We start from the raw sequence: 72,089 nt of genomic DNA, 5'->3' as shown, positions 1-72,089 counted from the left end.
GAGGAACTCCGACGCTCCAGCGAAGAGGTTGTCTGGCTTCAGCGGGAGCGCCATGACGCTTTTCTTTGCGTCCACCACCTCGTGACGGAAGATGGCCAGACCGAGCCAACGAGCCCTCTCAATCGCCGCGCTGTCCGCCATGGACTTCCCCACCCAGGCTGTGGCGTGACGAGTGACCTTAATGGTCAGTTGCTGAAGGGCCTCCAGCTCCTCAGCGTCGTCGCCCCACGCCTCTTTTAGCTCGGCTAGCCGCTTAGCTGTCGAGCCCTGGAGAATGGCGACCATGTTCAGCGCGCGCGCCGCCAGCGCTGCTGACTTGTACGCCTTCTTCACCGCCACGGATATCGCCTTTTCCTGGGGATCGGTGAAGTGCGGGTCGGGAGTAAGGGCCACTGGATGACGCTGGTCCATGATGCCCTGGGCCAGGACGGGGTCCATGGGGGGACAGGCGATGAGCCCCAACTTCGGCGCGTCCACCACCTCGAGGGGGAAACCCAGCCGATGCGGCTCGGAATGGACCTCCCAGGTGGACATGAGGGCGTTGGCGAAGCCCAGCGCGGCCGGGACTTTCTTGGACCTCTGCGCGCGCTGATCCTGGGGAGCCAAGCCCTGGTACTCGTCATCTTGCCCGGTGGAGGATGCACGCTCCTCCATCGGGCGAACGAGCCCACATCTGAGCAAGGCTCTATCGATGATAGCCGAGACCGGCTCGTCGCGCCTTGCGGGATCGGATTCCAGCTCCTGGGCGTCCGGCCAGCTGGGCCCCAGCTGACCGCCAGAAGCCCCGAGGTCGTCGTCCTGACGAGGGCTGGAGGCGGCTGCCCCGGTAGCCCCCTGGAACGACAGTATCTCACCCTCCTCCGCCCCCTCGTCCATGCTGTGGGCGCTGCCGTCGTCGGAGACGTCGCTGAACGAAGGCGAAGCCCCGCTGTCACGGTACTCCTGCTGCGGCCTCGGAGAGAGCGGCTGGGAAGAGGGGGATGAAGCGCCGCTAGCTAGCTGCACCCGGGTGGTTCCCCCGGTCACAGCTGCGGCGGCCGGTGGAGTGCTGCGCGGCACGGAGGGTGTAGCAGACTGGAGCTGCTGCGACGGCGCACTCTGGTGTTGCTGCGAGCGGTTGCTGCTGGGACCGCCCGCAGCTGGAGGGCCCATTGTGGGATGAGGGCGCACGTGGTGGGCGCTACCACCCACGTTACCTGGGCCGGTGTCCATGCGGGCTGGATCCGCTACGGCGCTGCCGCCTGGGGCCAGTTCGTCGGCCCTGTCTAGACGGCGCTCGAGGCGACGCCTGGAGAACCGGGCGCAGTCGTCGCAACCTCCCGGTGCACCACGGAAGTGCTTCGCCTCGAAGGCATGCCGTCGCCCGAGGCAGGAGATGCAAAACCCGTGAGGGTCGTCCGCGGCGATCAGCAAGCGGCACCGTGGCGTCAGCCCGCACGAACGTGGAGCCTCCATGGAGCTAACCTATTAGCCTTTAGCCGGCCGGCTAAACACGAGGAAAGCAAAAGGAGGAAAACTTGATTTCAGATAGAAAGAAAAGATAAGAGAGCCGCGGGAGCGGAAAGAATAATAAACTTCTTTTTTTTTTGCAGTAGAGGAAAACCCGTGGGTCAGTACAAGTACCACCCGAGTGGGCTAAAGCTGGTTTCGGTCTAATTCACAAAGTTTGTAAAGTTTGGTCTTTGAGGTATGTCTTGTAGCTGTAGCATCTGCCATGCAGAGAAGCGAAAGAGGATGAGCCACGTCACGCAAGAGGTTTTATACCTCTTCCGGTTTACCGGACACGTGACATACCCTTCTCAGCCAATGAATGGCCCGGGAGTTTATGGTATGTAGCTCTGCATCACGCCAGGGGGCGCTGATATCCCATAGTGAGTATGTTACGGAGAATTAGACAAGAAACTTGAAAAGGTAAGAAAAAAATCGCTGGCAGTGAGTGATTTGTTTATTTATTCCGGCAGTGAAAGAGTTAAGGAAACGGTCTAGAATGAACAAAAAAGGTCAAAGTTTGATTACAATTATTCTAAGAGAACAAATCAAGCTTCAAGATAGGGACAGGAAAAGACACATGGTAAGGTAACTAATGATCTTAATATAGCAATGTAGCTATAAAAATATAGTTGAGCAATTGCAGGATTCAAGACTGCTAATTTTGGGGTTAGTTTGATACGGAGAGAGAGAGAGAGAGAGAGAGAGAGAGAGAGAGAGAGAGAGACAGAGAGAGAGAGAGAGAGAGAGAGAGAGAGAGAGAGAGGGGAAGTGTGTGTGAGAGAGAGACAGGTTTATGTTTCTTATCTCCCAGGAAGACAATTGACAGTTTAAGGAAGTTCAAATACTTTCTAAACGGTAGACACATTTATAATCACAAACACATTCTAGGAACAGTGATTTAAAATGAATATCAGACATGTTCTGCCCTGCTGCCTCATCTTTGGTAAGTGTATTATTATCTGTCCATACAGTATGTGTAAACTTCTTTATGCCTCTAACTGAATCATTTGTCTGTCTCTGTCTACAGTATATTATGTCCATCTGTCTTTCTCTCTACAGTATATTTGAGTCTTTTATTTATCTGTCTGTCTTTCTGGCTCTGTAGGAGGCTAGCCATCTATAAGAGGGTCGGTCTGTGTGTGTGTGTGTGTGTGTGTGTGTGTGTGTGTGTGTGTGTGTGTGTGTGTGTGTGTGTGTGTGTGTGTGTGTGTGTGTGTGTGTGTGTGTGTGTGTGTGTTTTCTATCACTTGATCATGATCATCAACTGTTCATGTTTGTTCCACAGCTCTGTGTGGAGTCACTCTACAACGACAAGTCTTTAGAGAAACTGAAGGAGAAGACCTTACAATTACATGCAGGTTCTCAACAGCTGGTGATCTGTTCAAGTCCTTCTGTACAGGAACATGCACTACAGATCTCATTAGAACAGCTGACTCCTATGCTGTGAATGGTAGATACAGTATTGCAAATGAACAAGGTGGATTCTTTGATCGTGGAGTGTTTCATGTAACCATCAGACAGCTGAGAAAGTCTGACACAGGGACATACTGGTGTGGTGTGGACAGAACATTCACTGTAAATTCAAATGAGGAGATTCAGATCACAGTCCTAGATGGTGAGTATAAACGTAGAATATAATTCTCAGAGAAAGGTTGCCAGGTACACACCCACCATGTTGGGGGAGAGAACGCAAAAGGAGAGATTATGAGCTCATTCTTAAAAAAAGTTACTAAATATCAGCATAACTTAATACATAACATATAACATATGATTTAATTCAGCTTATTGTATGTTTTCTACATGTGAATCAACGATGCAAAATTATTTAGTTAACTATTTAATTTGATGTCCATACATGTATGTATTTACTGTGTAGTGTAGAGTACACTGTAAAACAGACGTGATAGACTTAGGCCTGACCTCGATTATTCGAATAGTCGACTAATCAGTCAAGGGGTGTCTGAGTCGACTGACAATCTCTTAGTCTAATTATTATTATAAAAAAATTAATTCGACTGAAAGATTGGTTATATTAATTAACCAATAGTTTGCCAAAATAGGATATACATCATGATTTATTGGGAGAAAACAAGCAAGTATATGTTAAATCAGACATTAAGCACCCCTACAGCCCAAATGGAATGTTCCTCTATTGCATAACATCTTTTTGGCATGATTCGACTGAGAGATTGGCAGTGGAATGAGACCGATTCGACTGCCAATGCCAAAAAAATACAAAAATATATATATATTTTTTGTGTTGCATTGGTCGACTATTAGTCGACTATAGGCAACTATTGGCCAATCAGATTCGACTATAGAAATCCTTAGTCGGGGACAGGCCTAGATAGCAGGGACAAAGTGGTGCTGTGGTGCTATGTCTATAACCACTGGCAACCACTCTCTCTCTCCACACATTTCATGGCAATCAACAGTAATTATCAGTGCATTGTAGTAATTTAAGTGCTTATTAAAATGTAAACAAGGCATTATCAAACCTTCCCTCCGGCCCCACTGAGCCCACTTTGGCCCTGATCAGTGTATATGGAAACGACAGCACAAGTAGGCGGTGTTGTGTGGTGTGCCAGTGGAAACCCAGCACTAGTGAGCTGTGTATCTGTTAAACTATAGTACCTGTTTGTGTAACTTTCTTTGGCTGTCTAAAAGTCTGTCTCAATCAGATTTGTGCTAAAATCTGTTGTGATTCACAGCTCCAACCATCACTGCTCGTCCTCCATTGGTTCCGTCTCCAGATGGAACAGTCTCTACAGTCACTGCAGGACCAGATGATTCTGTAACGGTCTCACCAGCTGTCTCTGAACCCTCTACAATTTCTGGTAAAATATGTCTGTCTGCTAGGCTTTTTGTTCATCTGTTTTTGTTTCTGATTGGCTGCTAGTCTGCCTGCCTGTTTTGCTGCCTACATAGTGAGCCATCTAGATCAGGGGTCTTCAACGTTTTCAGGCCAAGGACCCCCTAGCTGAGAGAGAGATGAAGCAGGGACCCCCTCTATATTGTATACAATTGTGCTGCAGATTAAACCATTTCCCCCCCAACTTGGCCTGCTCTTTTTTCCCTCTACACCCGTCTACCTCTTTGCCAAAAATAGCCGATCTACAAGTTCAGTTGTGAGCTTGTAGAGCTGCTATTTTTGGCTAAAGTTCTCCTCAGAAATGGGATGCTAGTAGTTAATGTAAAAAATATCATATCACACAAAGATTTGGCGGCCCCCCTGTAGTAACTCTGAGGACCCCCTAGGGGTCCCGGACCCCCTGTTGAAGACCCCTGATCTAGATATTAACTAGCCTGTCTTTCTACCTGCCTAGTTGGGTGATAGTCTGTCTGTCTAGTGGGTTTTTTATCTGTTAATCTACATGTCTGTAACCTGCCTAGCTGTCTAATACTCTGCTTGTGTCTCTCTCAGTAGATTAAAGTGTTGTAACTTCCTGTAAACTTTCTTGACTGTTGTAATGTGATTATGTAATCGCAGCCCAAGGAACCATCCTCTATGCCACAGTGGGACTGGTTGTCATCATCACCCTGATAACATTGGCTACTGTGATCTTCGTCAGGAAGCGAACCACAACATTACCAGGTAACATACGTGTACACACGTACACACACACACACACACACACACACACACACACACACACACACACACACACACACACACACACACACACACACACACACACACACACACACACACACACACACACACACACACACACACACACACACACACACACACACACATGGAAGTCCATAGGTCCAAAAATTAAATAATAAATACCACAATGAAATAAATAATAAACACAATGATATAAATACAAAATACAATTAAATAAATAAGAAATACAATGAAATAAATACATTTATTTATTTATTGTGTATTTTTTTATATATCATTGGGTTTTCTATTTATTTCTTTGTGGTTCTTATTTATTTCATTGTAACTTTTAATGTCAACCTATATATATTACATGATGCCACTTTTAGCTATTTAATCAAGTCCATTGGTCCAAAAATTAAAAAATAAATATCGCAATGAAATTAATAAAATCCACAATGAATTAAATAAAAAACACTGATATAAATAAAAATACAATTAAATAAATAAAAAATACAATTAAATAAATACATTTATTTATTTATTCTGTAAAGTTTTTTATTTTATTGCGTTTTATATTTATTTCATTGTGACTTTTTATATATATTACATGATGCCACTTTTAGCTATTTCATTAGGTACATTGGTCCAAATATGTTATACCAAATACCACAATGAAATATATAAAACACGCAATGAAATAAATAAAAAACACAATGATATAAATAAATAAATACAATTAAATAAAAATAAAAAAATATTTTATTGCATTGTTTTTTCATTTAATTGCATTTTTTTAATTCATTTCATCGTGACTTTTATTTATTTCATCTTGGTATTTAATTTAATGGGTTTTTGTATTTCATGCTGTCTTTTCATAATAATGGCTTCTTTAACAGGATAATGGTTTGACATCGCAGTCTGTCAATCAACAGGAACGGGGCGGGACCATGGGCGGGGTCAGCTTTTTACACTCATTCAGACCAAAGCAACAGATCGCTGAGAAGCCGATTACATTAGTCCTTGGGTCAAGACCCCAAATTTCGCATACTGGTACCATCTGGGTGGGCAAACCATATACATCCCTAGATTAAGTTTTGATATGACGCTGAATGGTAGCTTTATAGTGTTTATCACCTCTTAAAGTAGGCCCTAATAGACAATACCTTATTCAATTCAAAAAATATATAGCTTTAAATTGAAGGATCACAGGAACACATTTCTGTATACAGTATTTGACAATGTTGTTGAATTCTGAAGTTAATTGTATGCCTATATTGGACCTGCATTTCAGAATCCAGAGATTCTGATGTGTGAATGTTGAGACTTACTATTATTTATCAGAGATTTATCAGGATTGTTTGTTTTTAAATGTTTTAAATGAAAAATAAAATGAATTGAAAAATATTTTAAAATATATATTTAATTTATAATAAATGAACAAATTGGAATCGGACAACTCTGGGTCTTGCTGTAAAATTCCACTATAAGCACCAGCCCAGCTCAGTGGTTAGAGTGTCCGCCGTGAGACTGGGAGGTCGGGGTTCGATCCTCGGCCGGGTCATACCAAAGACTATTAATGGGACCCAGTGCCTCCCTGATTGGCACTCAGCATCGATGGTTGGATTGGGGTAAGTCCCTGCGACATACTATAGCGTCATGTCCAGGGGATGTGCTTGTATTGTACATCAAGCTGCCTTACGCTAAGGAAACAGGCTCCTGCCCTATGGGCCTCAGGGCTCGGCAAGGCTTACTTATAAGCATGGTATCTCAGATCTGGTTCAGAACCTGTATGGAACTGTCACTGAAATCCTACAATTTGGGACTATACACAGTTGGATAATGTTGATCTTGCGGTCTTCACAGCCAATGGTCACCACACGAATCATGCCATAGCCAGTCAGTTTGTGCAGAATCTAGCAGATATCCTCTTCACTGGAGGAGCCACTCCTGGTAATGGGGTCATATCACTAAAACTACATTTTTACAGGCCCCAATAAGATGTCTCTATATACCAGCTCTAAAACAAGTACCAAGAACTGATGCTATCCAAGATGCCATCAACCACAGTGTTTCAAGAGCACAGAAGGAGGACACTGCTTGGCTCTGTCAGCTCCACTCTTCCCCTGGGCTGGTTGGCCTATAATGTTGTGCAAGATCACAATGGTGATGAAGCTGAAAACAATAAGTGTCTTTGTCCGCTGCTTGACTTGCCCCCTGCCCATCCTGATACAGTGCTCAGTACCACTGCCTACTTAAGATACATCACTCAGCATGAGCTACAGTCATATAACGTTTGACATGCAGCTGTATGGTCGCTTGCCTGATCTAGTGGAGTGATCCACAGCGATGGTCATCAGTGGTGCTCAGACCTGGGATGATGCACACTCTAATGTCTTTTGTCGGCTTAACCCGATAACAGATTGATTCAACAGCTGTGGAGGTGGAGGAGCTAGTAGGTGTGTCATTTGGAGTCCATCTTTAATGGAAAGGCCTGGCCCAAGGCTGTGCCTTCTGCATGGTAGTGTCTGTTCTTCTTCAAGACTTCTTAGAGGAGGGAGAAAAGACTCATGAGTAGATAGTGGTATTCCTGGAGAAAGCGAGAGAGCACCCCACAGGCTATAGCTATGGGTGGATTGCTTCATCAGGGGAGCAAGAAAAGAATGGAGCTCTCTGCCCTCTTTGACTACGAACTCGGCCCGGTCCCTTCAGAATCAGCTTTATTGTTACATCACAGGTTTACAGAAGTAAAAAAGTGGGTGAAATGTGTTTTTGTGCATAGTTCCCATCATATTATTTCCATAGAAAAAAAGAAAGGGAAGAAAAAGAAGGGGGTGGGGGTGCAAGGGGGAAAGGAGATCAATCAAGTAAACAAATTATCTACATATTTACACATACCTATATCACGTACCTGAGATAAGATATAATGTCATGTAAGCAGAGACAAACAGTTCACACAAATTCCCACTGCAAATGAAAGAGGTGCCTCTTTTTCCAGTGTACAGATTGTCTATCAGTGATATATATTAATGTATTCGGCTGTTTGCTTGCTTACAACAATAATATCTATCTCTTCCTATGACATAGCTGTCCTGTGGTTGCAAAACAAATCACACTAGACCCCAGGGTTCTCACAGACATTACTAATTTACCCTCAGAAAAGAAAACAATTATGTATAACAAAACATTTTAAAACATAAAATAAAGACAAAAACAAACCATATATATCTGGATACCCTCTGAACCTGCTTATTTTCTTTGGTTACCAACTTTTCATTTTATTTTTTAAAAAGCTTTTCAGAGGGGAGAGACATTACATCACATCACTATGTATGGGCAAACAGTTCACACAACATCACACACTATCATAAAAAAGCATATATTTTCAGTACAATGTACATAGATCAGTCAGTGATCATTAATGTATTCATGTACTCTATAGTTTGCCTGCTAGAAATAGGGACATTCTCTTCCTCTGATCTGGTGGTCATGTGATTGTAAAACAACCCAGGCCGCTTCTTAACCCCTTCACCAGACCCCCGGGTTCGCATAGGCATTAAAGGAAAGGAAAACCCACGATGTATATATATAACACAATATTTTTTAAATAATACAATTAAATGAAATGAAAACCAAAACAAATCATAATTATGTTGTTGGATACCCTCTAATTCTGCTTATGGAAAAAAAACTGGGGAAAAAAGAAAAGAAAGTAAAAACAAACATGCTTGAACCTCCTTATTGAACATTCAATTTAAAATGTTCATTCTCTGATACCGATATACAGGTGTTCAACCTGGAGTACAGATTTAACCTTCAGGGCCGCTGTAAGTAATGTTTAACACTGGCATTCTCTTTCTCAAGGGTCCCCATCCTTATAGGACCAAAGGACCCCCTCCACAATTTTGTAAACTTCCGCGGACCCAGCGCCCCATCAAATATTCATTTGTATTATTCCTTATTAACCACCCCCAATGTATATATAGTTTTACGGTCTTTATACTTGCATATAATCAAGTTGAAGTAACTGATTACATATTTTTTCATTATTAACCCACATTGAATGCTATTTGAGTTTACTGTCTTTATTCTTGCATGATGGGAATATCTGATATTGTTGTCCTGTAATCGGTTTTTTTCTTTCTTTTTTCAATTTAGCTTATTAATCAAGCCAAGCATATAATTTGTCTGTAAGCACTGTCACGTTTTTAAACCTGAGCATACTGATACTGTCATTTTTATTGCTGAACATCCCTCCCAAAAAGTATAGTAGCAACTATTCGCACCTTTCAGGTGGATGAAGTGTATCTGTAACTGGTCATTGTAGCCTTATTTAAATTGTAAGAGCCATTTACACTGCTGACCACCTCGTTGACACCTTATTCTCTCTCTCTCTCTCTCTCTCTCTCTCTCTCTCTCTCTCTCTCTCTCTCTCTCTCTCTCCCCCCCCCCCCCCCCCCAAATGTGTGAAGAAAAAAAACCTTAACAAGTAAGTAGGCTATCATTTTAGTGAGGGAGGAAATCGCGGGGGGGTCCGCGGGGGGTCCGCGAAAAAAACAACAACTATCTAATCTAAAGTAAACATCACATCCCTCAAGTCATTCTCATTCACATATGCCATAACTTTTACTACAAATCGATTATAATAGGCCTACTTTATCTACAGATAAAAACACTAGTGATATTCAGTGGGATTTAAAAATGGCGGAGCTGGCTTCAGTTTTACAGACAGACCAAAGTAATCCAGAGCCAGGGATTACCCAATCAGCAAATAGGTCCCGCCCTATGGTCCCGCCCCGTTCCTGTTGATTGACAGACGGCGATGTCAAACCATGATTGGGTAAATGGAAGCCATTCTTTTGAAAAGACAGCATGAAATAAAAAACCCATTTAATAAATACCAAAATAAATAAATAAAAAGCACAATTAAATGAAAAACACTAAAAAATAAATAAATGTATTTATTTATTTATTTGCATTTTTATTTATATCATTATGTTTTTTATATATTTCATTGTGGTATTTGTTATAAAATTTTTGGACCAATGTACCTTATGAAATAGCTAAAAGTGGCAACATGTAATATATATAGGTTGACATTAAAAGTCACAATGAAATAAATATAAAACGCAATAAAATAAAAAAAACATTACAGAATAAATAAATAAATGTATTTATTTAATTGTATTTTTTATTTATTTAATTGTATTTTTATTTATATCATTGTGTTTTTTATCTAATTCATTGTGGATTTTATTAATTTCATTGCGATATTTATTTTTAAATTTTTGGACCAATGGACTTGATTAAATAGCTAAAAGTGGCATCATGTAATATATATAGGTTGACATTAAAAGTTACAATGAAATAAATAAGAACCACAAAGAAATAAATAGAAAACCCAATGATATATAAAAAAATACACAATAAATAAATACATTTATTTATTTCATTGTATTTCTTATTTATTTAATTGTATTTTGTATTTATATCATTGTGTTTATTATTTATTTCATTGTGGTATTTATTATTTAATTTTTGGACCTATGGACTTCCATACACACACACACACACAATTTTATTTCAGAAAACTTTAAAATACTCCAATGATCCCTCATTCTAAACAGTTCATAAATGAGCAACGCCAATGTTGGTGATAGTGTTACATCAGGCTAGGGCTGATGGCCCCAAAATGATCTCAACATGCCTCAATGGATCAGCTGCAGTGGCGAGAGTAAAGCACTGACAGCCTTGATGCATTTGATATGGAGGGAGAGACATGGCAAGACAAACGAGCCTTGTGACTGCAAGAATACAGCATTGACTTGCATGACTTCGGGCGTTCGGGTGGCGCAGTAGGAAAGTGCCCACCAATATGGAGGTTGTGGGTTCGAATCCACCATGGTGCATCCGGCTTTGTCGGGCGTCCTTGCGAACACAATTTGCCCGGGGGAGGGAAGCCGTACAGGGAGTTGGATATTGGTCATTGCACGTACTCCTATGGGCTGGTGGCGGCACCTGTCAGCAGGGAGTGTTGGGCGGGAGGAGTAGGAAAAAGGCTCTACGTCCTCCCGGAGGGGGCTCCTCACTGGCAGGGGAGTCAGTAGGATATGACAGCAGTGACAACACAGAAATGTGTGTGTTTTTTTTTAAACTTGCATGACTTCGTTCCACTAAGTTTGATTCAATGTGTCTGTGTTCCACAGGTTCCTGCACCAGAGGAGAACCATACACCACAATGTCTAACGAGGTCAAACACTACCTCTTTATTCCTGTTTTTGCTCTCCCTCTATACTACAACAACCAAGTTTACTACTGTAGTACTAACCAAAGTGAAAAAGGGAAAATGTTATTCAAGTTAAATATTTCAAAAAGTATAAAAAAACTAGTTTAGTGCTGGTCAGTTCAGTGGTTTGCGAGATTAGCTCCAGAGTCCAGACAGACAGACAGACAGACAGACAGACAGACAGACAGAGACCCTCTCATATTGTGACTAGCCACTTCCAACACCGTAAAAATAACAGTAAATAACAGCAAAATAAGAGCATCGCAGAACCAGTGCAAAGACTTTAGGGCAGTTCTTCTGGCTATGCTATGCCTACTGTAGTAGGCTACTCATGTACTGTACAAACATACACAATTAATTATTTCTAACACAGTTACTATGGCAGTACTAATGTAGATAGATACAGGATGGATACATCTTCCACAGTGACTCCTGCAGTATTAATGTAGATACTGTAGGTAGATACAAGATTTTCCTTTTACCGTAGTTTCTGTGTTGAAGTCTGAACCTTGCATTATAGCTGAGGCAGAACAGAGACATTATTTTCTTTCACTGTTGAAGTGTGATAGAATGAATATTAGAACCTTTTCTGCATCTCAATACTGAATAGTTATTGTCCATTTCATTAAATCTATCAACCAACACAAGGTAGATGAAGGCTACATATATCGGTCTATTTATCCATCTATCTCTTGTTTTCTCCTCAGGTGGCCATCTATGAGAACTGTCCTCCGGTCTCCAGGTCAGACTTAGACTCTACCTACCAGACTCTCAATGCAGCCACCATGGAGCACAACACAACCTACTGTACAATCACACCAGCACACACAGACTCCTCTACCTACCAGACTCTCAATGCAGCCACCATGGAGCCCAACACAACCTACTGTACAATCACACCAACACACACAGACTCCTCTACCTACCAGACTCTCAATGCAGCCACCATGGAGCACAACACAACCTACTGTACAATCACACCAACACACACAGACTCTTCTACCTACCAGACTCTCAATGCAGCCTCTGCTGTATATTTCATAACATAATATACAAATCTAAGTCATATGTTTGTACTCACAAGTAGGCTACAGGAGGAGAGATGATTCAGACAGAGAGGTGCCGGTTGGTCTGAGCTGGGTGTGAGGGTACAATTAACATTCTCTTTGTTGTTTACCTGGGAGACAGAAGGTCTTGGCATCCCCCTTCCCGGCCTATATAGTTGCAAACGTCTGGGCCAGGGGGTGGGGTCTCACCTTCCAAAGCTCACACACCCACACATGCATCTTCTTTAGATCTCTCTGCTATAAAGACCATACTGAAATGTGCCTTAGTGTGTGTGCCACTCCAAGCCGTGAGGCTGCAGGAGCTGGCTGTGGGACCTTGGGGTCCAAAGAACTCTGTTTGTTTGTACTTTGAAATAAATCGGATGCAAGTAACCTCACTGACTGGAGTGAAGACTCAATTCATTCTCTCTGGTTCCAAAAGTGGCTAATCAGTCTCCTGGAAAAAGGTTCAAGAAGAGAATATCCGGTCCAAGGGTTTTCAGTCAGGCATCTTTTTATTTCCGCCCAACAGGCAAACTGCCATGTTAAGGTCTGATTAGCAGCGCACAGCTTTCACATAGAACCATAATATTTATACTGTATACCTTCTGTCCACAAAAGGAGGAGCTAGGTGGTTTAAGCCCAGCCCCCAATCCCTGTAGGCCTATCACACATCAAATACATGAATACTGGGAAGTCGTGGCCCGAGTCCCCGCCCACAGCCTGGTTTGACATTAACATGTTCTTACAATGTACCCACTTGTATTATGTCCAATTATCAAACTTTACTTTTGCACAAACTCATATTATGAAATCATTGGTTAAAGGATCTACACCATGAATTAAAAAAAAATATTTGATATTTAATATCATATGGTGTATGTCCCTCAAACCTTTTTCAAAAGGTTTGAGCCTAAATCATCACTCAGATATACTCATCCCAATTAGTCAATTGTCTCTGGCTTATACAGCACTTTCAGCTGCAATACCAAAACGTCCTCTTGGGCAGGGGGGGGCTACTGAGCAATTCTGTCTGTTAATAAAAAAAATATTAAAAAAAAAAAAAAAAAGGAAAAATTCTGCATAAAAAGAAGCATCTAAGAAAAATACAAAATCGAAAAAAACAAACACTTTGAACATTTTTGAACAATTCCACCAAGTGTTTGAGGTGCCTGTTTCACCCACTTCCGGGGGGTGGAGCCAAAATCCGAGCCCAAAGTATTTGTTCGTAGACCCCCACTTAGGGGGGGGTAGAAAAAGTTTCGGAGCGATTCGGGCACTTTTCATTTAACATTGGGTTTGCCATCATTAAAGTAATACTAGGTAACGTTTTCAACAAAACTAAAGTTAAATTGTATATCTTTTGTGAGTGGCAAAAGTTTCACAACACCCACTCCATGAATTTCACCCCCGGAAGCCTTTTATTTATATATTTTCTATTGAACGTGGACGGGGGGGACTTTCCCGGGAAAATGACGTTCCTGGCCAACGTCATGACGTCATAACGTCGGCCAGGAACTACCGCAACGGTTTCCTGTTTGGCCAGGAACTACCGCGCTAATAACAAAAAGGAACCTCACGCTGATTTTAAGAGAATGTAGGATTGGAAGATCGAAGATTGGGTAATCGAGGACTACGGAAATTGTATGCAGTGACGGTAGTGACCAGCAGAGGTTGCTAAAAATCGTTATTTGTGATTCTGCATTGTACAACTTTAATGTTTGTGATGTCAGAAACATTGCCATTCTGAGATCGCCTGTTCAGACACGCCCATTCTGGAAATCCATGAAATGAGAAGGAATGACTGAATGTGTGTGTGTGTGTGTGTGTGCGTGCGTTACCTGGTAATTTTGTGGTTCGCTTCCTGACGAAGATCACAGCAGCCAATGTTATCAGGGTGATGATGACAACCAGTCCCACTGTGGCATAGAGGATGGTTCCTTGGGCTGCGATTACATAATCACATTACAACAGTCAAGAAAGTTTACAGGAAGTTACAACACTTTAATCTACTGAGAGAGACACAAAAAAAATTTCATGGTGTAGACCCTTTAACATCTTATTATCTTCAACATAAGCCCACACATATATGTTTTCAACCTTAAATGAATGATTTACACAAAAAGAGATGTTTGTATGGTAACATGACATTTTCCTTAGATTCAAGAAGAAAAGTTACATGGAACTAGCTGGTCTCTTCCCAACCACATTTGTTCATACTTGTGTTACTTACTACGAAATAAGCTTTTACTGTGAAATCAGAATACTACAAGAATTCCATTTGAGTCTGCCTGACTTCACCAGAGGTTTTTTTGGAGAGATTATAGAACAGATGCCTTCACCTTAGCCATCACCTTGCATAGGGACAATAGTATTATAATCAGCCGCTTGGTAACAAAAGGACTTGGCCCAGAGACTTGTTTTGGTTCACACTTGAAGCTGAGAGCTTCTGCTCCAGGACAAAGACCAGGATCTTCAGGGTGTGACTGATCAACACATCAATAGCAGATTCAAATTAAGGGGGTTTGCCTGGGTATTTTCCACTCCTAACCCTGTTAACTGCAAGCTCAGATTCACCTAATATTGTATCTCAATATGAAATGAAATTACTTATATGGAACTTATGTTTGAAGATACTTCACCACCATGGAGCACAACACAACCTACTGTACAATCACACCAACACACACAGACTCCTCTACCTACCAGACTCTCAATGCAGCCACCATGGAGCACAACACAACCTACAGTAAAATCACACCAACACACACAGACTCCTCTACCTACCAGACTCTCAATGCAGCCACCATGGAGCACAACACAACCTACTGCACAATCACACCAACACACACATAGATCTCCATCAGTCTCCAACAAGATACCGTCTATCTAGTCTTCCATTTCCACATTACTTGTATTTTGTTTGAATCGTTCACACTCATGAGGACCGTTATCCTTGCTTCAGCTGTGTACTGCTGTGACTCCCTCTATTTGTGTCTCAGAGAGACTAGCCTAGCTAACATGCCTCTGTAAAGAGATTTGGCGCAAATACATTAACACATATCTTGTTACAACTTACAAATACTTATTCATCAAATGTATGTTGTTGTTGTTGTCGCCATGACATTTATGTACAAAAACCTAAGGTGTACTGTATATATGGTGTATCCTGTGCCAGCATTATATTAGTAAATGCCAATGACCTTAATAAATATATATATATATATATGTTCATTCAATATATATATTTCATTCAAGTATGAAAATAAAATAAGAAATACTGCCGGGAGAAAATTGAACACATGTACTGTAATTTGTATGAAAACCAAAATCCAGGTGCAGGGCAGAGCAGGGCCCTCCGGATTTAAAAATAAACATAACTTAAGTTTGTGCTGTTTGTCTTTACAGGGCAGAATTATCTACATAATTGAAAGCCTTTTCAATCAACGACATAATAATCGTGGGTTTCTTTTGGTAGTAGTCTCAAGAAAACTACAGTGATACCAACAAACACAGCAAAGACCCCGTTTAGAAAAGATAAGTACCGATCAGTTTTTTTTAAAAAGAAAACTGCAATAAACAATAAGATGACTGATTTCCATTAGGTGCTGTAATTCCAAGTAGGGCCACTGGGTGTTGCCACAAAACCAATGCATTACATCTAGCTGTGAAGCCAGGTGACACACCAGCCAATTAAAACAGTCTCCACCAGTGACATCACCACAATTTCTGAAATAAAAAAAGAACTAAATTCAGTATAAGGCTCAAGATTTCTACTTGTGTTTTTGTGTATTCATTATTGAGTCATCAATTTCATTTGATCCATTCTTTCTGACAAGGAAATCATTAACTTGTGCCAGTGAGCCGGACACTGCTACTGTATAATGGCTGCTGTTGTACCAGGCATTGGTGGTGTGGCAAGACTTTGCTCTCAGGGAGGTAGAGCGCCATCTCCAGGGCGAGCAAGTTGGTGAACTCAAATGGTATTGTGAGCCCTATTTAGTCAAGAGATCCTAAACCCACAATTTGGGGATTTAGCATCGTGCAAGGGGCGTTCCCATGCAAAAGTTGCTATTTTCGGACACCAGCCTTATCCCTGAAACACCTGCGCTAGCCGTTACATTATGCATAGGTGTGGTTTGGGCGTTACAATGATAACTGTGGAAGAGTACTGCAACTCCAGAGCTCATGTCTGATGAGGAAGACGGCTTCAAATGGACTACCTGTATGGATCTTCAGCCCTCCAGCAGGAAGAAGTTCAGCGTTTTCCACGTTGTGCCAGGAGCTCCAGGAAAGGAGATCTCCAGGACCTCGTTCCAAACGCTCTGTTCTCCAGGACCCAATGCTTGAGGACACAGAGCTTGAGGACCATAACAGGTCTTTTACACTGCTGGAGCTGTAAGGCCCCTTGTCCACCAAGATATATTTTGGAAACCCCAGCAGCGTGGCGCCAGACATTTAATTGGACTTTTTTGGCAGTCACACTCCCAGTGTGTAAATTAACCCATCAGCACATAGACGCGGCACGATGTGTGCAAGTTTTTGAATATACATTTTTAGAGCGAACATTTTAAACTCAAATCTTTGCTTCTGGGGGTCCCTGGAACAAAGTATTCTGAGATGGGGGTCGGCAGCCAAATACTGCTGCGAAGCGTTGTGAGGTTATAGATCGGCTATTTTCGGCAAAGAGGTTTGGTGTAGAGGGGAAAAAAGAGCAGACCAAGTACAGAGCCAAAGGACAGGTTTACTAAGTATTGACAGTTTAAGTGGTTAGATATCTGAAAATACGCATTAACATGAATCCAACAAACACTGATGACAGTGCTGTCAAACAAGTGTATGAGGCTATATGAAATCTATGAGAAACAATGTTATACAATATGTAGTGGGGGTCCCTGCTTCATCTCTCTCTCAGCTAAGGGGTCCTTGGCCTGAAATACGCTGAAGACCCCTGCAATAGACAGTTGGACATTGATCTGTCAGTGTATGAATTCAGAGTTCATAATATGAATTTTCAATATTGCGTATATGCACTGGCTACAGTAATGTTGCAGCTGTGGAGGACATTATGTGTCCAAAGTTATTGTGAAGCAGGAATGTTGCCCTGAGTTGAGTTAATGCATGAATTAAATGAGAATTATTGACCTTTACACATAAATTAATGAGTGAAAAGTGTATTGTACAAAGACACTTGAAAGATAATAAAATGTTAATGTTAAAGATTAAATGGAAATGATCAGAATTATCAGGGAATAAATCAGTTAACACTGTTTACACTGTTACAACACTGTAACACTGTTAAAGCACAGCTTAAAGCCAAGCCATCTACAACAGGGCTTGAAGCCTACTGTATGTACTGTACACTGTATGTATCTAGTCTGTAGACCAATGACAGCCCACACAAAGCAGAGCCACTTCTGGCAATAAAGGAATACAGCATGAACTAAAGTAAAGGGCCATCACATGCAATATGATGAAAGTGGTTACATATTTGGTTATACATTATTAACCTATGATAAAAGAGGCTGATGTTGTCATAATGATCCTTATGTTTTTCAGTATTGATTTAAGGAAACGGTCTAGAAATGAACAAAAAATGTCAAAGTTTGATTACAATTATTCTAAGAGAACAAATCAAGCTTCAAGGTAGGGACTTTATTGAAAATCATGAAAAGACACGGTAAGGTAAATAATGATCTTAATATAGGTTGAGCAATTGCAGGATTCAAGACTGATAATTTCGGGTTAGTTTGATACGGGGGGAGAGAGAGAGAGAGAGAGAGAGAGAGAGAGAGAGAGAGAGAGAGAGAGAGAGAAAAAGAGAGAGAGAGAGAGAGAGAGAGAGAGAGAGAGAGAGAGAGAGAGGGGTAGTTACGTTTCTTATCTCCTAGGAAGACAATTGACAGTTTAAGGAAGTTCAAACACTTTCTTAACGGTAGACACATTTACATCACAAACAGATTTTAAGAACAGTAATTTAAAATGAATATCAGACATGTTCTGCACTGCTGCCTTATCCTTGGTAAGTGTATTATTATCTGTCCATACAGTATGTGTAAACTCTTTATGCCTCTAACTGAATCATTTGTCATTCTCTGTCTACAGTATATTATGTCCATCTGTCTGTCTTTCTCTCTATATTTGAGTCTTTTATTTATCTGTCTGTCTTTCTGTCTGTCTGTTTTTCTGGCGCGACTCTGTAAGAGGCTAGCCATCTATAAGAGGGTTTGTGTGTGTGTGTGTGTGTGTGTGTGTGTGTGTGTGTGTGTGTGTGTGTGTGTGTGTGTGTGTGTGTGTGTGTGTGTGTGTGTGTGTGTAGAGCTAATCAGAGAAAACGGCTGAATTTCATACTGTATGTTTTATAATTTGAAATAAATATTTAACAAAACAAAAACAAATGACCTACTTTCTACCACTTGATCATGATCATCAACTGTTCATGTTTGTTCCACAGCTCTGTGTGGAGTCACTCTACAACGACGAGTCTTTATAGAAACTGAAGGAGAAGACCTGAAAATTACTTGCTGGTTCCCAAGAGCTGGTGATCTGTTCAAGTACTTCTGTACAGGAACATGCACTACACCCCTCATTGGAACAGTTTACTCCTTTGCTTTAAATGGTAGATACAGTATTAGAAATGGATTCTTTGATGGAGTGTTCCATGTAACCATCAGAGAGCTGAGAAAGTCTGACACAGGGACATACTGGTGTGGTGTGGACAGAAGACCCTCTTCATTCCTCAATTCAAATGAGGAGATTCGGATCACAGTCCTAGATGGTGAGTATAAACGTAGAATATTATAGAATACTCAGAGAAAGGTCAACAGGTACATGCCCACAATGTTGGAGGGCGTAGAGACGGCAGAAGGTGAGATTGTGATGTCATTCCTCAGAAACAAACAAAACTAAGGGAAAAAAAACTGAAATGACTGTATTAAACAAATATTTAATTAATCTCATTTGATGTCAATTTCATACATTTATTTCTTATTTCTTGTGTAAGAGAAAACTATAAAATGGACAAATTAGCTGCTGTTAGAATCTCACTAGCTGCTGTTAGAATCTCACCTTCCATTCATCATCATCATCATCGTCTGCATTGTTGTATTATTATTGCATTCACTTATTATAATATTCACAGCTCCAACCATCACTGCTCGTCCTCCATTGGTTCCGTCTCCAGATGGAACAGTCTCTACCGTAACAACAGGACCAGATGGTTCTGTAACGGTTTCACCGGCTGTCTCTGAACCCTCTACACCTTCTGTACGAGAGGAAAACTCCTCTCCAGTTACAGGTAAGAACAGCATGTCTGTCTGTCTGTCTGTCTGTCTGTCTGTCTGCTGCGCTTTTTGTTCGTCCGTCTTTGTGTCTGATTGTCTGGTAGACTGCCTGCCTGTTTGTCTGCCTACTGTACATAGTGAGCTGTCTAGATATTAACTATGCTGTCTTTCTACCTGCCTAGTTGGCTGATAGCTTGTCTGTGTACCTCGTGGGTTGTTTATCTGTTAATCTACCCGTCTGTCTACCTAGAGTAGTGGGTTGTTTATCTGTTAATCTACCTGTCTGTCTACCTAGAGTAGTGGGTTGTTTATCTGTTAATCTACCTGTCTGTCTACCTAGAGTAGTGGGTTGTTCATCTGGTAATGTACCTGTCTGTCTACTAATGGGTTGTTTATCTGTTAATGTACCTGTCTGTCTACTAATGGGTTCTTTATCTGTTAATGTACTTGTCTAATAGTCTGTCTGTGTCTCATTCAGTAGATACGTGTTAAATTATGTTGTGACAACTTCCTCTAAACTTTCATAACTGTTCTAATGTGATGATGTAATCCCAAGGAACCATCGTCTATGTTACTGTGGGACTGGTTGTCCTGATCACCATGCTGACGTTGGCTATTGTAATCTACTTCAGGACACGAACCACAAAACTACCTGGTAACGCACACGTACTTGTGCATGCACGCGTGGACGCGCGCACACACACACACACACACACACACACACACACACACACACACACACACACGTCAAAAACAACTGTGTTGGTTCATACTGACACTGTCATAATGTAGAGTCAATGAACAAGTCTGGCCTGCGATATCTAATTTCAGATCATATTGATATATTGCCATGACCTACCTATAAGCAACCTTTGCTTCACATCACCCTATTTGTTAAGATAGGAGTCCTAGCTTTGAAAAATAACCTATATCCAAGTAAGAAAAAGTGTATAAAAGTGATCAGCTATTTAACTATTTCTACAGTGAATCACTGAAAGTAAAGAACTGAAACACTGTACAGGATGTATATTTGGCTGAATTGTGTAATAAAGCTAAATCTGTGTTTTGCAGAACCTTACAACTCTTTCATAGAGCCAGTTTATGCCAATGTCAGAAAGGTGAGTTTGAGAGGTGTCTCAATAATTGCTTACAGAGCTAAATCTGGAGAGTGTGTGTGTGTGTGTGTGTGTGTGTGTGTGTGTGTGTGTGTGTGTGTGTGTGTGTGTGTGTGTGTGTGTGTGTGTGTGTGTGTGTGTGTGTGTGTGTGTGTGTGTGTGTGTGTGTGTGTGTGTGTGTGTGTGTGTGCGCGCGCGCGTGCGTGCGTGCGTGCGTGCGTGCGTGCGTGCGTGCGTGCGTGCGTGCGTGCACGCGTGTGGGAAATGAACAAAATATCCTATGGCAACTAGTCGAGACTGAAACAGATCACTCTTATATTCTCCTAGCCTGAAGATGACCTGGCCAACATGACTTACTCTGAAGTTCAGTTCCACAAAAAGACAGACGTCCATCCAAACCTTCCACCTGTCGAATCCAGTGACTCTACTGTGTACTCTACTGTCAAGTTAGCTTAAGATGAGCTTCAACAGCATGGATATCTTAAGACTCAAAATTGCCTAAAACTAGAAAGGGGAGCTCAGCAGAGTGCAGATCTCTGCCAGGCTGCCTACAGTACCTAAGGGTGTAATTTTGTTTTCCACTGTATATCTATAGTAGCTCTACCCACCTATTTTACATTTACATTAGATCAAAGTACCTGGTAAAAGGCAGAATGTGGCATTGGCAGATAGAATGTGTGGCATTGTGTCAACCAAAAAAACAAACATGTACTGTGTATGTTGTATTCATTTGCATAATATAAAAAACATTGTGTGGGTATAATAATTGGGTACTGTATGTCTTGGTAGGATTGCACTGATTAGAATCTGTACGTGCACTGTATGTGTATGTGTATATGTTTTGATAATGTGTTATTAGATGAGGTGTGGTAATAATGGAGCATAATGCTGTCGTCCTATGATAACAGTATTGCTTGAGCAACGGAGCACAAAGAGCTACAGAGTGGCAGAATAAATGCTACCGTTTGGCGAGGCATCATTGGATGTCAAAAAATATATATATTATAATAATAAATATATATTATTCTATGTAACAATGTTACTTGTTCACCACATGATGAAGTACCAGGAGGCATGCCCCAATAATAATTCTTACACTGTCTGATGTAGCAGCTCATAGGTGGCAGGTGAGGCTTATGATTGGAAAAAATATATATTTGACCAACTATTATACTTGTTTTAATGACCATGGGGGATATGTTAATAATAACAGCAATTCTATCTATGCACTGTCAAATCAGTAGGGGGGGGCATAGAATCCCACATCTGTTGCTACGTGTCGCATTGTGAGCTTATAGATTGGCTATTTTCGGCAAAGAGATTTGGTGTAGAATAGAGGGAGAAAAAAGGAGTGGACCAAGGACAGACCGCTGGGGGACCCCAGTCACAGAAGTACATAGGGTTTTAGTGGTTAAACCTTTTTCAAACAACCATACCATTGTGGATTTCTTTTGGTAGTTATTTTATGAAAACTTCACAGGAAATACACCTTAGACAAAAATAAATACCGTTCACAAAGTCATTGTTCATAAATTATATATTTATATTATTTTTAAGAAATTGTTCATGAATTATATATTTATATTCTTTTTAAGAAATACATCAAATCAAGTTGACTGATTTACATTTGGTGCTGCAATTCCAAATAGGGCCACTGTGTGTTGCTACAAAGCCAATAAATCTCCTGTAGCTGTGATGCCAGGTGAGCCTCTTCCAGTTCTATCACCACAAAAAAAGAGCACCTTTCAGGGGGGGATAATGGGATCATCTCAAGCAATCCTAATTCCAGCCAGTGGAAGTGTAAAAAACATTCTGTATGCTCAAAACGTCTACTTGTAGGCTAGTTGTTTGTCAGTTGTGCGTTTCCCCCAATTTGGAGTCTACAGTATTTAATTTGATAAATTCTTTCTGACAAGTAAATTATATCTTACTGTACATTAAATGTTGATGTCACCGGACTGAGACTTGTGGAAGCTGTGTGAAGGTGCACTGGACACCGCTGATGTCCAGATCTCGGTGAATTGAATACACAGACCACAATGGAAACAAGCCCTTAGGGCTTTTTGCGTTATCCTTTTAGCACCATTGTATAATAATCGTACCACTGTACTATTTGCAAACTGTTAATAAAGTATTCAATCAATCAGTGTATGTACACAGGATTTAAAAATGATCTCCACCCAGGCTGTGAGGCGTGGTTATGTTTTCACCTCTGTCTATGTATGTAGTCTCGCGTAGACAGACACTACTATTCCACAATCTTCGAATGCTACAGTAAATAGACTCTGGAACTACACCCCCTGAAAGCCGATTCTGGAAGACGTCATTTCCGTTCACGAACATATATTTAAAAATATCTTTAAAATATATTTTCGAATTTCCATTTCTGATAAGCAACAAGCTATGATATGATTCGACTAATTTGATTTACATCAGGACACAATTACGCGACTGCTAAGACGAAACAGAAGCGAGGAGGAGGTTGACCAGGTAGGATACATAAGAAATTAACATAACCATATGTCTCTAGACAAGCCAGTTCAGGTTATCTGGTAGCACATAGACCAAGAACAAATCTTCTACTATCTATAGAGCTGTACTAGGATGAACTCAATGCCTAATTATTACATAACTAATACAAACACAAAATACACATTTAAGAAAAAGTTAAAAGTACACTTAATGGCCGCGTTTCCCAAAGAGATTCGTAGAGATGCTGCGTAGAGATCCTGCGCAGGTTGTACGACGGGTCTTACGTGCGTCCACACAGGCTGCGCAGTACCCTAGCAGGCACGTAGATTTCAGGTCATGCGTAGCCTACGCAGCTTGCGTAAGAGCCTGGGACCCGGCGAAACCTACGCTCTACCCTCATTAGTAGCAGCTGGTTGTGCCCTACGTGCTATCGGTTCCCACGTCCACGGCGTTACGTGTCTGCTAAAACTACATTCGGGAGACAGAATGGCGTATCCTACTCTCCTCCTACTCCTGGGAGAGGCGTAGCCCTGAGTGCTGTCCGACGCAGCAGTTTGTGACGAGCGCCCTGGGGCGCTCGTAACACCCATCGTAGCGAAATAGATCTATGAAAAGACCGACCCCACACACACACACACACACATATAATTTATATATATATATATATATATATATATATATATATATACACACACACACACACACACACACACGCTGTCAACGCACTGCGACATGCCGTGTCTATAGCTTGCAGATCTGTTCTTTTGGGTAGGGCGGGCGGCTGCGCTGCTTCTAGCCCTGGTTCAGAGCGTTAGTGAGTGCTCAAGAGTAGTGAAAATAAACAAAACCATTTTGCTACTCACAGAAGCAAAGGCTGTTTTGTGTTGTTGAAAGTCTATTCTCGGAGGTGGGAAGCCTCTCAGCACCCCACCTACTCTGTAAAATACACTTTTTGGGTAGAAAATAAAATATGTCAGCGAGACGTAAATTATTTTTATTTACTCCACAGTGCCCTCTACAGATTTTGGTTAATGGTAAGTTCAATCCTCCAGATCTGTAGAGGGCACTGTGGAGTAAATAAAAATAATTTCCGTCTCGCTGACATATTTTATTTTCTGCCCAAAAAGTGTATTTTACAGAGTAGGTGGGGTGCTGAGAGGCTTCCCACCTCCGAGAATAGACTTTCAACAACACAAAACAGCCTTTGCTTTGGTGAGTAGCGAAATGGTTTTGTTTATTTTTACTACTCTTGAGCACTCGCAGGGCAGCGGAATTCCTTGTACAAGCGCAGAGCGAGGTGTCTTCCAGGGCGTTAGAGGGAACTCACTAACGCTCTGAACCAGGGCTACGCTGCTTCGTCCTCTATGCATGAACCCGAAGTTTACAAATTGTACTCTCACGGATGATCCGATCGTCTGATAAAAATATTAAGCATATGCCAAGTTAACTAAAGGTATATAAATGATGCTGAGCTAAACATGTTTCCTTAATTTCGAAGTTTTATAGTTAAACGTTATGATGAAAGTCCCCAGTTCCTCTCACAAAGTGACAGCTGTTGCGCTCGCCATGTTTATGAATGGTTAAAAAATCTTTTGAAAATAGCAGATCTACAAGCTCACAACGCTTCACAAGCTTGTAGATCTGCTATTTTCAAAAGATTTTAATACATATTAAATTTGGGAAATGGGACATATTTAATTTACTTGCATAATGGGGACACTTTAGTGTTTTATTTACCTTGCAGATGTCACCTCACCGCTGTAATTTAATTCATAAATATATTATTCAAAAGTTGAATTTGGAGTGGACTGCTTCAGGACATCTGACAGTTGGCTCTGGTATTTTTATGATCCATTTCACTTTCGCAAAGGGTGTTTAAACTGCTGTGTAGCGTAGGACAGCACTACGTAGTTTACGTAGGCTTTACGTAGCTGTCTCGCGAATGTAGTTTTAGCACACACGTAATGCCGTGCGCTTGAGAACCTACGACGATGGTGCCTCCTGAAGCCAGTTTAGATGGCACGTAGGGCACACACAGCTGCTACTAACAAAGACAGTGCGTGGCGGGGTTGCTACTGCGCAGGTGCGTGGAGGCTCTTACGCAGCTTCTAGGCTGCGTACGAGCTCAAATTCGTTTGGGAAACCCGGCCAATGCCTGTACTAATCCCCAGAGCCACAGCGTTTCATGTGCTGTTCGTGATTTTGGTTTAGTTTTAATTGTACTACTATTATTGATTCTTTATTTCTTATTGTTATTTAGTATATAGATTATAGTGATTGTAAAGTTGATGTAATTAATGCTTTTATTCAAATGTTGTCATGGCAAAAGCTAATGGGGATCCTAACAATAATGTTAAGGACATCCACTTTACTCCCAGATAGTTTTCAGTGCTTCTGATGTACAGACCAAGGGGCAAACCCACTTTGCTGGAATTGAAGCTCACTTCCGGGTTCTCGTTCAGCCTGCTGTTCCTATTAATGGCCAAGCAGCTGTCGCTATTTCACCTTCGGCAATCTGGGAACCCATCGCCAAATGAAAAGGAAAAACAGCGCCCTCTGCTGTTTTTTACTCTTTCACTTGGCTCTGGGGGGAGCTAAATGGAGCACCCGTGCGCAAGGAAACTGGGGTTTTTGGTCTGCCCTCAGCGCTCCACTTCCGGTGGTGCGCTTATGTTTTCATTCCCACTAACAATATTTCTACACGGAACACTAACACCACTTCTCCCAGAGAACATGGATCGTTTTGGTTATAAGCCCACTTTCTATGATGAAAGAGCAATTTAAAATGTGAATATCTTTCCGTGGTTTTGTCTGCTCCGAGGACGCTATTGTTAAATGAATTTTGGTTTGTTTTCAGTGGGAAGCAAGAGCAGACAGTAAATCCCGGCCACTACATTTGATTGGGTAAAGCGCGGCCTGCTTCCTGATCTGAAGACACGCCCACTTGTAGGCCAGTGCGTACACATTATGACGAACCCCCCCATCAGATTCAAGCGGAGAGCAGAATCTGTTCTTGAGAGATTACACCTTCGGTGGTCGCAATACGTTATAATCTCGATAGAAGTCAATGAGGTTTTGGGCGAACTTTACACTTGATTGTATTACCTTAGTAAACCTTTTCATAAACATTTTGTTTTCAATCGCTAGTTTAAAGTCTTTTTTAAATCATCATATATGCGTTTAGTAAATTATGGTCCCATTCATTTTAAAATTAATGATACAGTAGTAGGGTATGTTTCTAGGCTTTCTACTGGTTCTACCGAGTGAAGACCCGGCCTCTCTGCGGTGGCAGCCTATAGCATATATTTCCAGTTGCATTTCGGACCGGATAAAGAAAGATGGCGGAAGTCCCTAAAAGAACTTGGTGCAGGCAGTTAATAATAATAAATGCAGCAATATAGGCTTTAATATAGCCAAAATACTCCCCCCGTAATAAAAAAGGAGCCAAAAAAGACCCTGGTAATTATCGACCGGTGTCAATTTTGGGTTCTGTGTCTAAGATCTTTGAGAAGGTGATAAATGAGCAGCTAAACAAGTACTTAAATAAATAAACAAACAAACAAACAGGAACAGTCAAACTTCAATCAGGTTTTAGAAAAACCTACTCGACCGACACATGTTCATTGTTTTTAACAGAACACATTGGGAAAGAGGTTGATAGTGGGAATCTGTGGAATGGTGAAATATCAAAATACAAAAGCAATTGCGCATGAAATGATTGACAAAGTGTTGCCACAGAACTTACTTGTAAATAAGCACCACACAAGCATCTACTTCCTGCAGCTCGTCTTTGATGACATAATATCACGGTTACAATAAAAAGGTGACAAGTGACAGTTTAAGGAAGTTAAAAACTTTGTAGATGATAGAGATGCACTTTACATCAGTGACAGTTTAAAAGTTTAAGAACACAGTGTTTAAAAATGAATATGAGATTTTTTTGGTCCTGCTGCCAGGTCCTTGGTGAGTACTATCTATCTCTCTGCCTGTGTCATTTGTCTCTCTACAGTATTACGTCCATCTCTCTGTCTTTCTCTATTTATATCTCTTGTCTGTCTGTTTTTTCTGTCTAGAGTGTGTTTGAATATGACCTACATTCTAGCACTTGATCATAATCATCAACTGTTCATGTTTGTTCCACAGCTCTGTGTGGAGTCACTCTACAACGACGAGCCTTTATAGAAACTGAAGGAGAAGACCTTACAATTACATGCAGGTTCCGAAAAGCTGGTGATCTGTTCAAGTACTTCTGTACAGGAACATGCACTACAAATCTCATTGGAACATCTACTTCCTATGCTGAGAATGGTAGATACAGTATCACAAATTATGAACAAGGTGGATTATTAGGTGGATTATTTGATGGAGTGTTCGATGTAACAATCAAACAGCTGAGAAAGTCTGACACAGGGACATACCGGTGTGGTGTGGTCAGAAGAAGACTCGATATTATCAACCAACTTATCTACGATTCAGATGAGGAGATTCGGATCACAGTCCTGGGTGGTGAGTATAAACGTAGAATATAATGGAATGCTCAGAGAAAGGTTGCCAGGTACACACCCACCATGTTTGGGGGAGAGAACGCAAAAGGAGAGATTGTGAGCTCATTCTTAAAAATAAAATACATAACATATGGTTTCATTCTGCTTATTGTATGTTTTCTACATGGGACTCAATAATGCAAAATTACTGTACTAAACACATATTTAATTACTCTAACTATTTAATTTGATGTCCATACATGTATGTATTTACTTGTAAAACAGACGTATTAGCAGGGACAAAGTGCTGCTGTTAAACTCTCACTTTGTGCTCTCTCTGTCTTCAACATGGTGCTACTGTATGTCTGTAACCACTGGCAACCACCCTCTCTCTCTCCACACATTTCCTGGCAAGCCTCTCATAATGTAATGAATCAACAGTAAGTATCAGTGCATTGTAGTAATTTAAGTGTTTAATTAAAATGTAAACAACGACGTTTCCAGTGGAAACCCAGCACTAGTGAGCTGTGTATCTGTTAAACTATAGTACCTGTTTGTGTAACTTCCTTTAGCTGTCTAAAAGTCTGTCTCATTAAGATTCGTGCTAAAATCTGTTCACAGCTCCAACCATCCCTCCTCCTCCTCCATTGGTTCCGTCTCCAAATGGAATAGTCTCTACAGTAACAGCAAGACCAGATGATTCTGTAACGCTCTCACCAGCTGTCTCTGAACCCTCTTTTACACCTTCTGTACGAGAGGAAAACTCCTCACCAGAAACAGGTAAAATATGTCTATCTGCTAGGCTTTTTGTTCATCTGTTTTTGTGTCCGATTACTAGTCTGCCTGTTTTGTCTGCCTACATAGTGAGTAGGGGTGTGCCGATACACTAATTTCACCAAACGGCTCACAACTTCGATACGATTTCGATACGATACGCACTTTTTTATTATGAAAATATAAGGGGGGGAAAAAATGCAAACAAATAATTCTGTTTTTGCATTATTCAGACGCAAACTTGTAGCTTTTCAGCTACAATAGCCGTTTTGAATCCAAATAGGGCAATAGTGTGACACCTGACCCGAAAAAAAACAACATGTTGTCACCCTTTTCACCTCGGGGCTGTTTGCATGCCTGATTATTATTATTGTTTTTTTCCAAAACGATACATATCGTCACGAAAACGTATCGCGATATATCGCGGGACGATATATCGGCACACCCCTAATAGTGAGCTGTCTGGATATTAACTAGCCTGTCTTTCTACCTGCCTAGTTGGCTGATAGCCTGTCTGTCTACCTAGCGGGTTGTTTATCTGTTAATCTGCCTGTCTGTCTACCTAGAGTAGTGGGTTGTTTATCTGACCCGTTTGTCTAGTGAGTTTTTTATCTGTTAATCTACATGTCTGTAACCTGCCTAGCTGTCTAATACTCTATTGTGTCTCTCTCAGTAGATTAAAGTGCTGTGATAACTTCCTCTAAACTTTATTGACTGTTGTAATGTGATTATGTAATCGCAGCCCAAGGAACCATCCTCTATGTCACAGTGGGACTGGTTGTCATCATCATCACTCTGACAATATTGGCTACTGTGATCTTCTTCAGGAGGCGAACCACAAAATTACCAGGTAACATACGTGTGTGCTCGCGCACACGCACAGGAGCACACAGCATTTTATTTCAGAGAACTTTAAAATACTGCAATGATCCCTCCTTCTAAACAGTTAATGAGCAACGCCAATGTTGGTGATAGTGTTAGGTCATGCTAGTTATTAAACTAAAAACAATGCTGATGGCCTCCAAATGATCTAAACATGCCTCAATGGATCAGCTGCAGTGGCGAGCGTAAAGCACTGATAGCCTTGATACATTTGATGTGGAGGGAGAGACATGGCAAGACAAACAAGCCTTGGGAAAACTGCAAAAATACAGCATTAAATTGCATGACCTCGTTCAACTAAGTTTGATTCAATGTGTCTGTGTTCCACAGGTTCCTGCACCAGAGGAGAACCATACACCACAATGTCTAAGGAGGTCAAACACTACCTCTTTATTCCTGTTTTTTCTCTCCCTCTCTACTACAACAGCCAAGTTTACTACTTTAGTACTAACGAAAGTGAAAAAAATGTAAAATAGAATTCTATGTGAAAACAATTAGTGGAGGTAAAGAAAACTATGTGAAAACAATTAGTGGAGGTAATTACTGTATGTGGCCTACAGGCAGCATGCATACAGTTTAGTGCTGATCAATTCAGTGGTTTGCAAGATTACGGACGGACGGACAGACAGACAGACAGACACAGACAGACAGACACAGACAGACAGACAGACAGACACACACAGACAGACAGCCACCCTCTCATATTATGACTAGCCACTTCCAGCACCGTAACAATTACAGTAAATAACAGCATCACAGAACCAGTGCAAAGACTTTAGGGCAGTTCTTCTGGCTAAGCTAAGCTAATTACTTGTTTCTAACACAGTTACTATGGCAGTACTAATGTAGATAGATACAGGATGGAGTACATCAAAAGTTACTACTGCAGTTTTAATTTCCGTTTCTGTGTTGAAGTCTGAACCTTGCATTATAGCGGAGGCAGAAGAGAGACATTATTTTATTTCACTGTTGAATGTGTGATAGAATGAATATTAGAACCGTTTCTGCATCTCAATACTGAATAGTTATTGTCCATTAAATTAAATCTATTCAACCAACACAAGGTAGATGAAGGCTACATATATCAATCAATTTATCCATCTATCTCTTGTTTTCTCCTCAGATGGCCACCTATGAGAACTGGCCTCCGGTCTCCAGGTCAGACTTAGACTCTACCTACGAGGGTCTCAATGCAGCCACCATGGAGCCCAACACAACCTACTGTACAATCACACCAACACACACAGACTCCTCTACCTACCAGACTCTCAATGCAGCCACCATGGAGCCCAACACAACCTACATTACAGTCATTTAGCAGACGCTTTTATCCAAAGCGACTTACAATAAGTGCATTCAACATAGGTAGGGAACAAAACTACTAATCACCAGAAGTCTTAAGTGCATTCTCTTCTAAAACAAGCAACTAAGAGTATACCTAGCGCTAAGGTAAAAGTGCAATATATCAGCTACCTACTTTCTTAAACAGATGAGACAAATAGGAAAAATCAAATGAGCAAGAGCTAAAACAAATAAGTGTATAGAATAAACAAGATCCAATAAAACAATAAAACAAGAGCTCCAATAAAACAAGTTAACAAGTAGGCAAGGCGAACCTATGTACAATCACACCAACACACACATAGATCTCCATCAGTCTCCAACAAGACAATGTATTCTACTCCTCTATTTCCACTCAACTTGTATAGGGCATAGCAGTGGGGGCCATTTTGTGGTTCCACTCAAATTCACTCCATTCATTTTTCCCATAAAGATTTCCAAAAATATTTATATCAATTATTTTAAGCCTAGAATCAAGATATCCAGGGTCCTGCTAAATCATGCATAAAACATTTGATTCTGTGAATTATACTTTTTTGAAAAACACAAAACAAAGGGTATTTATTAAATATAGTATATCATATAATTAAATATTCATTTTTTTTTCTCACAGAATCGAATGTTTTATGGTCATGATTCACCAGGATCCTAGATGGCTTGGTTCTAGGCTTAAAATAATTTATATAAATATTTTTGGAAATCTCTAAGGGAAACGTATGGAGTGAATTTGAGTGGAACCACAAAATGGCCGCCACTGCTATGCCCTATTTTGTTTGAATCTTTCACACACATGAGGACCGTTATCCTTGCTTCAGCTGTGTACTGCTGTAACATCCTCCATTTGTGTCTCAGAGAGTTCCCTTTGCTAGCCTAGCTAACATTCCTCTGTGCAGAGATTTGGCGCAAATACATTAAAACGTATCTTGTTACAACGTTCTAATACTTATTCATCAAATGTATGTTGTTGTTGTCGCTGTGTCATTTATGTACAAAAACCTAAGGTGTACTATATATATATATATATATCTCAGCACTAACATTTGGTCCTGTTTGCTAAGTGGCTAACTGGAGTCAAGGACTAGAATTCACTTATTTTTAACTCTATGAGAATTCATCATTAGTCTGCTACTTGCTAGCAGCTACTGGACTCAAAGACTGTCATCCTTGCTGGGGTGTGTTGGAATTCTGGACTGTGAGCTCCGGGTTGTCTGATGAAGAAGTGGTTCTAGTTGTGGATCCATCATCCTTGTCATCTCTTTAGAGCTCTCTCGTTTAGGTCGCTTTTTTAGTCGGCCTGTGGCAGGTTTTCCCAATGCAATCTTACGGGAGCAGTACTGCGCATGTGGGCGGGGGTTGACTGGCCACAGGCTGACTAAATAAGCGATTTAAACGCTTGTTTAGTCAGCTAGAAGTTAGAAATAGGGAAGGTTTTAGTTTTAAACTATTTCATTTGAGGGAATTGGTTCTAAAACAGGGCTATACTGTAGATTTATTTTAGTTTAAAGTCAATACATTTGAGTAATACAGGCTTAGAAGGTTCATTTAAGTGTATTACAAGTCAGACTAATGTATTAGTTACTGTATAGGAATTGTTGATGCCTATTTACTGTTCATTCATTGTTTTTGGCAAAGTTATTTAACCCTTTACTGTCAGTGTTGGGCATACACATTTAATTCTGAACAAATCACTAAACTAAAGGATTTTAAAATATACATGCAGTGTCTGGAAATAATTATTTACAGGTTGTAGCGATTGAATTTCATGACACTATGGATTTCGAGTAAAGGTAAAACTTTAACTCAGGACGTTAAGAACTCCGGACGTCCCATCTTTTGTACTCTGGTTAATACAGTCAGGGGTGGGGCGCTACATAAATGGAGGCACCACTGAACTATTGAACTATTAATTAGTTGTGATAAACCCAGACACTGCTAAAAGTTGTAATCAAATAAAAACAAATCCCAATTCCAAGTATTAAAAAAATACATGTAATAAAAATGTAAGATAAACTGCAGCAACTTGGTCCCTATACAGAAGGACGCTCACCTGCGGGTGTAAAGGGCGAGGGTCAGGAGAGCTAGCCTGGCATTGCCAGACTGATGATGTGGATTCACTCACACGTTCCTCCACGGTATCAGTCTGGACTTCGGCCCATAGGCAGAGAGTATGAGAAATCAGAAAATGAGCCAATCAGTGGCTGTGTTTAAACTGCTGTCCGTGCAACAGTGCAATGCCAGGCTACAGGAGAGCATTCTGTTAAGGAGGGAAGCGCCTAAGTTCCAGATTGAGGGAAAAGTATTTATCAGAGTAATACAGCAACCATATGGTACAGGAGTACACCAGCTCGTAGTACCTAGGGTGTACATTCCCATGATTCTCAAGTCTCTTCATGACGACATGATGTGGACACTTGGGAGTTGAAAAGACAACAGAGCTCATTCGAGACAGATACTACTGGCCCAAGATGGGTGCAGAAATTGAACAGGATGTCAAGAATTGTGGCAGATGCACGGGAAGACGTGAGGCAACCACTGAGGAAACTGCTGCAAGCTTGTCTGTTTCAAACACAGAGGAAGTTGGAGTAAATCAATGTACAAATGTATCAAAAATAAAATAAGAAATACTGCAGTGAGAAAATCAAACGCGTACTGAAATATGTATGAAAACAACAAGTCTAATGTAAAATCCCCAAGTGGTGCAGGGCAGAGCAAGGCACTCCGGATTTAAAAATTCACATAAATGAGTTACAGGGTAGAATTATCAACATAATTGAAAGCTTTTTCAATCAACTACATATAATCATGGATTTCTTTTGGTAGTAGTCTCAAGAAAACTTTACAGTGATATCAAGAAACACAGCAAAGACCCCCATAGATAGGAAAAGTACTGTTCAGTAATTGATAATAAATTATTTTATATTTTTAAGAAAACTGCAATGAATAAAATGGCTGATTTCCATTTGGTGCTGTAATTCCAAGCAGGGCCACTGTGTGTTGCCACAAAACCAATGCATTACATAGCTGTGAAGCCAGGTGACACACCAGCCAATTAAAGCAGTCTCCACCAGTGACATCACCACAATTTCTGAATTTAAAAAAGAACACTGTTCACCAAGTGATGACTGAGATCATCTCCAGCAATCCTAATTCCAGTCCAAATGTCAAAGGCTCAAAATTCAGTATAATGCTCAAGATTTCTACTTGTGTTTTTGTGTATTAATTATTGAGTCTTTATTTCATTTGATCAATTCTTTCATCCAATTATATCTTACCATTAAAACCAAAAATCCGGTTGATGTCACTGGACTGAGATTTTAATAACCAGTGTTGAAACTGTGTGAGGGACATACATTACACCACTGATGTCCAGTGTATCTACACAGGTTTTCATTACGGCCAAACACTACAACAAGTGATGTTACATTAAGTACCGTAGAGCAGTGGTTCTCAAACTTTTTCATGTCAAGGACCCCCAAATTGACACTTATTAGCCCACGGACCCCCATTTGAAAAGATATGCCAGGGACGCCCATAAGAGAAGGTTTTTACGGCTCTAGCAGTGATTCTCGACCATTTTAATTTCAAGGACCCCCAGTTTGACATGCATTAGGCTACGTACCCCCATTTAATGGCATTTCTATCTCTGGGACCCCAATTTAAATAGTAAGATCAATGCTAATTTAACTCTGAGAGTGTACAAATGGAACCAAATGGACCCGTTAGGGTCCATTTGGTTCCATTTGTACACTCTCAGAGTTACAGACCCATAAGGGTCCCCCTGGAACTCCCTCAAGGACCCCTGGGGGTCCCCGGACCCCACTTTGAGAACCAAGGCCGTAGAGGGTTTACAGGTTCAGTCTGAAGCCTAACTAATAACTTGTCACACAATGAAACATACATTTATGCTTCACAGTAGAACACATACTGTACATACAAGCAAGTGAGTTTTTATTTGAATTTTTCCCAACCTGGGTTGTAGTTTCCTGGCTGTATCCTGGTTGCCGATTGGTTATGATGAAAATTGTTTAATTTCTTTCAATGTTGATTTTCACATACCAGCGTCAGTGCTCTGTGCAGCTGTCAACATTCAACCTGATTACCGTTAAAACACATCCTTTCAACACAATAAAACAAACACGTTAAATGAAATAATTTCTTGATTATAATTATATCAGAGCTGGCATTAGTTCTTCAATGGATTCATTTAGCAGGTGCATAGCAGGGTAAACATAGTGCAAACAGTACACAATGAACTATTATTATTGGAATACAGTACCAAATGGACTTGTATTACTGGAATATAGTCATAATTGCTTCATGTTTGGCTAAAATAAATGCTTGAATGCAACTTGAGTTTTTATTAAACAGCTGCACAGAGTGATTCTTCAAGTGTGAAATTCAACAATTAAGTAATGCATTTTTTATCATTTTTATCATAGTACAATAATAAAAATAAAAAAACATCTGACTGGCTAAGACATGTATTTTGTGTTACCCATGAATCAAAGACCCAGAGTTTCCAAGTTAAGTAGCTTGCCAAAAGGAAATTTAAACTGTCAACATCATCTGTATCGAGCATTGGTAGTTACACTACTGTGGAACTTGCCAATGTTGCCACTCAAGAACAATAACACACAACAGAAAATGAATACAACTTAAGTTACACATGAGAAGAATGATTATAAATGCCTTACAGTGCTCAAGATTACGCTGATATGAATAAACAAAATAATTCTATACAAAACACGATTAAATGTAAAATGTGACACAAATGGTTAAGGTGAAGACAGACAGTGGCACAAGGTTACATGCACAAGTATACACAAAGTACGGAGGACAGAGAGGAAGGAAGGTAATCTCTGACGCAGAATAAAGCTGCATAGAATCCTTTTCACCAATCTCTAATATAGAGAAAATTACTGGTGAAGGTGCATTGTTTTGACTCTGAAGCAGACCCTTACAGTTAAATAAGTTGTCACTGAGGGAGTCAGATAAGGGAAAGAAAGGGCACTGAGGGAGTCAGATAAGGGAAAGAAAGGGAAGGAGAACAACTACCACTAAGCTACGGCCGCCACAAAGGTACCATACTTCTACAGTGATTAAATGTTTCTTTAGCTTGCCGAAAATAAGCGATTTTTAAGCTAACAACGCAATGCAACTCATCACGAGGATATTTTTAAAACTCTGACAAAGGTGACTCACTCTGAAATTAGGATGATCTTGTTCCTCTTTAAACCTCTCTGATAGCATGTCAACCTACAGTAGTACATACAAGCTTCCAAAGTATATTTCTCATCCAAATTGGTCAACATCATATGCAAATGATGGATGCCAAAGCTTTGATTTTGGTACAGCAATCCACATCAATTCTGTTCAAACTGTCATTGCCATAAAGTGTTTATATACAGTATGTGCTGAGCATAGGATATTCTCTCAGATAACTCCTGGAGTGTGGGTTGTCATTCACAGAATCTTAGAGCAACAACAATTACTAATGGATCACGATTGATTTGTAGAATATACACACAAATGCTCAGAGGTAACCTGAAAAAATATAAAAGTTGCTCAAAATGGACCGAAACAAATTTAACAAACACTGGGAATTTTGCTGATTGAGAAATAAGATTCTAATCAAGAATGTTCTATAATGTAGAATCAGGAATCTTGCTAGCCCAAGAGAGACATTTTAGGGTCATTTCCTACATCCATAAGACATTACCTTACCAAGCCCAAGAACCGGCTATAGTAACACAAAGAACTAGATAATCCCATTTTCTAGTAATTTCACCAATACATTTTTTTTTTTTTTTTACAAGATTGGGAAGATATTTCCAGCCATCAGCTGAATACTAGCTAAAACTCTGTTTTAGCTTCTGTGTATCTTTGTGAATTCTAACCATTGACTTGTGAAAGCAGGGTTTCTTTGTCTTGGAGAGAGGTCTCTCAATTGACTTGTTACATCACCAGGAACAGGCCTGTGTGTCATTTGGAATCAAATAGGCTACTTATAGAGGAACAACAGACGTGGGTCATCCCTCCTGCTCTAAGATTCAGGTGATGAATCCAGGTTTGAAGCTACAAGATATCCCTTTACTATGTATGAGATTTAGTTTATGAATAAAGTCAGTGGAAGAACGTGGATGTAATCCCTTCAGAGTAAAGGCGGTTACACGCCGGCGAATGTACGCAAAATTCGGACTCGTTCCGAATAATTAAAAGACGCTTTTTTCGCTCCGCGAAACTGGTGTGGAAGCTTGCATTGACTTTATAAGGTTTTTAAAAAAAACGTATTATTCGCATGAATTTTTTTTTTTTTAATCGCCCCGGTGTGTAAGGACCTTAGAGCCTGATACTGGAAGTCAGCTTCAAAATGAACAAAACAACCACCAACACGCAGACTAAATACTTTGGGGAGTAAAAATGTGCTGTACTTTAAAAAGGGGACATTCACCAAACACATCTGAATTGCATTTAGCTCCATCAGCATTGATGCCTCCAAGATGGTACTTCATTCCAGTCTGTAGTTTATTAGATATCTGGAGCTTTGTTTTCAATCACTGTGCTGCTTGAACTTATAAACATTCTATTTATTTAGAAATTTCACTAGAGGATAATAAGCCCCTTGAGATGCAGCATCTCATTTTCGAGGGGGTCCTCAACTTAACCTTTACTCATCTCCCAGGAGAAAAGCCTGGTCACGACCTAATGCAGAGAGTGTCTATAGAGGCAGGACTTCCGTCGTATGCATTTCCCCCGGAAACTATCTTTTTCGACCAATCACAACACTCGTTTCATTCACGGAGAACGTAAACACATTTGTAAAGCCTCAGCGTAATTTCCTGGGGCGGTACTTCCGTTTAGACACTCAAGCGGCTACCTGTAGGTCTTGCCCAGCATGCCTCGCCCCAAACCGGTTCTGTTAAGGGGAAGAGTTTGTCGTGCCTGGCACGAATTACAAAAATGTGGTTATACGTGTTCCCTTAACAAACTCTTAACTCTTTTCAATCAAAGCTTTGCTTTTTTCTTGAAATGTTCCTTTAAGCATGAGAGCACATAACTGATATACCTTACAATGTTTAAACTAAAGGAGTGCAGATGTTTTCAGCACCCACTAGTGGACATATTTGCAGACAGAATGAAATACACATACAGGACACAAACTAATTGTATCGCCTCGTGGCTCAACTAATAATGGAGATTGCAAAACAAACAAAAAAGTTTACAAACTTTAAATGATTCTTCCTCTGAAGGATTAATTTACTTTAGTCACTAATTTAAATCTGCAGGACAACGTCATGTAGTGTAGGTACACACTGTAAAAAAAAAAGACAATAATATTCTCCTCAAAAGGAGTGCTAGAATAACATAAAAGCAAAAGTGCAAAAATAAGATTCCATGATTATCCATCTGCAGTTAAGTAAAAAGAGAATAAATAACTTAACATAATTTTAATGAAAAGGACAGTATATACCGTATGCATATATGGACGTTTATGTAGTAGAAAAGTGTTTGTGGAAGGTCTATTTCACAGTGGTACATGGTTAAATAAAGGAGGTTAACACAGTGTATTCCCGCCAGTCATTCAAACGTTCAGGAAGCTTGTTACAGGCAAGTGTTGTCGTGAGTTCATTATGACATATGCGAGCTGATGTCAATGTGACTTCACAGTTCTCTTCCCCGTCTCTAGTAAACGTGTGATTTAAATGATCGATAATGCAAAACCAAACACAAAAAAAAGTCAGTCATTAAATGGAAGTTTTGGTTCGACTTTCTGACAGATCATTTCCTAGGGAAACAGTGGCTCAAAGAAACCACTAGAGGGAGGCAAACTGTAGAAGATCAGCATGCTAGAATTAGATTCTGTCATAGGTGGAATGAGGGACGGCATCGGGATAAAATACAAAACGACAACAACAAACTACTGGTGAAGGAGGCTGTCAGGGGAACAGAGATCTTTGTGTAATGACTAGGAGGGGGGTCAGGCCAAAGAAAATGACAGAAAAGCAACAACAGGTGCCGCTATAAAAAGAAGGGGATGAGTCCCATATTGCCACTGTGCCATTGAGCCAAGGTGCTAATACAGGTTTGTGCAAGTCAATCAATCACAGTGTTTCTCAAACGTTGTTGTCTGGGGGGAGGGGGGAGGAGTGAGGAGGAGGATTCCTGTAATGCCGTTGTGCTACTGAGCCAGGCACCACCAGGACTGACGATGTTGAAGAAGATATTCCTGTGATGCCGTTGTTGTCTTTGAGCCAGGGTGCATAATATTTATGCTGAAATAAGTTGTGAACAGAGTGTCGTAAGGTGCTAGAGGTGCACACTGAAAAGCATAAGGATCAGTGTGCGGTTGTGCCAGTGAGCCCGGACACTGCTATAATGGCTGCTGTTGTACCAGGCGTCGGTAGTGTGGCAAGACTTTGCTCTCAGGGAGGTAGAGCGCCATCTCCAGGGCAACCAAGATGGTGAACTCAAATGGTATTAAGTCTCTTCTACTGATTCTAAAACGCTCCTCTAGTTTCTACATAGATACAGACAGAGAGATAGAGAGACAGACAGAGACAGAGAGAGAGACAGACAAGGCAAAAAAGACATCAAGAGTTAAAAACTGTACAAAGGCATACAATTAGGAAAGAAAATGAGGAAGAAAGAAAGACGGGTACGACAGTGGGGACTCATTCTAGTACAGTTAGTTCCTGCTTTATGTTATTGATAGTTTTTATATAGATAGATGAAGAGAAATCAGTGATAGTCTTAAAGGGGAATTTTGAATGGTACAATAGAAAAATGTCATAGCGGACCTGGGATGGAGTTATGACATGTTTCTACTGCACCATTCATCCTAGGATATCATAACATCATAGAAAAGGTAAGAAAACCGTGGGGCAAAATTCCCCTTTAAATATTTAAAACAATCTGTGTATTGTACCTGAAATTATGAGAAACATATTCATGGCGTCCGCTTCAGTTCAGGGTGTAAGAGATAAGGATACACAGGCACAGCTTAGCTGTCACACTTCTCCACTTGTGAATCATTCATCTTTAACTCATTCAGTGCCATCGACGTCGCCGACGTCACGTTTTTTCATAAGCCCAGAGTGCCAATGACGTCACCGACATCATAAATCTTTTTTTTTTTTTATTAAAAAAAAATATATATATATATATATATTTTTTTTTTTTTTTTCAGAACCCAAGTTATCATGATTTGAAGATTTGCTGCTCCATTCACTTCTTGTTTAACTAATGTATTTTTGGCCTTGGCACAGGGATGATAAAGCCAGAAATAAGTTTGGCACTGAATGAGTTAATTTAGTTCCTTCCATCATACTCAGCCTTACCCAGCGTGTATAATTTGATCTGTACTGAACTATCGAGCCTAGTGGATCTGTGTGTTAAACGCTTCCTGCTGGTGGCGTTGTCTGCTTTGTGTCAGCTCTGTGTCTGTGTGTGCGTGTATTAATTTGTTGGATTTAACAGTTATGCTGTTGGTTATTCTATTGGTCTAGCTTCTTGCCAACACGGCCAATTGTGTTTGTTGGTGTGCCCGGCCAAGCCGGAAGGGACCATGGAGGAATCGAGCCCCAGTCTCCACGGTCTGTAATCTATCTCTTTAGTGCTGCTGTCCCTGATACTTTATGCGCTCTTGTGCGTAGGGCTATGGGCCACTTGAAGATGTTTTAACTACAGCAACATGCAGAATATTTGTGTGATGAATGCATGGGTAGTGTGTGTGTGTGTGTGTGTGTGTGTGTGTGTGTGTGTGTGTGTGTGTGTGTGTGTGTGTGTCTCACATCAATGAGGTGTTTGACCTCCTGTTTCCTGAGGTCACTGCTGATCTTGGCAGCCAATAGGACACATGCAGCTGACACCAGCTTCCTGTCAAAGACAACAACATCACAACCCTACTGTGATGACATTTAGGTGGATCAGCAGGCACAGACATCATGGCACATACTTATGACTCAGTGGGTTTGAGATCACATCATGTTACATTGTGGTAATGCAATGGCTCTCAAACATTTTCATGTCAAGGACCTCCACATTGAAAGGTATTTCCTGCATACCCCCATATGAAAAGATGTTGTACCAGAGAGACCCCCCAAAAATAACTGTGTTGTTAAAACTTCTCAGAATTATTCCAAAGTTGTCACTTTTTAAAGATTTATTGAAAATAGCTGATCTAAAGCTCCGAACATGGCACATGAGCTTGTACTGTAGATCGGCTATTTTCAAATAGCTGATGTATAAAATAGGGTTAAAGTGGTTAAAGCACAAGGACACTTTAGTAGAGGTTTGAGTTGTGTAGTTGCCTTATCATGACGTAACTAATCCAATTGGCGAGATATCACTGACAGACACCCCCGGGTCATCTGGGACACACACGGCAAATTTGAGAATGTTCGGTTTGATGGTGCCCGAGTTATGCAGACAGCCAAACAGTACATCAAGGTTTCTGCAATTTATAGATAGTTACCTGTTGTGTTTGTTGAGCCTTCCCTGCAGCACAAGCTTCTCAAAGTACACAAACGCCATCGCTATGGTAACAGGCTGCAGGCTACAGTCCTCCCTGACCGCACACATCTCTCTCTTCAGACTGGACAACCGAGGTAGACAGAAAAAGAGAAAGACACAATGAGTGTGAGAGAGGTAGAGGGAGAAGAAAGGCGAAGAGAAAACTAATACTTCTCTCGCCTTTCTCCCAAGACAACGTAAGAAAGACCATGGGCCAGATTCACTTGTAAGAAAGACCATGGGCCCGATTCACTAAGCCGTTTACGCCCATATTTTCAACGTACCGGCATTTACGAAAATTAATCAGATTCATCAATCTATTTTTGTAGGTGAATTTTGCAGGAGGGCCGGAGGCATGACTTATGGGACCAAAGCTTGCGTACATGTTAGAATGCCTTATTCGTCATGCAAAATCGTGCCAAACCTCAAATAAAATATGTATGTGTCCATGCCCAACATTTGTCAACACATATAAAAAAGAAAGGAAACATGTCAAACGATCTTTGTATGCATATTATAGACTTAGAAACTATAGAACTATAGAAATTGCAAATTCAACCGATTTTCATTTCTTTTCAGTTAACACATTGACCGCCAGAGGTTAATCTCATAATGTACTCACCAGTGCCAACGTGTTATTGTTGTTTTTGTTTTTTTCATGTCGCCATAGAACTTGTTAAAATCCTTAAGATTGAGCCGTACACGGTCTGTTTACATCCGCGACATCTCACTGTATCTCCCAGTGAAAACCGCATGTCAAACGGATCTCCATGATTGTAGTTAGAGCGGATTACGTTAAACAGTGATATGCGAGGAGAAAAAACTACAGGAAGAGAATTGAGTTTCAGTGTGCGCTTTAGAATGGGAGCGGACGTGATCGTCAAAACCGGATCCCAAATAATTCTGTTTCCGGTCATCAAACCGGAACCGGAAATGGATCAAAAAATTCCGAAAGTGCACCTGAAAATTTTCAGCGCGAAAAGACCGTGGACCGTAGGGCTACGGTCTCGGCGCTTAACAGTTGGATTTAACGGACCGTAGGACTACGTTCTTGGCGGTTAATGTGTTAATGCATTTAGAGCTGAATTATTAGGCGTGTTTGCTGTTTTTGCAAGTGTGGCCACAGTTTCGCCTATTGGACTTTCAAGCCAACTCCATATGTCACGCTATTAATTTATAATATTGACCACATCACATGAAGCAGTCTTACCTTGATGAGGATACAGTATGGATGAAATCTAGATTTCCATTACTGGAATCGGATATTCCAGCAGCATCATCTTTTAACCTCGGCTAAGGTGAGTGAGCGATTGTTCAGTAGAAAGGGCTTATACAATATACCAAGTTTTATTAGCCTTTGGTCGGGAGGTTTAACTTTGCAAACAAACTTCTTATTTTCATTACACGTGAGAGTCGGCTATTTACTTTATAAACGTTTAATTTCGTGAGGGACTCGCTTGCGCTGATCTACAAGGTGTCATGCGGTGCGCACCGCCGTGTTTTTAGTAATGTATATCTGTACATTTTGCAGCGTGATGACTTTTTTCATCCGGCGCTGGATTTTCCCGGTTGCCTGTTACGGTCTTAAATGGGGCGTGGAAGAATGCAAATGATCTCCACTGTCAGGGATTTACACACAAGTTTTTGCTTAGAGAAAATACACCCTCCTTTAGTCACTTTATTTACAACCAGCTTTGTGAATCAGGCCCCATGAGAACAATAGAAAGAGATCTACAGAGAGGATAAGAGTTATAAGAAATTATATATATATTTATATATAAAGTTTGAGTTGTCTGTGGCAGTGTGTTTGTCTGTGTGCCCGGATTCCAAAATGGACATGCCCAACATAAGTGAAAATTGGCATTGTTTGGCAATGGTTGACATCAATGTAAAAGTTGTTAGCCACTAACAGGCAGCGGGTTTTTTTCAGTGTGAAGTCAGACCAGAGCTCGATCAATGAGAGAGAGATGGAGGGAAAAAGGAAACAGGGATAGGGAGAGGGCAAGGAGGGAGAGGGGGAGCCAAAGTGACAGGGGTAGAGGAAGAGAGGAAGAGAGGGAGAGAGGGAGCCTATTTCACCCACCCAATAACGCAGCTGAAACCTCAACACTTTGCAACGTGTTGCAAAGTGCCATAACCCTGGCAACGCCGGACAAGCTTCTATTTTATAAATCTATATTACACTACATTTCATTACACCACATTACATTTATGACACCAAGACTATATACATGTTTTTTTAAGGAACTTAAATTGATTTGCTTCAATCATCACATATTTTCTTCATTTTTCATTCACAGTGACGATATCCAACAAAAATCTCTGTGGTAATTGCAATGATGTCTGAACTAAGACAAAGATGGTGGCACATGTAGTGTCCAAAACGGTGTGCTGTCTGCTTCAAATAACTGTATTGACATTATCAACCTGTAGGTGTCCTACCCGACACAGACACCAGAGTTAAGATTTTTCAATGGAAGAGTGGGGAGACCTCCTTCAACCACTGCAGATGTGTGCTAGCATAACAGTCCTACACCAATTGGTTAAAATCATGTTTTATTCAGTAAAATAAGTCCAGGGCTGCAGTGGTAAGGTCTGTGCTGCCTTTAATTCCTTATTCTACATAGATTACTGCCTAAGCATTCAGGTGTGCCCGAGATACCCAACTGAGGGCTGCCATATCAGTTCTGCCATGTCAGAACAAGCCATTAGTCAAGGGCTAATGTTAGCACAAACCTTCAGATATGCTGCACCCATACTGTAGCATGTTGTTATTTGTGTTCCTTTGCACCTGGATAAACTCCACTGTCTCCACAGCCATGAATTCTACCAAACCATCTGCAGCAGGAGGATGATTTGAGTGCAGTGGGGATGATGTAACCACATTTGCTCACGGTGAAAATTCAGCACACAGTGGCACTTTTTCTTGCTTGTATTGCCCGAGGGGTTATCAGTTGTCTCCCTCTCTTTTGAGTCTGTCCTTTTATCACACCCAGGGCAAATAAAGGCTGTATACTGACTGTATGGTTTAACGATTGAACACAAGGAGGAGATAACTGCACACTGTTGACAAATGCTATGTTCACTTTATTGGACTAAGATGTCAGTCTAAAAGGCGTGAGGTTACCTGCGTATCTTGCTGAGTGTCAGTTTGATGTGAGGATACTTTTCTTTAAATGTCTCATTCATGTCCCTCTTTAAGTCAGATGGCTTAACATACTCTATTACTGTGGTCTAGAGGAAGAGAGAGAGAGAGAGAGAGAGAGAGAGACACACAGAGAGAGAAAGAGATGTGAGAGGATGTAAATGTTATAATTAACATACAATTAACATATCATATCTGCTTTACTCTGTCAAGAAAAAGTGGCCCAGTAGTTCTCCACTGAGACAACTAGCAGCTTTCTATTGTACCAGTTCTGGGTCTCCAGGACGAGTAAAGAACCAGTTAACTAACTGTAGAATATTAAACCGCAGTAGTGTGTCTCCAGTACCAGCAGAGAACTGCGAGTCTTTAACCAAGTAGTGATTCACGGACTAGTCAATGACACGTACAGAGAATTTACTGTACTCTATGTGTATGGTTATAGAGAGTGTGCATGTGGATGTATGTGTGTGCATGTGGATGTATGTGTATGTGTATGTGTGTGTTAATTCAGCCCTGTTCGGGGATAAGCTTAAATCTTCAGCCTATAGAATAATTCATCTGATGTCAAAAAAGCATATGTGTGTGTGTGTGTGTGTGTGTGTGTGTGTGTGTGTGTGTGTGTGATTCTACAGTACTGCTTTTCTCCATCCTCTAATCAGCTCTACCCTTTTCATTTCCCCTTCATATAGACCTCTAATCCTCTTTCCCCTTGCCTCTGTCTCTGTTCTTCATTTTACTCCCCTTTTCTGTGTTGTTCCATCTGTCTCTCACTCTCTTGACATGTTTATGTGAATTATGAGTTATGGCATTAGAAAGGCTGAATGGTACAACTCTCTGTTCTAACTCTGTTCTGACAGAACACATGCAGTGAGAGACACACACACACACACACACACACAAACACGCACACGAAGTAGAGACACACACACTTACCATGTAAGAGGCGAAGATGAGAACTCTCTTGTGTTTTCCACACGGCCACTGAGGGTCACTGAGGATGTTGGGGTCGTAGTCTGACACATCGTCTACACCTGCACACACACACACAGAAACAATATTTCATGTGGACATGTATATATGAACACGTGTATACAATTCACATGCAGTCATGCACACACACTGTTCTAATCTATTCATCCCCCTCCCATTCCAGCTGGTGTGTGTGTGTGTGTGTGTGTGTGTGTGTGTGTGTGTGTGTGTGTGTGTGTGTGTGTGTGTGTGTGTGTGTGTGTGTGTGTGTGTGTGTGTGTGTGTGTCTGTGTGTGTGTGTGTCTGTGTGTGTGTGTGTCTTCAAGTACAGTATGTGAGTGTATTTGCATGTATGCATGTGTGATCCAGTTTATTTTTAGTGCATGTCCAACTGTGCATGTATGCAAGTGGTTACTGAATTGCATTGCACTGTACAACACACTGCATCCGTGAGATCAACACAGGGTCAGTGACATCACTGGAATGTTTAATCTGAATGCACGCACGCATGTCATGTACAGCATGTTCAACTTGTGTTTGTGTGTGTAGATGAGGGGCTGAGAGGATATTGTCCTTACAGCTGTGATAACAGTCATCAGGACCCCTCCAAATCTCTAATCCTTTCTCTCTCTCTCCCCTCCACCCTGAGTTTGCCTATGGGTGCGTTCGGAAATACAGCACTGAGCGCACTGGCCAATACAAACTAATAGGCGAGTGCGCTCCGGTGCGCAATTTCCAAACGCACCCCCTATTGACTCAGTTTATTATTACACAGCTTGGTTGAATCCTTGATTCTGATTGAGAATTCAGTGTGTCATTTCTTAATAATTACCGCTGAGCACAATAACAGACCGTTGTCTAATCAAAGGCTCAGAGCACCTGCTGCGCTGCTTGATTTTGTGCGGTATCCAACATAGAAGCCAAACAAACACACAATGTCATTTACAGCTAAACATTGCTCTCAAGAATGTTTTTGAAAACATTCGAAGCAAGAAATAGACAACGCAGTGACCGAAAATGTATTCTATTTGATCAACACTTCCTGTTGTTTTCCGAGGCGACATGTTGCACTAGACGCACCGTGACCTGGCATAAATTAATGGACTACGTTCATTACCGTAAGCAATGAAATCCTTTGTTTTGTTATTTTTGGGTTCAATTATTAAGTAGCTGTGTAATAAGCGGGATAATTGACGGCGAGCTGGTCATTGTCGAGAAATAAACCCCTTCAGGATGATTAGACTCCTCCGCTTCACGTCAGGATCTAATCATCCTGTTGGGTTTATTTCTCAACAATGACCGCTCGCCGTCTATTATCCCTTGCACAATGACTCCTGTCTGTTATAATATGGTGCGTGTGCATGCGCGTGTGCGTGCGTGCGTGCGTGTTGTACCTAGGTCCAGTCCTACAGTGTGTGTGTGTGAGCGTCCAGGGACAGGCATGCTGTGTGTGCTCCTGGACACAGCCAGAGTGAGGTCTCCTGCCGAGGACTGCTTCTGTCTCACCAGAGCATTGGTAGGGTACAGGAACCGGGCGTACGACACCGTCTTAATGGAGAGAGAGAGAGAGGGGCATGAGATACACAGAGATAGAAAAAGAGAATGAGATAAACTGACAGCGTTTTAACCTATCTATGTGTACACGTGTGTGTGTGTGTGTGTGTGTGTGTGTGTGTGTGTGTGTGTGTGTGTGTGTGTGTGTGTGTGTGTGTGTGTGTTACCTTGCCATATGCATCCAGCTGAAAGCCCTCCAGTCCAGGTAACATCTCCAGAGTGGTGGAGATGTTACCTGAAGAATGCCTCCTTCTAGGATGATGATTTAACATTGGATCACTGATAAACACACAGACAGATTATATTAAGTGCGGGCTACTTTTATTTGAATCTGGGTGTTTATTTTTACGTATTCATTTATTATATTTCTTTTGAACCCTATTTCTCCCCAATTTAGTCATTTAGACAATTAACTCTCTCACTGCCAGACTTATTTCTGGCCGCGTTTGCCCAGTGCCAGCGATTTTTCGATTTTCAACGAGGTCATCGCGACCTCGTTGACGCTAATTGTCTGCCTTTGAAAATAGCATGTCTGGGCCGAAAATACATAGTAAAAAAAAAAAATCACACCCTGTGTGAAGTGGGCGGTGTCTTGCTAGCTAATCACAATACTGAATGGAGTCAACCAATCATGTACAAAAGATAAATACATTTATTGAAACACTCTTTATGATGGACGAAACCATAACTTGAAAAAAAACAAATTTTTGGTTTTTTTCAAGTTATGGTTGCTTATATAGGGCTATGCACATGTGTCATGTGACACTGGCCAATCACAGTCCTGAATAGACTGTGATTGGCCAATCACAGCGCAGGATAATTGTACAAATTTCCTGGGCCCAGATCACAGCGCAGGAAAATGTACATTTTTCCAAATCTCACTTATAGGGGCGGTTTCACCGCCCAAAAAGTGCTCAGGAGCCGAGATAGTCTTTTTCAGTAATAAGTTAAACAAGAAGTGAATGGAGCAGCAAATCTTCAAATGATTGGGTTGTGAACATTTGTATTTATTTATTTTTTAACTCGTGATAACTCGTTCTTGGCAGCCAGAGAGTTAATTCCTCCCCACAAACTGTTGTCACTGCTGTTGTACCATACTGGCTCACCTGCCAGTAGGGTAGGGAGACACCACCGGGAGGATGTACAGTAGCACCTCCGTCCTACTCCTCCCGCCCAACACTCGCCCGCCCCAGCTCATAGGAGTACAGTATGTGCAGAGACAAATATCACCCTCCCCAGCCGGCCTCCCTCATCCGAGCACGGGCCAATCGTGTGTGTGTGTGTGTGTGTGTGTGTGTGTGTGTGTGTGTGTGTGTGTGTGTGTGTGTGTGTGTGTGTGTGTGTGTGTGTGTGTGTGTGTGTGTGTGTGTGTGTGTGTGTGTGTGTGTGTGTGGTGCCAGGCAGTAGGAAAACGGCCCGGGGTCAAGACAGATCTCTGAGGCATGTGGGAAAATTACAGCTACCCCCTTCCTTTCTGTCTCTCTCTTTCCCTCCTTCTCCTCCTGTGAGAACGGTCATCCCTCTCTCCTCAAATCTCCCTCTCTGTGAAAAAACAGTCATCCCTTTCCTCTCCTCTGTGTGAGAAACCACCCCGTCCCTCTCTCTCTTCCGCCTCTTCTCCTCCTGTGAGAATTACTCACCCTCCCCTCTCTCTGTCATCTTCCTCCTCTGATGAGGCACGTCATCCCTTTCCCCTTCTTATTTTTTTTGCTCTCTTCCTGTTTGTTTGAGAACATTCAAACCTCTCTCTCTCTCTCTCTCTGAAAATCCTATGTGTGTCTGACAAAATTTGTGTGGTGAGTTACTAATGTCTGTGCATCAGCCTGTAAATGTATACATACTAGCGATGCAAAGTATTGATTCATTCATTAACACATTGGGCGCCAAAACCGGGATTTCTCGAGTTTTCAAAGAGTAGCGGTTGAGTGCCGAACACAGGAAATCTCGTTTTAATTTTATTTTTTTTCCACAAGGGGGGGCTAGCGCAACTTTGGAAGGGACAGATGGATCACCGTGCCAAAAAAAACTGGCTTCCGTCCGCTCCCATCCTATCTCCTTGATAAAAACCTCCGGATCTCCTTAACTTTTTACAGTGGTGAAAACGAGCCATTTTCGGTGCGCGATCACTCCGCAATGGCGGCTCGCGTGAGAGATGTCAATGTTCCAGGCGTTAGCCTGTACCATCCACCATCGTACACGCATCCATTGTTTACATTCGGGTGCTCGTCGTGGAGTCTACAGCTCTAAACAGCGCAGCGTTACAAACGGTAAGATCGCTGGCACTAGACGTACACTGTTTTAATAAAACTCTCGATCGATAAAAATCGATCGATTAATTGATAAGCAGCGTTTTTTAGGAGCAAAAGGAAAATTCGTGTCCTAAACCGAAAATGAGTGCAGAAACATAATTGCCTTGATGTATACAACATTAACTCATTCACTGCCTGAATTATTTCTGGCTGCGTTTGCCCACTGCCAGAGATTTTTCATTGAAAAAAAAAAGTACTCAGGAGCCGAGATACAGAATTTTTTAAGTTTTAAGTTAACAAGGAAGTGGATAGGAGTCTAGATCTTCGAAAAATCATATCTCCTTGGTCTTTGGGTCAAATTAAAAATAATAATTAAAAAAACAAAACAAAAAAACGTTTTTTACGTTCTTGGCAGAATTGGTAATTGGATATAATTACGTTTTTTACGTTCTTGGCAGGGAATATTAACAAGCATCAGCTGGACACAGACACGCACACCTGCCCGCTGCAGTGCTCTAAACTGAAAGTGACTGGAGTCTGTCTCTCCAAAAGCCCTTGAATATGATGGAATATGATTAAGGATTACTGTGACTACACCTCTCAGCACACACCTGCTGAGACATGTGTGCCCCTGTGGATAGATGCCATGTTTGTCACTTCAGGATAAGGCCTGTGCAATAGGTCAAGTGAAGCTGGTGTTCCATTACGCAGATTACGCATGCTCAAGTGCCAGTCACACACCTGACCTCTCAGCAGGTGTGTGCGCTGGCAGGTCGCTAAAAACAAGAAGCATATTGGGGGATTTTGGCAAAAGAAATTGGGGCGCTACCCACACGTTTAGCTGTGTTGCTCATTCCACGAATGCCCGATCCTTAGTTCCTTACAAGCTGTACCTCGTGGTAAAAATTATTATTAATATTATTTTTTTCAACTAATTGAAAATCGATAAAATTAATCAAATACATTCTTAAAGGCAGTTAATCGATTGTAGATTAATTGTTAACATCCCTAATACATGTGTGTGTGTGTTTACCTGATATGAAAGCTCTCTCCATAGGGTAGCACTGAGAAGGCAGCACACAGAGACCGCTTGGCACAGATGAGCACGATTCTGGAGAACAAACACACACACACACTACCATTAAAGTGACACTTTACATGCTGATTTTACACTTTTTTTTACATTCCGTCTTTAGAGTGCGCGAGACAGATTCTCAGTCTCCTGCCAATGACATCATCGGCAGGTAATTTGTTTTGCTAAATCCACAGCCCAGTGAGAGCGACTACAAAGGGAGCTAGGGTACTGACTTTTATACCGAGTCACTTAAACCCCATACGTTGTTGAGTGGACTCCCTCAGGGAGTCTAGTGACTTTTCTGTTTTCATGTACCGAAAAAAGACAATCTACAAGCTCACAGCGAGTGGCAGTGAAACGCATTGTGAGCTTGCAGATCAACTATTGTCATTGTGCAACACCCACGCGCAACCAAGTATAAAGAGGACCGGTATAATGGAGATAATGATGAACAATGATAAAGTGTTTCTTTGCCGCTATGACAAACATCATAATGACAAATGTAAAAATATGATCAAAGTAACGTCATTTGCAGAGTGCGGTCCATCTATCATTATAACTGAATGCAATAATAATAATAATAAGGACCACACACAAACAACAAGAAACCCCAACGTGATGGAGCACGTATTCAAGTTTACACTAACACTGTTAACATCGTTAACTAAATACGTGATGGAATCCAAACTCTGATACTGAGGCACACTATAAAATGAATAACAACCAAACAAATAATTAAAATGTCAAAACATTTTAGTGCCAATATTGTGTGTGTGGGCTTTAAGTAACGTTCTAATCACTTGCCTAATTTATAAATTAAACAATGACCTAACCTTTCACACTGGATCTAATCAGTTTTATAATGGGATATAATCAGTTTAATAATGAGATATAACCCGTTTAATCGACTGGGTCCCGCTAACCTCAGGGACAGGACTGTATGACAACAAAGTCTGCTTTGGAAACATGGCACATACACAATTAGTAGTGCGCGTGTGTGTGTGTGTGTGTGTGTGTGTGTGTGTGTGTGTGTGTGTGTGTGTGTGTGTGTGTGTGTGTGTGTGTGTGTGTGTGTGTGTGTGTGTGTGTGTGTGTGTGTGCGCGCGCGCGCGCGCGCTTGGAAAGATCTAGGGTGGAAAATCTAGGGTAATTACAAAAGTAACAAGTGTGTGTGTGTGCGTGTGCATGTGTTGACCTTGTCCACTGAACACTGTCCTCTCCTTGTCTATCTCTCTTTCCTACGTCATCATCACTGTCTCCTGGTTATCAACTCCTCTCTCTCATCCCTACTTTCTTTCCTCTCTCCCAGTGGAGCAGCTGGAGGCTCCAGAGGATAAATGACCCCTCTCCTCTCCTCACCCCCTCTCTCTGCTTTTCTCCCATCTCTAGTCAACCACCCCTCTCCCACGCACACAAATGCATGTGTCTCATGCCCCTGTTGCCTACTCAGCCTGGGAATTTCCAGTGGAAAATGCCACCAGGCACTTTCCATAACGTCAATATTTTGTCTGTATATATACACGGTATACTGTACTGTAAATAGACAATATTGTATATAAGGCTTAAGGCTATAGAGATTATCACCCAGGCATTCATCTTTGCTCATGGTTTATGGTTCAGGCTGATACACCGGCCCTTGGCTGCATAATAACAAATGCTGGGTGATCATTTATTTATCACATATCCAAAGAATTATATTATCAATGCCAATGATAAAATAGCTTAAAACAAGACTTTATTAGTTAAATATAGATTAACATTACTATCAACCAGGAAATGCTGCAGTGAATGAACTTGTAGTCCCACTGGTGGGGAGGGAGTTGACTGAAAACATGGCACGTGCATTAAAGTTTGATTATTCTTTAGAGATTAATTATCACATAATGAAATAGAATTACATGTTTACTTTGGCCAATTAGATGATATTTGTCACACCAATGAAACTGTCTTTTTTTACGTTTGTCTTTGTGAAATTGTACAGAAATTGACAGATTTCAGAACATTATTGATGCCTTGGTGGTTGTCTGCGCTCAGAGTGCGTTCTAGTTATAGATTTTTGGCTCTAGCACCACAACCCAACAATAACTGTCTTCCTCTTTTAACTACAGCAGAGTCTATTTAAAAAACACTGATGTTTTGAAATAGACTTATTATTGTTATTGCCATCATAGAACGACCAGAATTCTGTGACCCTCAGGCCAGTGAACAGGCTGAACTGGCTGAACAGCTTCAACCAGGGGATTCAAATGAGATAAGAATAGACCAGAACAACTGGCGCGCATGTGTGTGTGTATGTGTGTGTGTGTGTGCGTGTGTGTGTGTGTATACCTGCTGCCACGTGTGTCATACTGTCTCATGTTCTTGATGAAGTGAACCTTCTTGGCCACACGAGGTCGAGGAGAACCAGAGAGGTTACGACTCCTAGAGGGAGAAAAAGACACAGTAGTTGGACACAAGAGACAAGGAGATGTGGGGGGGGGGGGGAGAAGTAGGGAGAGGAAGAGGAAGGAAGAAATGGGGAGGGGGAGAGAATAGACGCAGGGAGTCAGTAATGAATTAAGAACAAAATACTGGTGATGATGTTGGTAGTGATGATATCAGCATCTGCAGACGGCACACTGAATTCCATGACAGAATATTCTTCACGTTTCCCTTCCATGGTTTCCCAGCGTCATTCCACAGCTCACCATGTTCTGTGGAATGTTTTCATTCTGGAGAGAGGAAACATTCCATGGCAACATTCTATGGAATGGCGCATTGCCTTGTGTTTTATCTGACTAATGATGTTTACACAGCTCTGTAGTTAGTCCCGAAAACAGCAAATAACCTGAATTTGGGTTTAAAGTGCTACTGCTGTATTTGATCTGTTGTTAATTGGAAACACATCATAAATACAATTAATATTAGCCTATTATTTAAAACATGTGGACAGTGGTCAGTGCTGTCTGCCATTTGGCACTGGACTAGGAGATGGAACGTCGAAGCGTTCCATTTCCATGGGAACACACAGCATTCTGGAACACTGTGGGAACGGGAACATTCCAGTGCTGATGGAGGATGCCGATTGGCTGATCAGAGAGCGACGACGTCATTATTTATAGAGTTGAAAACTTTTACTATTCCCAGGGGAAACTTCAACCTAATCGATTGCTCACACATCACAATCAGTGTTAGTGAAAGAAAGAGTGATTGTTAGAGGGAGAGAAGAGATTGTGTAGATTGCTTAGAGAGAGCCTACCATTCCGATCAACAGGTGTAGATTCTACTGTACATGTATGTAACCATATAAAAACAGTAAGTGACTCACCCACTACTCACTAGCCACATTTAGTAAATACAGCATGTGTGCGTGAGATGGAGATAATTTTCATATTGCAACTTACTCCAGTTGTAACTTACTTTCAGATTCAGAAATAACACAAAACACCACAAACCAACCATCATCACTTCAGTGAAACGTCCTGACCCTAAACCTAGAGCAATTAAACAAAACAAGACAAGACAGAAGAACTCACAACAAGGTATGCTTATTGCTTAGAGGCGACCACACGCTCGACCACAGGTGAGCACACCCTGAACTACAACACTGCACTAGTCTAGTGAAATTCCCGAAACAACACTCAAGATTGACATTTTAGACAGTTTGAATGCCAATACTTTATAAGGTCAATTATCCAACGTAGCATTATTGGACTAGTGCTAGCTGTCCAACCATTAAGACTAGCTGTCCAACCATTAAGACTAGCTGTCCAACCATTAAGACTAGCTGTCCAACCATTAAGACTAGCTGTCCAACCATTAAGACTAGCTGTCCAACATCAGAGTAGCTACTAATAACTGTCCGACGAACTAGTTGCTAACTGTCCAATCATTAGACTTGACTAGCTGTCCAACCATCAGACTCGCTGTCCAACCATCAGACTCGCTGTCCAACCATCAGACTAGCTGTCCAACCATCAGACTAGCTGTCCAACCATCAGACTCGCTGTCCAACCATCAGACTAGCTGTCCAACCATCAGACTCGCTGTCCAACCATCAGACTCGCTGTCCAACCATCAGACTCGCTGTCCAACCATCAGACTCGCTGTCCAACCATCAGACTAGCTGTCCAACCATCAGACTAGCTGTCCAACCATCAGACTAGCTGTCCAACCATCAGACTAGCTGTCCAACCATCAGACTCGCTGTCCAACCATCAGACTAGCTGTCCAACCATCAGACTAGCTGTCCAACCATCAGACTCGCTGTCCAACCATCAGACTAGCTGTCCAACCATCAGACTAGCTGTCCAACCATCAGACTAGCTGTCCAACCATCAGACTAGCTGTCCAACCATCAGACTAGCTGTCCAACCATCAGACTAGCTGTACCAGCACTATGACAGTTTTTTCCCCCTTGGATCTGTGCGACAGGAGAGAGGAGTCAGATATTTCCAGCAGGGGAAAGGCTAAATTTATTCAGCTGGGCAGAGGGCTGGTGAAAACGTCAAATGAGTGAGGGATAAAGGAGGCTAATAATAGAATAGAACAAACAATACAAACACAATGTAGACTCAGCGCTCCAGTTTTACAATAATAGTAAGTAGCCACTGGCTGGTGACTAGAAGGCTACTTTTATCATGATTGCGCTCTCATGCACTATTCCTCATCTCTTATGAAGCTATGTTTCTGCATTTTAACTCTCCTCACCCTCTCCTCTCTCTCTCTTGATATTTGAATATTTCACTTTGTTACCTTACACTTCTATGTATTTCCCTTTATTTATCCACATGCTCCCCCTTCTCTTCTCTCTGTCTTTCTACATTCACGGTCTGCTGAAAGCAGGCTTAACTTGGACAGGTGTACAGTATCTGTCGGTCTATCTGTAAGTCTCATATATTACTCTGTCTGTGTCTTATAAATAGATTACATAAAAAATACATAAATAAATAAAGTTGATTATTTATGTTTCTCTGTCAGTCTCTCTCTCTCTGACATCATTTATGTGGGACCCTGTCTGTGTCAGTTCATCAGTCTGGTTGTTTATCGTTTCCTGTTCCCATAGTAGTTCAACTATAAATAGAGAGTGTGTTTTAGCTCAGAATAGAAAGTACAAACACACCGAGCTGGCATACATCATCTCTGTCTTCCTTCAACTGTCTCTCAAACTGTCCTTCAAATATTCTCTCTCTCTCTCTCTCTCTCTCTCTTATCTGTCCTTATCAACACAACCCTATTTCTGCCTCTCTACCTCCGCTTCATTCTCTCCCTCTGATCTAAGAGGCTTTATAGGGTCAGCAGTCACTCTACTGAGAAACTGACGTCAGACACACACACACACACACACACACACACACACACACACACACACACACACACAGCCACACACACACACACACACACACACACACACACACACACACACACACACACACACACACACACACACACACACACACACACACACACACACACACACACAGCTTGTCTTAAATACCTTGTGCATTAAATCCTTAACAGACACGCATGCTTAAAAGCACACACACCGTTTTCATTGAATAGACTGGTTATAGATGAAATGTCACTGACAAAATCCTTAGAACACACACAGGTATCGAGTACACATAGACACAAAGAGACAGTGTCACAGTACTGTGATGGGTATGTTTTGGAGGGACAAGCTGTGCAGGCCTTTGACATTGACTGACACTGAACTGGCCAAATCGTGTCTCTCTCTCTCACACACAGCTAACATGCACAGCGAGTTGCATAATTAAACATATGGGCAGTTGGGTACATAACAAGGGTCACACACACACACACACAGTCCAGTGAGCATTGTCATAATCTGGGCTAATCCATCTGCTAGATGTTACATCACTCAGATTAACAGATTAACAGTTACAATTCAGATTAACAGTTACACTGAGGTTCACATTCAGAAATTAGCTGCCTGGTTTGTCTGTCTCCACTGCAAAATCTAGACTATGGAGAACTATGAAAGTTAAATTAAAGGCTTTAACCCTGACGTCCTTATTTTGGGCATTATACTGTAGGCAAAATTCTTCAAAGCTGTTCAAGATTTTTCAAAAATAGCAGATGCTGTCATGACAGAAAGGTGCGTGTGTGTGTGTGGGTGTTTGGCAACACAAGAGGTGATCATGTACCACACAAAAACTAACACATAAATATTATTATATCAGACAGATTCCATCCCTGGTGTTCTTTATTTATTTAGCACATTTAAAAACAACAGCAGTTGACACAAAGTGCTTTCCAATCAAGGACGACCAGCAACAACATGATAGCCATGTGTGCGTGTGTTATTGTGAAACTAAGAGTGAAATACAGAGCGACAGAGAGAGAGAGAGGGTGAGTGTCTATTTGAGTTATCTAGATGTGCTTCAGGCGGTGATACTAGAACAAAGCATACCATTATTTGACTACACGTTTGTACATTTCATGCAAAACTCTGAAGGTTAACCCGCTTACACAGGCCTTAACACAGTTGGTTTCCTCCATGCCATCTGATTGCACCATGTAACTCTGTGTGTCTGTGTGTGTCATCAAGCCAGTCAGCCCGAGCCGTCAATCAGGCCGTCACTTTTCAGTCAGCCTCTTTACACTTTTCACTTAACTAAACAGAGATTCAAATTTGAAGTACAGTACAGTACAGCGGTCAATAGAGGCTACAGGGTTAGTCTGCGTGTCCACTGCAGGCCTGTAAAGGCATAGACCTCTTTTTGTGACATGTTCTCAAATAGAAACATTAGCATCAGCATCGAGCATTAAGTTTCTTCATGTTTGCTAGACAAACAGACCGTTGATACTCCTCTCTGGTCCCGCCTGTGTTTCACCCCTATTGGCTGGTGAAGCTCTGAAGTGACAATAATGAGTGTTGCCAATAGTGAGAAGATGGTGCAGAAGCATGACAGGCCAGGGTGGTCCAGCATCTTGGGAGTCGTTAAGAGCTAGCCTCCTGTCCAGCACTGGTTCGCAATGTGGGTTCTGGGCACCCCCAGGTGTCCTTGAGGGGGTTCCGGCGGTTCCCCAGCTAAATGATTCATAGGTGTGTGAACCAAATTGACATTAAAAGGGATAGTTCACGCCCAAAATGACTTTTTTTCTATCAATTAGTCACCCCGTGGAGACTTGAACTTTTGTCGCATTCCTAAGCCAATAAGTTGATGACCGGCAGGGGTTCCGGTAGGACACACAAAGAGTCTACTTTGTGTCTCCTACCGGAACCGCTGCCTACCGGTCCGCTGGTCATCAAATTATTGGCTTAGGAATTCGACAAAAACAAAAAAATCTCCATGAATTCAAGTCTCAAGTCTCATCTCATCTCGTCATTTTTGGGGGGGAACTAGACCTGAGTCAGATTCTAAAAACGCCTTCTAAAACCTAACCTAAGTTTTCTGAAAACGTTCAAATTCTTGCTCAAAAAACAAATAATTATGCTGCTATATGTATAGCAACAACTAATGAGACACAGAGGTGGCTCCCGGATTGAAAGGTATAACGTATAGGTTACAGCAGGTCTAAATGGGTTAAGGGTCTGGAACTCTACAGTTGGAACCAAATAGACAGCCGGAAATGGACACTTACGGGTCCATTTGTTCCATTTGTACAACGTCAGATTTCAATTAACACTGGCTTTTACAGTGCACATTGGGGTCCCAGATTAAAAAATGTTAATAACACGCATCAAATGGGGGTCTGAGGAGTGTGGCCTAATGCATATCAAATTTGGGTCCTTTGAAATTACAATGTTTGAGAATCACTGCTGTACAGTTTGTAGAGTTTAGTTAGAATCTATAGGCCTAAACCAACCTTCTTAAAGGTGAGACGAAAATGGTCAGTCTCTTGAAAGCTAAAAGAAAGGCTACAAGTGCACAAATAACTCAGTCAAACAGCGGTGTGCATTCGGCAAAAATAGCAGATCTACAAGCGAACGTATCATAAGATGAGCTTGCAGCATCTCTGCATATGCGACTCAAAGACCTTGAAAAGGATGCGTGTACAAATCGGGGTTGTACCTGCCTGGTAGTAGGTGTGTGAGCCTAATAAAATGACCACTGAGCTGAACTGAGTATAGCTGAATAATATGAACTTAAGGTTCAAATTAACCCGGGCCCCTGTAACCTTACATAGCAGTTGGCCTCGCGAGATCTCAGAGCCATCTGTTTGCACTTTGCAGACCACAGACGAGACAACCCCAACTGGTTATAACTGCTGCATTGAATGCGTACGAATCACAAACATCACTTTAACTGATTCAAAATGATAATGTAGGTCAAGCTGAAACGGGCGATCCATTTGGTAATGAGTAATGACTACTCTGGATAATATCGATTGGGAATGCATGCCCCACCCGGTTATGCAATACCCGTTGTACACATTGTCAGATTACCAGTTGTACCCGTTTGTCTGTCTGTGTCCATTTTATGACCTGTGGCATCACGAGGGGACAGGTGATAGATGGGTGCTATATTCCTACACCCAAAATGGCCGTTGTAGAAAGAACTGCAACTCCCAGGGTGCCTCAGCACACAAACAAGTGTGGGTGTTTGAGGCACCTAATTGAGGCAGGACTGAAAGAGCAAACACACAGGACAGAGGCAGACAGAGGACAGAGGACTGGATGGAGCTGGACCCCAGGATGGAAAGGGAAGGCCTGTGTTAAGTAACCGTGTGGACTTTGTTTGGACTTAAGAACATTATTCTCCCTTTGCGGACATTTATGTTTCCTTTGAAAATTGCCTTATGTTGGCCTACCTGAGTTATTTACCTGTGGGAAAATAAACCTAATTTCGTTTTCACCCTGGATTTTGCCTGTTTGATTCTGCACTGCCTCACACTAGCCCGCTCCATACCTCTCATGACGTTACATTGGTGGAGAATACGGGTATGTGGGCCTTAAGTGTGGATGGTCGAAAGAAAAGATATTGAACAGTTGACTGAACTTTTTGCAGAATTGAATACAAACGAACCACAGACCCAAATGGAGGAACTGGTGAGAGTGATGGTGGAGACCCAGAGGGCGCAGCAGGAAACCAATCGTGCCTTGGTGAAACAGCAGGAGAGGGCTAATGACCTTAAAGAGAAGGAGCTTGAACGGTTTAAGCCTAAAGCAGGTCATTTCATTTCCAAACTTGGTGTAACTGATGATGTGGAAGCGTACCTCCATGCTTTTGAAGCTACAGCGACCCGGGAGCAGTGGCCAAAGACCCAGTGGGTTGGACTCCTGGCCCCCTTTCTCTCAGGTGAGGCCCTTAAAGCCTTTCAAGATTTAGATGCCAGTGTGGCACAAGACTATGACCTGTTAAAGACTGAGATTTTGAGCCGCCATGGCCTTACTAAATTTAGCATGGCACAACGGTTCCATAATTGGTCTTTCCAAACTGGGCTACCTCCCCGGGCCCAAATGCACGAGCTGATCAGATTAACAAAAAAATGGTTGGAACCTGACAAGAAGAGCTCAGCAGACATTATACAGGCCCTGGTTGTAGACCGTTATATAAGGGCGCTGCCATATGAGGCCAAGAAGATAATCAGTCAGCAGACATTAGTTACAGCCGCAGGGTTAATAGAAGCAGTAGAGCAGTACCAGGCTGCTTCGGACATGCTACGCCCAACCCGCAAAGAGCCTATGTCTACGGTGCCTCGCCAGAAAGGTCCCAAACCTGCAGACTCTTATTCCAGCCCTCTCACTAGAGCTGGAAATCACCCGAGGCCGCGAGGGTTCCAGAGCCCAGAGCCTCGGCAGTGCTATCGCTGTGGTGAATTTGGCCATATTTCCTGGCAGTGTGAAAAGCCAGATGAATCAATGCCCACAGCAGAATCCGCCAGCCCTCAACAGACCCACTATGCTGCTTTCCTGGGGGAAAGCGGTGACCGCAGGCCGACGTGCCCGGTAACGGTAAATCAATATGATGTAGAAGCCTTGCTTGATTCCGGAAGTGCCCGGACCCTGGTCCATGAATCCGTATTGGGGGCGTCTCCCCTTCCTCAAGGTGATTCTGTCCCTGTTGTGTGTGTTCATGGAGACACCCGCGAATACCCAACAACCAGGGTGAAGCTAACTACCACGAGGGGCTCGTTCGATGCTGAAGTGGGAGTCATAAAGACCTTACCAGTTCCAGTCCTGATTGGTCGGGACTGCCCGGCCTTCCAAATGCTGTGGCAGGACGCCCAGAAGAGGCTCAGTCGGGGTCCTCGAACACGTAAGCCTCAAAAGTATAAATTGAATAAGTCCAGGGTTAAACTTGCCAAACCTTGTCCTTCCCCACCTGTTTTAGCCCAAGCCTTTGCTGTAGAGTCCAGTGAGGCTGAATCTGGACCGCTGCTCAGAGTCAGATGAGCAGCAACCTGTGTCCAGTGAAAGTGACCATGGGGGTCCCCGGGAAGTGCCACCGCTTAAAGGTCAGTATGGAACGGCCCAGTTACAGGACCCCACCCTGGTTAACGCATTAAAAAATGTCCAAGTTCTAGAGGGAACGTTGGTGGGAACCAGGCTAACTCCTTCTTACCCCCACTTTGCAGTGAAAAATGGCCTTTTATATCAGATGGTACAAAGGAGTAGTAAAGTCATTGAGCAACTCCTTGTTCCACAACCTCACCGCGCCACCGTTCTACAGTTGGCGCACACTCACCTGCTGGGGGGCCACTTAGGTGTAGAGAAAACAAAGGAGAGAGTGTTGCAGAGGTTCTTTAGGCCGGGAGTACACAAGGAGATAGAGAACTACTGCCGCAGTTGCCCCGAGTGCCAGGTCACAGCCCCAAAACCGACTTATAGGAACCCCCTGGTCCCTTTACCTATTATCGAAACCCCCTTTGAAAGGATAGGGATGGATATTGTGGGGCCGCTTCCTAAAAGTGCTCGTGGACACCAGTATATCTTGGTCATAGTAGACTATGCCACCCGGTATCCGGAAGCGGTTCCGTTAAGAAAGGCAAATGCTAAACAAATAGCCAAAGAACTGTTCCTCTTCAGCAGCCGTGTGGGGATACCAAAGGAGGTCCTTACGGACCAAGGAACCCCGTTCATGTCTAAGGTAATGAAGGAGATGTGTGCTCTGTTACGAGTGAAACAGGTCAGAACCTCGGTGTACCACCCCCAAACAGACGGGTTAGTGGAGAGGTTCAACAAGACGCTCAAATCCATGCTGAGGGCGGCCGTCGACCAAGACGGGAGGAACTGGGATCAGCTTCTCCCCTACCTGATGTTTGCGGTAAGGGAAGTTCCCCAATCTTCCACAGGGTTCTCACCTTTTGAACTGTTATATTCCTACAGACCCAGAGGGCTTCTAGACATAGCCAAGGAGACGTGGGAGGAACAGCCATGTCCCCATCGTTCCATGATTGAACATGTGGGGGCGATGCAGGACAGATTGGCGGCGGTGCTTCCTCTGGTGAAGGAACACATGGAGAAAGCACAGAGGGACCAGAGTGCCGTTTATAACCGAACAGCCCAGCCTCGAGAATTCAAACCAGGAGACAGAGTCCTAGTTCTAGTCCCCACAGTGGAATGCAAGTTTTTAGCAACATGGCAGGGTCCATATGAAGTAATTGAAAAGGTTGGGGAGGTCAATTACAAAATACGGCAGCCAGGCAAAAGGAAAGGTGAGCAAATTTATCATGTTAACCTCCTGAAAAAATGGCATGCCCGAGAGGCATTGTTTGCTTGTCTTCCCCCCAGTGAGTCGAAAGAACCTGCCCGGGACGAAGTGCAGTTTGGCCCAGACCTCTCCCCTCACCAACTGCAGCAAACAAAGGAGTTAGTGGATGGTAATCAGGATGTGTTTTCATCCCTCCCTGGCTACACCCACCTGGTGGAGCATGAAATACGCACTCCACCAGGGGTAACTGTGAACCAAAGACCATATCGGGTGCCGGAGGCCCGGAAGAAGGTAATTGAAGAGGAGGTAAAGAAGATGCTAAAGTTAAATGTAATTGAAAAGTCCCAGAGTGCCTGGTCAAACCCCATCGTGCTGGTTGGTAAGCCTGACAACACAATACGCTTCTGTAATGATTTCAGAAAATTGAATGATGTGTCTGAATTTGATGCATATCCCATGCCTCGTGTGGATGAATTAATTGAAAGCCTTGGCAATGCACGATTCATAACCACACTTGATCTCACAAAGGGGTATTGGCAAGTCCCTATGTCTACAGGATCGAAGGAGAAGACTGCCTTTGCCACACCTAGAGGGTTTTGGCAGTACAGAGTGATGCCATTCGGCCTCTTTGGAGCTCCCGCCACGTTCCAGCGCTTGATGGATCAGGTACTGGCACCCCATAAAGAATATGCGTCTGCTTATCTGGATGATGTTGTGATTCAGAGCCCGGACTGGCAAAGCCATTTGCCCCGGGTACAGAAGGTCCTGGACTCCCTCCGACAAGCAGGCTTGACAGCAAATCCCAAGAAATGTAAGCTGGCCTTCAGTGAGACAAACTACTTGGGCTACACAATCGGGCGGGGCCTTATCAAACCTCAAGAGGCGAAACTTCGTGCCATCCAGGACTGGCCGCGGCCGGTGACAAAGAGGCAGGTGAGATCATTCTTGGGCCTAAATTCGTACTACAGACGCTTCATACACCACTATTCTACGTTAGCTGCCCCTCTCACAGACTTAACCACGAAGAAGCACTCCCGTATGGTGAAATGGACCCCAGCCGCTGAAGAAGCGTTTCACAACCTGAAGAGGGCCCTGTGCTCAGAACCGGTCCTTACCTCCCCTGACTTCAGCAAAGAGTTTGTGGTCCAGGCGGATGCCTCTGAGGTGGGTCTGGGTGCGGTGTTGGCCCAGGTCAGTGAAGGTGAGGAACACCCTGTTCTTTATTTAAGTCGAAAGTTGGAACCTAGGGAGAAGAATTACTCTACAGTAGAAAAGGAGTGTCTAGCCATTAAATGGTCCCTGGAAACACTCAAGTACTACTTGCTTGGAAGGAAGTTCACCCTGGTGACGGATCATTCACCATTGCAATGGATGGCTAAAAACAAGGAGACAAACGGCAGAGTAACTAGATGGTTTTTGAGCCTCCAGCCTTTTAACTTCTCTGTCATTCACAGGCCAGGACGTCACCATGGAAACGCAGATGCCCTGTCCCGTCGAGATGCCTTTTGGTCCTCATTCGCCCTGCCGAGGACGTCAGGCCCGGGAAGAGGGATGTGTGGCATCACGAGGGGACAGGTGATAGATGGGTGCTATATTCCTACACCCAAAATGGCCGTTGTAGAAAGAACTGCAACTCCCAGGGTGCCTCAGCACACAAACAAGTGTGGGTGTTTGAGGCACCTAATTGAGGCAGGACTGAAAGAGCAAACACACAGGACAGAGGCAGACAGAGGACAGAGGACTGGATGGAGCTGGACCCCAGGATGGAAAGGGAAGGCCTGTGTTAAGTAACCGTGTGGACTTTGTTTGGACTTAAGAACATTATTCTCCCTTTGCGGACATTTATGTTTCCTTTGAAAATTGCCTTATGTTGGCCTACCTGAGTTATTTACCTGTGGGAAAATAAACCTAATTTCGTTTTCACCCTGGATTTTGCCTGTTTGATTCTGCACTGCCTCACACTAGCCCGCTCCATACCTCTCATGACGTTACAGACCGTATATGGAGATCTCTGTATCTGTCTGTCCGTGTCCCTTTTATGCCCATATGGAGATCCCTGGGGTCATTAGTACGTGCCCATATATGGCATGCCCATATATTGGCATATTGGTCTGATCGGCGGTTCTGGATAACCGCTGGCGCTGATCTGATCGACTTCACGCGCTTGGCCCCGCACTCCCTTGGGTTCCTTGGAATTACATCATGGCAAGGTAACTACAAAACCCAAACCTCTGCCAAAGTGTCATTGTGCTTTAAGGAGTTATTTTTGCCACTTTACTGAAAATGTGTCTCACATTGCTGCATTGCCACAAAGAGAGATCCTCTGGTGGCATCTTTACTTTTTAGATCTACTTACTAGGTTTAAACAATAGCCTCACAAATTAAATGCATGGGTTTGCTGCATGAAATAGCACCTCTGCCTAAAAACCCTGCACACCATTACATACAGCCTAATCTAATTCACAGAGACAGTCTCTCAAGACACCTGCTATGAAGAACAGAGCACAGAGTTGGCTGTTTGTTGACACTCCCTTGGTGAGACACTAAGCACACAAGTGAGACTAAACGTTTCCACACCCCAACTCTGATATAATACTTCCTATTTGCTCTACAGTGTCTCAGCAATGTGCCGAGAGAGAGAGAGAGAATGTGTGTGTGTGTGTGTGTGTGTGTGTGTGTGTGTGTGTGTGTGTGTGTGTGTGTGTGTGTGTGTGTGTGTCTCTCTCTCCAATGACAAACTGAAAATGTAATTGAAGTTTTTTTTTAATTTATAATGTCTCGCACCACGGTGAGGGGAAATAATTCACCCAAATAATCTCCTCTCATCTCCTCCTCTCTGTACTAGGCCCCTCCTTTATCCCTCTACACCAAATCTATTCGCTGAAAATAGCAGAAGTACACGCTCACGTCACAACGCATTGCGTTGCTGCTACGTGATGTGAGCTTGTAGATCTGTTATTTTTCGCCACTGAACAGGGACACCCTAGGGTTCATATGTTTAAGCTTCCATAAAATAAAAACATGTAAGATGGGTCATAAGCCCATTACAGCTTCAGTGACAAAACTATACCAAACAGTGTTTCCCCTAGCCAGATGTTGAAGGTGTGGGGGAGGGTTCTCAAAATGCATATTTATGCTCCAACACGAAGTCTTATATCTTATATAGTACAGTGCACACTCACAGTAATAATCTGTATAGTTTACATATGAATTGTCTCCAGATTTAGGAAAATATACTTTTATTAGACAAAAGTATAGACAAAAGTATACAAATCAGTCAGTCAAACATCAACAACTAGTGATGGCACAGATGGCATCCTGCCTGAAAGCATTTCATTTCTTATATCAATGCATTTGAGCATTGATATAATTTCAGTTTTTTTCTGTTTTTCTGTTCGTTTGTTTTTTCAGAAAGAAATCATACTGTGGCCGTCGGATTTAAGGGGTGGCGGCCCGCCACTGCTTAATGCATATAGGGGAAACACTGCCAAATAAAACTAAAGCAAACAAACTCAACATCAACATGTTGGTGATGGTTGGAAAGCCACCATTACATTACACCATCCCACTACACAGCTAAGAAGCAGCGAAATGGCCAAGCTCTTAAATGACAAAACTGACCTCAGATTTGCTGACTCACTGGTGGACAGTATACTGTTCATTAGTGTTTAAGGTGGAATTATTTTTACTGACATTAAGCAGACCGTGACCTTTGAAAACCAACGGCCCGGAGTACTGCTCTCCAGACTGGATTAGGTGTGAAAGAATCAGTGAATAAATACTAAATGTGGCAAAAGGGGACTCTGTAGTCTGTACACCAAAACATTTTCACATAAGTGAAGCCTGCTTTTTGCTAATTACATTTCAGCTATCGAGCTTTCAACAGACCAGAGTGACATCCCCTTTAAAAACAAAACAAAGCCATTTGCTTGTTAGTGATGGTTGGTTCAATCATCATGATGGAAATGAGCCGTGTTCAACAAGTCAGTACTGAACATGCGAAAATAGGATTTGACTCATATTTGCGACAGAACCAGAATCTGTTGTGCGAGAAACAGAACTGAGAGAACGCCTCCATCAATGCAATCCCTATCCCTCCAAAGCAATGCAGCTACAGTACAGCATAGGGGTGACACAGTCAGTGTGTCCTGAGTGTGGTATTTATGAGTTTTATTTTTTATCGCTACGGAACTATAAATCCTGGCCATATTGTCCATGACAACACATAAATATATGTGTGCTGCTCACTCATTTTAATGGTCTCTGGAAAAGAGTGTGTGTTGTAAAAGTGTTTGTATACAACGCTGCCAATCCAAAGAGGCTGGCAAGACTGTACACATGCTGAGCTTTGGTCCTCACCACTGTTGGCTGCTGGAAATGTAGAAAATATTATATGGTTATGTGTAGTTACACCACAGAGCCATAAAAAAGTGGTTGGCAAAACTTGATACGCGATACGACACAGACACTACACAGCAAGACAATCACGGCTACAAAGTAAAATGATCGTCTTAATTTAACTCAGACAGTAAAGAAAATTTAACCAAATAAGGGTCCATTTGGGTCAAATAAGGAAGTAGGCTATATACAGCACAAAGAAAATGGTTTTCCAACTCGGTCATGACATTACAGCCGTTAGGAAGGCCTGCACAATATTCACACAGTGACATGTTGATAACTTTTTCAAAATATTGTGAATGATTGTGATACTCAGATACATGTGGACAGTTTCATATTTGTATTCAGATGATGTTTTACTTCTGATTAATGTTTATAATATGCCTCATACATTGTGTCTCTTGAGTCCTTTGTATTTTACAAACAGTTTAAAAAACATTGTTTTTGTTTGCAGCCTGTCTGATATTTATCTCCTGAGGACACGTTCTTTCTCTGGGTTAGTGGTGCTGCCAAGACAATGACATGCCAATCTGTGATTAACCACACACACACACACACACTGGGTTGACCTCAGAGTCTGAAACATTGCCAGTTACTGTACATCACATACACATACACTGTGCACACACACCGTAGAGACAGCAAAGCCTGAAATCTTGCCAGCTCAGTTATATCATATTCACACACGCACGCACACACACCCCATGCAATGATAGCGAAGTCTGAAACACTGCCAATTCAGTCACACACACACACACACACACACACACACACACACACACACACACACACAGTGTTCTCACACATCATGCCTCACTTCCCTGTTAAGAGAAGCACATTCACATAGTCAACAGCAACTTAAGTCCCTACGTCTACACCGACAAAACAAATACATGAATATGCAGTAATTCCCCCAACACATCATGTGTCTCTCTGTTTATTTCTCAGTCTGGTTAACAGTGGAAAACACCAGCTGGACACAGTTGAGCCTAATTTATACTTCAACATAAGAACAGATTTTCAACTGAAAAGCTTGAAATAATTAATGTTCTAGGTCGGACGTGGTTATTAAGTACAAGATAAACTCTAGTCTTTCTCATGAACCGTCATAAAAAGCAATCTAACCTTAAACACTGTTAGGTCAACATCCTCAAAATATACAGAGCCTTGGTTGATCACAATATGGATGTGGGACTAAAATGGGTGAGGGGGGATTATGTTTTAGCCAGTCATGGTCCGGGTGAGAGATGATACATATTTCATACAATTCATTCCTTCCAGAATCTCAGACTTAGAAAAAAAAACATATTATATACTAGACTAGGGCTGTCACAATTACAAATTTAAGTTCACGATTAATTATCACTCAAATAATTGCGATTAACAATTTAATTGTGTTTCTGTCGTTGAAAATTAATGGAACATTATGAATAATAATTACATTTCTGTTTGGCTTTTAGCTTTTGGAAACAAAAGTTGCACAGGGCAGATATGACAAATAACACATATTTAATTACTTTATACCTAAAAAATAAACATTAATAGTGGAAATAGCCGATCTATAAGCTCCGATCTATAAGCTCAAATATAGATCTGCTATTTCCACAATTTTTTGAAAATATGACATTTTTTAACATGGAATTGATTAAGACGATTATGACGATTATGCAAAAATATTTGCGATTATATAAAATAATTGCGATTAGACGATTATGTAATAATTGTGACAGGCCTATACTAGACTAGTACAACATTTTGAATCTAGAATGTAATCTACATTTGTATTTTTGTATGACCTCTTCAATGAGCTGTGAATGAAGAGTGAATGTATCCACTGATATCAGATTGTTGGCATGAGTCATGAGTCATGACTATTATATTATGAGGAGAAATAAATCTCCTGCTGGTGTTTTGAACTACTTTAGTACCAGTGCATCTCAATATGGTACACATCCTCGCTGGTTTAAATTCCTCCAAATTGACCCTCTCAAATACCCCTGACGTCAGAGGGAGAAGGCATGCAGTATATTTACTAGGCCCACTGAAATAATTTTAGATTCAGCTTAGCACTCAATTATTTATTCTACTACACAGTAAAATCATTAATTAATGTATCCATTTGTAACGTCTGAGGGAGTACCAATTAAACAATTTCATGTGTTTACTCTCAGCTTTTTTACTGTGTAGCCCAGTGGTTCTCCCTTTTCATGCTGTGACCCCCCAAAATAATCATATTTGAACTGTGGAGCCCCCACCCCGATAAGCACTTGGGATGTAGGAGTTGAGGCATTACATTTTTGGTTCCACAGATAAAGAGTGAACATAGCAACTCTACAAGCGCACAACGCCTTGCAATCGGCTATTTTCACAATTTCTGCTTCTTTCCTGTATTATTAGACAATTTGGCCAATGTTCGACCAGTTTTTATAGAATAGTTTGTTGACTACTTTTGCTGCAATAATGGTCTCTTTTTTTTAGGTATTAAAAAGGTCTAAAAAGTCCTTAAATTGTCACTTCACTGTCATCTGGGGACCCTCAAATCATGAGGGGACCCCCCTGGCCTGGGTGTCTGGACCCACAGGTTGAGAACCACTGGTGTAGCTTACTACTACAAGTCCCACTGAAAACACAAACAAATAAACGTTGAGTCTCACCTCTGTCGGGGCTCAGAGGAGACGGAGGTACAGCTCTGGACCGACTGGACGGACAGCAGCGTGGAGGACTTCCGCGGGGAGACAGCTCCGGCTCCCGCAGCGGGCGACAGGAGGCTGACGTTGGACGGCGAGGCGGAGAGCAGCAGGTTGCCCTGCGAGGAGCAGAAGGAGCCTCGCTCCCCCGGCAGCAGAACCTCCGCGGACCCGATGTCGTTGAACCCGGAGTCCGAGGGGAGGACGAGGATGGGGGGGACGCTGAGGAGCCCCCCCAGCCGCGGCGACACGGACACATGGCCAGCGTTCACGTTCCCGCAGCTGACGGAGGTCGACAGGATGCCCGGGAACGTCTCGTACCCGAGACCCGTCTCCGGGGAGAGGAGCCCGGCCACCGCGGAGGAGGAGGCGGCGGCACCGTGACCGAAGTCTTCTCCCTCGAAGTCGACCTCTCTGTGGTGGCTGCCGCCGCTTCCTCCTCCATTCTCCACCACATTGTTACTTCGCACGGGCCGTCCGTCCAGCGAAATGTTGCTGAGGAACAGGAGGGCTGCCTGTCTCCGCCGCGAATTCTCACGGTTTCTCCGGGCGTTTTCTCTGTTAGTGTGTGTTTTCTTGCCGTTGACGGAGGCGGCTAATACCGCTGCTGCGGTGCTGCCGTGCGGAGCGCAGGCAGCAGCGGCCGCCATCATCTCCCACCCTCTGTCACACTGAGGAGGAGGAAGTACAACCACCCGAGACCCTCACTACTGTCAAAAGATACCCGGCGCGAGACTGGGTCACGCCCCTGCTCTCCTCTCATTGGCTCCAGAGCCAGAGTCGTAGGTAGAGGAAGTTTGGCCATGATGTTATGGTTGTAAATGTACAGCAGGGGTTCTTCAACGTTTTTTCAGCCCAAGGACAGGACCCCCTATCTGAGAGAGAGAGAGAGATTAAGCAGGCAGTGACCCGCACTATATATTGCATTAAATTGTGTTGCAGATGAAACCTTTTCATAGATGTTGGATACATGTTAATGTGTCTTTTCAGACATTTAACCACTTAAACCGTCGATACTTTGTAAACTTGACCTTTCACTCTGTACTTAGTCTGCTCTTTCCCCCCCTCTCTTTCTCTCCTATCACACAAAGATTTGGTCGACCCGCTGTTGTAACTCTGGGGTCCCGGACCCCCTGTTGAAGACCCCTGATGTACAGAATAATAATCCTAAAAAAAAAAAAAGTAGTAGTAGTAGCCCAGAAGTATAATGAGTGACAGTGACTTAAATATGGTATATCAATAGTGTTTAGGAGGAAAAAAGCTACAAAACATTTTACAAGATACAGTAAGTATATTTTACATATAATTCACATTGTGTTAAAAGTACTATAGACCAAAATATATAGAAAATATATTGAAAACATATTTTGGACCCAGGGCAGGAATTTCATGGAGACCATTCATGGCCATGAAAACTAAGTGGCCCCTAGGTTTGGCCTTCTGGCCCTCAAAAAATTACACACACTGTCCCAGCTGACTGTACCATTTCTCCCCTGATTCTTCCCTGTCAATACAGTTTACATGCTTTAAACTCCAGTGTCTTTTGTTGAGATTCCATCCCCTTTCCCCCCTCCCCATCTTCAAATGAATCCATAGACTCTTGATTAGTCCAGTGCTGGGCATGAACATTTGAGACAGGAGTTTCTAAATATTACAATATTACAAATATTGGTGATTTAGAAACTCTTTTTTTTTGGAAAAATAAACTGCTTATTTATGTATTCCTCTGATAATTATATTATCAGAGGAATTATATTATCAGAGGAATTAGATTATTATTATAATGTAAAAAATATGCATTTGATTAAATTAATTATTTCCATGGACTTAAAATTATTGTTTTATTTGATGGGCTTCGTGACCTGGGATTTGGGCCTTCAATAAATAAAAACACCAAGGCCAAATGGCATTGCCCCTAAAATAATGAAATTCCTGACCTGAATTTGACCCACATTTTAATTTGTCCACTGAAAATACATTGTTTCCACCATGTATATTATCTTGAAAATCTAATGTTTATATTGCTTTGGCCAATGTTTGTCTACATTCTAAACATTATTTAGAGGAAACCATTTTGTATTGGGGAATATCCATGACTACAGGTTTGTGTTGCAGCCAAAACGATAATTGCCAAACTATCTGTACATAAGCCTTTTGTTTACAGAGCTGGCCTGGATTGGCTGTTGGCTCTTTGTTATGAAGCCTTGGTGAGGTTCCAGTGTGCCGAGGACCTGCAGTCATAACACTGCTGAGTGGGCTGCACACTCCTGGGGAAACAGAGAGTCGCACACACAGAGACTGTGTGTGTGTGTGTGTGTGTGTGTGTGTGTGTGTGTGTGTGTGTGCGTGTGCGTGTGCGTGTGCGTGCGTGTGTGCGTGCGTGCGTGCGTGCGTGCGTGCGTGCGTGCGTGCGTGCGTGTCAGGGTTAGAGTATATTAGTGCATAGACTGTTGATCATCAGATTAGTGCTCGGTAATCCCTGCCATCATCCAGACCATGTTATTTAGCATCATCATCACCATCCCTGCAATATCAGATAGTAATCTTGCATAATCATATAGTGTACATTGTATATTGTTGTTATTATATTACTACAGTGTGTACATTGTATGTCAAATATAGTTTCTTACATTTGTCTAATTTGTCTAACTACAAATCAAAAGTGAGATATCCCCCCCCCCCTCCCCGAACTTTTCATTTTTTTAATTCTCTTGTACTTATTTTTTACTTATCATACCAGTAACCTGTAAGCTGATTGTATGACGTTCTGTATAGTAGTGTGTATATCTGTCTGTCTCTTATATGTCATCATGATTTGTGTGCGTGGGGATCTCATTTTAAACAAGCTTAGTGCTTTATGAGCCTTCCAGTTTAGTAGACCTTGTATTGTGAATTTGTACTTCCATGTGCTGTTGTTCTTATGTCTTACTAAATAAAGTACATCAATCAATCAATCTATTCTGCTGATATTCACCAACCTCACCAAGACAAATTACGGACGGACAGACAGACAGACAGACAGACAGGCTAAAATGCTCCAAACATTGGCAGAGAAAACAAGGCACAAGGTGTGTGTGTGTGTGTGTGTGTGTGTGTGTGTGTGTGTGTGTGTG

At 42.0% G+C, this 72,089-nt stretch overlaps 2 protein-coding genes across 2 annotated transcripts; one reads left to right on the top strand and one right to left on the bottom strand.

The window, feature by feature from the left end:
- Positions 1-2,407: 2,407 nt before the first annotated feature.
- On the top strand, positions 2,408-21,697 carry LOC308096438 (uncharacterized protein; the record flags this gene model as incomplete). Its single annotated transcript, XM_080443860.1, has 14 exons — positions 2,408-2,434; positions 2,777-2,884; positions 3,013-3,106; positions 4,203-4,328; positions 4,982-5,086; positions 11,311-11,354; positions 12,098-12,421; positions 16,569-16,834; positions 19,060-19,214; positions 19,620-19,733; positions 20,276-20,374; positions 20,791-20,837; positions 21,162-21,280; positions 21,694-21,697. The coding sequence occupies 14 exons, from the start codon at positions 2,408-2,410 to the stop codon at positions 21,695-21,697; spliced, it is 1,632 nt and encodes a 543-aa protein (XP_080299986.1).
- Positions 21,698-35,130: 13,433 nt separating this feature from the next.
- cables2b (Cdk5 and Abl enzyme substrate 2b) lies at positions 35,131-69,669 on the bottom strand. The gene is made up of 10 exons (XM_080444845.1): positions 68,944-69,669; positions 52,620-52,712; positions 50,250-50,327; positions 47,135-47,246; positions 46,808-46,961; positions 45,378-45,475; positions 44,427-44,533; positions 41,262-41,381; positions 40,579-40,663; positions 35,131-39,305 (listed from the first exon to the last, which is right to left on the bottom strand). The coding sequence occupies exons 1-10, from the start codon at positions 69,627-69,629 to the stop codon at positions 39,159-39,161; spliced, it is 1,680 nt and encodes a 559-aa protein (XP_080300971.1). The 5' UTR covers positions 69,630-69,669; the 3' UTR covers positions 35,131-39,158.
- Between the last annotated feature and the right edge of the window lie 2,420 nt (positions 69,670-72,089).

This window comes from Gymnoscopelus braueri (assembly GCF_963280865.1).
Source record: "Gymnoscopelus braueri genome assembly, chromosome: 12".
NCBI lineage: Eukaryota > Metazoa > Chordata > Actinopteri > Myctophiformes > Myctophidae > Gymnoscopelus > Gymnoscopelus braueri.
This window is presented reverse-complemented; position numbering and strand designations above follow the sequence as displayed.

What these genes read in the sequence shown, in the direction of transcription:
- cables2b (XM_080444845.1), bottom strand. Translation starts at nt 69,629, where the DNA reads ATGATGGCGGCCGCTGCTGCCTGCGCTCCGCACGGCAGCACCGCAGCA. An exon ending in TCCTCTGAGCCCCGACAGAG is followed by an intron (nt 52,713 to 68,943) that starts GTGAGACTCAAC and finishes TTCTCCCTCTAG; the next exon opens with GAGTCGTAACCTCTCTGGTT. An exon ending in AGGTCAAACACCTCATTGAT is followed by an intron (nt 39,306 to 40,578) that starts GTGAGACACACA and finishes GTATCTATGTAG; the next exon opens with AAACTAGAGGAGCGTTTTAG.